Source organism: Pleurodeles waltl, chromosome 1_1, assembly GCF_031143425.1.
Source record: "Pleurodeles waltl isolate 20211129_DDA chromosome 1_1, aPleWal1.hap1.20221129, whole genome shotgun sequence".
In the NCBI taxonomy this organism is placed as follows: domain Eukaryota; kingdom Metazoa; phylum Chordata; class Amphibia; order Caudata; family Salamandridae; genus Pleurodeles; species Pleurodeles waltl.
The window spans coordinates 405,928,855-406,000,943 of record NC_090436.1 but is presented as its reverse complement, the minus strand read 5'-3'; positions in this window follow the sequence as shown (position 1 = coordinate 406,000,943).

Genomic DNA, 72,089 nt, shown 5'->3' with positions numbered 1-72,089 from the left:
GTGGCAGTGCCCTGGGCCTGTGTCGGACATGCGCAATGGTGAGAGACCCACTGGTGTTGGAATCAGAGGCCGGATGGGTGTCAGTCTCGCATACGCGTGCTGATGCAGTGGCTGCTGAGCCTGGCCCATCTGCAACGACAATATGCAGCATGTCAGTTATGTGTGTTACAATTACGGTCACACAATGGTAATAAAGGTACAGGTACTTCTCTACACTGTGTTGTGTGTGCTGTGTTCCTCTGGGTGTCGCTCTACCTAAATACATTGTATGTGCTACTTTTAGCTCTGGGTTGTGGACTGCCACTCCCATAATGCATTGTTGTGCTGCTTCTAAGATGTGGACTGGACTACTTCCCACAATGTTTAACATTACTTGCTAATTCCTAAGGGGATTTTGTGCATACACATATGGGGTTACAAATCAATATTGCACTTACCTTGGCTGGTTCTTGGTGTGCCGGAGGTGTCTATCTCTGTGACCCCTGTCACAGCTTCAGGGAGGAGTGTGGACTCGACTAGGTCCTCTAATGGGGTGGATGGTGCCTCTGTGGGTGGACCACCTCCTGTGCCCCTGGCCTCCTGCAGTCTCCTTGCCACCCTCTCCTTCGCATGGGACCGCAGGTCATACCACCTCTTCTTAATTTCTTCTACGGAGCGCTGTGCCACTCCAATTGCGCAGATGTTTGATTAGAAATCTGCCCATAGTCTCCTTTTCTCACTCTCAGGCACCTGGAGTGAGCTTTTGCCAAAAAGGCGGTCATGGCTCCTGACCACCTCCTCTGTCAGCACCTCAAGCTCTTGCTCGCTGAAAATGAGCTTGCGATTTCTTTATCCCTTCTCCTGTCCTTGGGCTGAGGTGTCCATTCTTGCTCAGGTGTGCTGCCTCCTTCAGAGTGCTGCTCTGTGTGGCTCTGCTGCTCTCTCTCAGGATGCTGGTTTGGGTGTGGCACCTGAAACTACCTGGGATGACTCACTTCCTGCTTTTGATGTCATCAGGCTTCTCCAGGTGTGCTTTCTCAAAACTTCTCGCAATTTGCGATTTTTTACTGAATCGCTAAAAAATCGCAATTTGCGAAAATGCAAATTGCGATTCAGTAAATGGGCCTTGCGAATCGCAAATAGCGATTTTAAAGAAATCGCTAATTCCGAATCGCAATTTTGTTACATGGCCAATTGCGAATCGGAAATAGCAATTTCTTAAAAATCGCTATTTGCGATTCGCAAGGCCATTTTTTCATACATATGGCCCTATATGTTTTTATTTTCTCTTTCTGCATGGGGAAAGCAATTTTCCCCATGGTGTAACCCATTCAACTACATCTCCTCTAAGTTTGGAGGTGATCTTTTCCCTCTCCCATCGTGAAAGGGGATGTACTCCAACCCTTTCCTGAAGGAAATCTTCAGTCATTTCCAGGATGTGAAGGAGTTTATGAATGCCCACTAAAGTACAAGTTGATAGGCATTCAAACACTTACAAGACGAACCATGAACCTTTCCACCACTACGCACTCCCTGCGGGGGAGTTATACCTGCACAGAAGTCGATTTTTTTCAGATACCAGGATTCCTTTTGAGGCTTTCTAGCAGGAGTAGAGGAAGGCATTTTAAGGTGTAAATGTACATTTATGGCCGACAATGCCCTTATGAATTGCCTCATCAGTATGTATTTTGCTATGAACGTGCTTGTTAATTCCTGCTCCCAGAGCATTTCTGTCAGGATTAAGGGCCTGATTTAGAAGTCGGGTGAGGGAATGAATACTCCACTACAAATGTGAGGGATATCCCGTCCGCTGTATTACTATCCGCATAAGATAGAATGTGATATCCGTATATGTTTGTGACAGAGTATTCTCCTCCTCCTCCTCCTCCTCCTCTGACTTCTAACTCAGGCCCTAAGTCTTTTTTTACCTTTCCAAGCTACTAAACGAATAGCCAAATAGAATGATGTAAAGCTGGCGGCTCACTTCTGTCTTTTGAAATGGGTCTTGTGTTAGCTCATTTGATGTAATAACACAAAGGGGTTGGCCTTCTTGAAATTTGTAGGGGTGTTGGACCAATAAGACAACAAAATAAAAGGAACCCCTTATGCACAACTGTTCCTTCTGATCGGCGCTACATTCGGAATGGAAGGATAATAGTCTCCGTTGCCACCTAGTGAATGGGCTTTCTTTTGACCCATTCATTAAAAGCAAGGGTAGTGTTTTTCTTGGTAATACTTTTTAGGAATGCCATTTTAAATTTTGATTATTTGCTTATTGTTTGTCTTTGATACTCCTCATCTTCATCCAGTGTAAAGCCACTTTTCTTGCACCCCTTAGCGCCCCTCTACTGCCACCATGTGTAAGCCATATTTAGAATACTGCTCAAAATGGCGCAGGGCAGGGGGGCAATAGAGTCAACATTTTTTACCCTATTGATGTACTGTTCAGGGTTAGCACCTAACTTTTGGCGCTAACCCTGAACAGTACAGAGGAGCCAATTTTAAGCAGTGGTGTGCTCCCTTTCAATGTCTGCTCTGAGCAGGCATTAAAAATGCCTCAAAAATTGGTACAAATAAATCTTTTAGATTTCTTTGTGCCATTTTTTGGCCTCCCTAATGGGGGAACGCCCCCCTTGCATACATTATGCTTGGCGCAGGCATAATGTGGCACAAAGGGTTACAAAGTGACAATTTTGGCCTCGTTGGACCACATTAGTGTAAAAAAAATGATGCTAATGTGGCACAAGGTGGCACTAGGCCCTCTTAAATCTGGGACCAAGTTTGGATGTTATATTGCTGATGATCTTTTGACCTCTGGAGACGTTTAACGAGTTCACATCAATAGAGGGAGGAACTGGGACATTTGCACAAGCAATTAATTGAAAAATAGGTTACAGGAGGTGCCTAAGGTGGATTAGAACCAAGTAATAATGGATACCCATAGTTACCTCTGTGTTGACACTGAAAAGTAAGCACCCGCAAGACAAAGGAATAATTGCAGCAAATCTCATAAACGTTGAACTCTGAAAAAGATATGTAATTGTGTAAGTGAGATGTGAGTAGATTGGTGAGCATCCAAGTGTGAAAAATGAGTAAAAACTCACATAATTTTGAAATGGGGATAGCCAAAATTTGGGAGCAGCTAATTGACTGAGAAATACTTTTTAATGAAAACCAATTAGTAAGAAAACATCAGAGTACGTGCAAAACTAGAAAGCATTGAGTAACAGCTGGGATCTTTTGTTCACGTACCTGACTGCAGGGAGTCAGTGGTGGCTGGCTTGTGTTTAGGAGTCGGGTCCAATAATATTAATATAAAAATCACACAACACTTACCTTACGGCGTGCTCCTCTCCTCTCGTCGTCTCTCCATCTCTCCTGGAAGCTCCAACGCGGGACCCAGTAGACTGCACTAATCAGTCCTGGTACTGCTTTCATGCTGGTAGCCAGCATGAAAGAAGCGTCAGGATTGGAGGGAGTGGTCTCTCTTAATGCTCACAAGAGCACTGGAGGCCTGTACTTTCTCTAGCCCAGCTGTCGTAAAACAATAATAAAAATAAAGTTTATTACCATTTTCTATTTCAGTTCTTGGGCATTTTTTTTAGTGGGGCGACACTCCTCCACTCTCATGGAGGGGCCACCCCTGCAGGGAGGCAACATGCTTTGAGGCTCCAGCATCCTGTACTGGTGGCATGAAGGGAGAAGGCTCAGTAGGTAGTGAGACAGCAGTTCTTATCATCATGGCCCATGTGTATGAGGAGGATGCTGCGCCTACCAGAAGCGTCTTCAAAAGGTTGCTTCTGGGTGAAGGAGAGATTGGGTTTGTGTTATGGAAAAGGACTTAAAAGAAGGGGAATAAAAGATTTAATGAAGACACCAAATTAATTGTACAATTTGAAAAAACTGAATGTGCATTTTAGGGATGGAGAAAGTAATGGGCAGACATGAATAGACCTAGAAGAAACCGTGATCTAAGTCTAAAGCCCAGAGACAAAAGCAACCTGGTTCCTGCTGCAGGAGTCTAGAAGATATGGCATCACAGTAGCGATTAAGATATGGTACAACTCCAGGATAGCCTCCTGGGTGATAGCATGCTCTACAAATCTGCATACCATAACATGGTGTACAAGTATGAATCGCAAAAAATCCAGCAATGCTGGGAAATCTATATCTTTTACGCATTCACATATGGACAAGGAAAGTTTATTATACAGCATAATAGCAAATCAGTTTTCAGTCTATGGGATATGCTAATAGAAAGAACAAATATGGCCGTATAAGTGTTAGTCCATGGACAAATGGTTGATTCAGTTGAATCTATCTATACCCTAAGTGTTGTATGATCACTCTCAGATTGCCTCCGCTACCTAGTTTGGTCATTGCTTCAATTATTTGCCATGTGACACCATCCTTAAAAAGACCTTTGAGAAGATAGTATGTCACCAGTGAAGCTGTGACAACTTTACATTGTGTGCCGCTCCTTTGTTGTTCAGTCCGTGCTTTGAGTCATTGTGTTATTTTACCTACACAGATCACATTATAGTTACATGAAATTCAACATATAATATTGTCTGGATTACATTGTGCAAAGGATTTCAAGGTGTAGTCAAACTACTTATGGTGAAACATTTCATTGAACGTGAACTGACAGGCTACACATTGTGCACTGGTAGCAGTCAGCTATTTCTGGAAGACACCATGGGGGTCATTATGACCCTGGCGGAAGGCAGAGAACCGGCGGTAAGACCGCCAACAGGCTGGCGGTCTTACTTTGTGGAATTATGACCATGGCGGTTACCGCCATGGTCATCTGCCGGTTCTCCGTTCCGCCCGCTAGGGCGGAGACGACCGCTGGGCTGGAGACCTGGGTCTCCAGCCCGGCGGCCGTCACTCTACCGCAAGCGGTATTTGGACCCGGCTTACCACCGTGGTTTTCCAGCGGTTTGAACCGCCATGAAATCCATGGCAGTAAGCACTATCAGTGCCAGGGAATTCCTTCCCTGGCACTGATAGGGGTCTCCCCCACCCCCCACCCCCACCCCGACTCCCTCTCCTACACCCCCCACCACCCCTGCCACCCCTCAAAGGTGGCAGGGCCCCCCTCCCCACCCCGACCACCAACATCACATCACCCATACCCACATGATACGCACGCAGGGACCACCTACACACTTACACGCACACATGCCGACATACATGCCTACACCCACACACACAGTCAGACACGCACACCCACATTCACACATACACGCACCCATCCATACAGACATACCCACAGACATACACGCACTCATTCCCATACACACAACACCCCAGCAAGCATACACGCACTCACACACCCCCTCTACATACACACACGCACACCCCCATGCATGCACACAACCCACAACACCCCCCTCCCCTCACGGACGATCGACTTACCTGGTCCGACGATCCTCCGGGAGGGGATGGGAGCCAGGGGGGCAGCTCCGCCGACACCACAACGCCAACAGAACACCGCCACGGCGAATCACAGGACGTGATTCACTGGGCGGATTTCTGTTGGCGTGTCGGTGGAGGTGGAGCAACCTCCAATTCCCCACCGCCCGCCAGTATGGCTGTTGGCGGCTCTCTGTCCGTAAAAGGACGGAGAGCTGCCAGCGGTCATAATAGGCCGAGCGGCAAACCGCCACCACTGGCGGTCTTCCGCACGGGGGTCCCTCGGCGGTCTGCAAAAAAGACCGCCGAGGTCAAAAGGACCCCCCATGTTCTTATGATAGCATTGTTGTTACAGTAGAGTTGTCACTAGCGTGAATGATGTAGTATGTTACCTTATGGTCTCTTTCATATGAAAACAAGGGAAGTCAAGTTAAGATTTCCAGTTTTTAGAATATCCAAATCTTTTTGATAAACATGACCAGCTTATTTGTGTGGCCAACAACTTGTGATACAAACATGTGTCAGTATTTTTCTTAGTATTTGGAGTTCCCAAAGGCTCTTTTGAACATGGCCTCTTCATGGCTGTTTTACAGTGATAACATATGCTTATGAAGGGGTGAGGTATGATTTTGGCTTCCATAATGTAGTTTATCTTGTGCGATAATTTTGGGATAGCCTTAAAAATGGTCTGGTAATGCGGCTATCTTTCAGTTTTGTGAGTAGAAATCTTTGGTACATTAGCCAGAGTTCCACTCAATGGGAGTTTTCTAAAGGGTGGTAAAAAGTTTGTCCTTGTCACTGTTTATAATAAAGTCATGAAAGAGTTAGATCAGGTGTCACTACTACAGGTGTATTGAATATTTGATTGAATAGTGTTAAGATAGGTAACAAAATGGCTGTAAACATTCATATGTTTGTCCAAGTCATGAAAACATCTTCAATATGTCTTTCCCAATAGCAAATGAAACTCAAAAATTAATTGCTACTTATCTGTATTTGAAGGAGTCAATAAAACGACTCACCATGTCAGATTGGGGGCAAATATTGCATACATAGATGTACCATTATATTGTAGATGGTAGTGGACGTCAAAGAAAAAATGTTTTAGTGAGGGTGATTTTCAGAAGAGATGCTATGAAAGAGATTGGAACTGTTAATCTAGTACCGAAACTACTATTAATGCCTTGTAAACTCTCAATTTATTTGTTTAGAGGGACTCAAAATCAATCACTACTGGATTTTCTGATGCAGGGACAAATGTAAGATTTTGTATTAAATTGATCATGTATGTGCAGTCTTTCACATCAGTCTTAGTGAGTGGGACTAAGTCCTTAATCAAGAGGTAAGTGTACTAGCCCCTGTGTTCTAGAACCAACCTGCAGCCAGGTAATATAGGGCAGGATAGGGGATTGTCACGATCTGATCCTTATGTACTTTTGGATGACTGTAAAGCTAAAGCACAGCAGTCCTGGAAAATGTTTTTTTATTTAGAAAAATAAATTTACCATGGCTCAGAAATCTTTTCCCTCCTCTGTAGTCAAATGAACTATTTTGGATTGTATCTCTATGGTTGGATGGTATAGCATTCTTTTATAGAGATTTAGTTTATCAAGCTACTGGACTATCTCTACATTATATTTAGTCATGTTCTGAATGACAATGTGAGAACCCTTATCTACTGGCTTGATTGTGATATCCACATTTTTAATGGTGTTTAGTGCTTTTCAAACATATAGCAAATAAACGTATAGGTGGTCCTGATGATGGCTAGATCTTTCAAGACAAAGGGCTTTATCTAAAGTTTAGCAGATAAGAAACTGGTCAAAACATGGTGTATATTCTGTCCATCGTATTACAAGAGCCATAGACTACAATATACTTGAAATAAGGCACACAAGACATGTGCCAAGTTTGTGACAGAGTATACCATTCACCCAACTCTAAATAAGGCCCTACGTTTTCAAAAGTCAGAACGTCTGACTTTTGAGAAGTTAGACGTTCTGACTTAAATTAAGTTAAGTGGGTAAGGATTTGATGGGGGTTCTTGGACTTAGCCCTCTCTGCAGGATCACCCCCAAGTTCTTTACCTTTGCCTTCAATGTTGTGCTGAAATTCAAGTTTGATTACCTTAGGACTCTGTGCAGTTTACCACTGCTAATCAGTGATAAAGTGCTTGTGCTTTCTCCTGTAAAGATGATAAAATTGGCTTACACCTGATTAGCATATTTAATTTTCTTATAACTACCTTGTGGATTGTTATACCATATACTCAGGGTCTGCATATTAAATGCTACTTGTGGACCTGCAGTGCTAATTGTGCCATCCACTTAAGTAGCCCCTTAGAAGATGTTCTAAGTCTGCCATTGCAGCCTGAATGCAGTTTTAAACTACAAAGTCGACTTAGCAATACACCCCCTTGCGAAGACCTAAACTCCCCTTTTATTGCATGTAAGGCACCCTTAAGGTAGGCCGTATGTATCTCATAGGCAGGGTGCATTGTAATTCAAAGACTGGGCATGAACCTTTAATTTTGCAGGTCCTGAAAAACTCCTAAATTAAAATTTTACTTGTGTGATGCCTACCCCTCCCATAGGATAACATTGGGTTGCCTTATTACATTTAATAAGTGCTAACTTTTTAATGGGAACAGGTCAACAATTAATGTTTGGTGTCTGTGAAGTCATAATTAGAAATCCTCTTTAATGGTAAAATTGCATTTTAAGTTACAGTTTTGAAAATGTCACTTTTGGAAAGTTGGCATTTTCCTGCCCTATTCATTTGGAGCCTGGTGCCCGGGTCACATGACTGGGTGTGGTTGAGTTAGAAGGATTAGGTGTGTCTGGGTGGGCAAATCAACTGACAGGGTGGGGGCGGAGATAGGCACAGCCCTATTGCAACTGATTAGATGTTGTCCTGCCTTCACACAAGGGGCTAGCCACCCCTACATTGAGCATGTAGCCAGCTTGGAGCCAGGGCAGGGGAGTCAGGAAACCTCAAGTACTTCAAAGGAAACTTTCTAGAAATGTGCCCTACTTCAAAGGAGGCCCCAAGTATCAAATAAGACCATCAGGTCCATTCTTCAGTTCATTTTCTGGATCTCCGCAAGGACTCTCAGAGGACTGCGTGCTGCTGTTGGCCTGCTGTGTACTCCACAAGACACCTTTGTTACACCCGGAAGGACTGCTTTGCTGCCCGGAGCCCGTCTTGAACCCTCAAAGGCTTGCCCTGCTGCTTTAGCCCTGTTTCATCAATTGAACCAAGGACTACAAGAGTGACTTTAGGGGGTAATTGGCTGACCCCCTGATCAAAGCCTGAGGGACAGGAAAGGCTTCAACCACCTTGAACCATCACCTTAACTCAGCATGAGTGATCCTGAACCTCCAAGTGGTGCTTCTCTAGTCCTGGACCCTTGGTTGTAGTGTTAAAAGTCCCAGATAGCCAACATTTAAAACTTGGGCCTTAAACATTTTACGGCTAAAAGCTGCTTTGGGACTGAGGGAAGATCAGTACTAACCTGCTCGTCTATCTGCCCAAGGTGCATCTCCAATAAGCCTGACTTTGTGGTAGCCCCTATTACTTACTTCTCTGCAGCAAATCCTTTTAAGTGGTTCTTTGACAAAGGAGTATCTGGCCTCCTGGAACTTTCATCGGCTACAGCCTCCAGCACTGCCCTGTTGGAGATTTTGACATCCAAAAAAGTGACTAAGGGCCTGATTATGAGTTCAGCGGAGTGTGTGACCCCTGTGCTGAACTTCGGACGGGGAGGTTGCTGCCTTACTGGCTACATCCCCGCCGGGCCCAGTACGACTTTCCCGCTGGGCTGACGGGCAGAAACTAAGGTTTTCGCCCATTAACCCAGCGGGAAAGTGGCGGCAGCATTGTTGATAGCTCGTAGTCAAGCCTGCAGCAGTTCTGCCGCCCACAGGGGGCCCCAGAACCCTTGCAATGTTTACTGTCTGCATAGCAGACAGTGAGCTTTGCGAGGGTGCTGGGGTGGGGGACCCCTGCACGGCCCATGTCAAGTGCGTGGGCAGTGCAGGAGCCCCCTATGGCCCCTTGCACCTGTTCTCTGAGAAGGCTGGCAGAGAACCAGGTCGTAATCAGCAGGGCAATGCTGCCGATTCCAGCGGATACGGTGGTATGATGGTGGTCTGACCACCAGGGTCGCAATGTGGTGGTCAGGCTGCAACAGCAGCAGCGGTTCTGATCGCCACCGCGAGTCTGCCGGTCTAGTGACCACCAGACTAGTAATCAGGCCCGAAGTCTGAAACACAGTAATCTTCACAGCAACTTCGACGGACGGCTCCCTGACGACAACCCTCCGTCCTTGGATACCACCTGCAGCCTTGCCCTACTGACTTTTACCTTCTCAGAACATTTTTTCAAAATTTCTTCTCAGTCTGAAGGTAAGCGCTGAGTTCTTGTATCTGACTCATGCTGTATCACAGTCAGCCATACTTTTAGACTTTGGCCTGGTCTCATGTGACTGGATGTTCGAAGCTTTGATCTTTTAGTCACTACTTTTTACTTTGAAAATTCGTAGCCCCGGTTCTACTGATTGGATTTCTGTTGTTTTGGTGTAAAATAATTTATTAAAACTTACTCTCTGTTTCTAAATTAGTGTAGGATTTTTCTTTTGTTTTCACTTCTTTACGGTTTGTGTGCTGCAAAATGCTTCGCGCATTGCCTCTAGGTTGCCTCTCCATTAAGCCTGACTGCTTTTGTGCTGAGCTACCAAAGGGGTAAGAACTGTTGCTTGAACAGGGGTCGCCTTTCATTCAACCAATGAGCCAATATTTCACAGGGGTTAAGATTGGTAGTATGATTTCAACAGGTTAGTTAAGTCTTATTCTTATAAATAATTGAAGTATTTCTGTCTGCAGGTGAAATAAATTGGTTTTGTCTATAATCACAAATGACAGCTCTTTGCTAAGTAATCTTGGTGATTGATAGAAAATGTAGAAACCACTTAAAGATGGGCATTGTGCTGGTCTCTGGCATGTTCTAAGAATGACCCATGATGGTGACCATAGAGAGCTTGAGGGATGTTACGCGGCTCCTTATTTTCTGGGCCCCATCAGAAATACTTCCTTCTGATTTGTATTTCCCTTGGCTGCTGGTGTTTATACTGATTTTCCCTCTGTGGTCCCTCCCTAAAAAAATCTAATGTTGGCCAGGTTTGGATGATTCCTTTGTAGCGATCTAGCTTGTTAAATTTGGCAGAAGATTGAGAGAAAGTCATTGTTCTCTAATGTTTCAATCTGCTGCAATTTTGATTCTTATTCTGATTCTGGTACTCAATCTGTGTGTAATATTCGTCAAGTAAATAGGGCTATGTTTTCTCATTGCAATAGTGTTTTATGCATTTTGTCACTTAGTTTGCTTTTTTTCGTGAGTTCTATTTGATTGAACTCCGCAATTAACACACAACTTCTTTAGAGCAAATTTGGCTTCTGCTACTGCTTCAGACTTGAGCAGTTTTTTTTTCAAGTTTTTCACTTTATTCAAGCTCTTTCTTACTATGCTTTATGGAAGCCTCAATGCCCAGCATTATTCAGTGTTTAGAGCAAGTTGTTAAAATGTGGCTAAAACCTTCCCTAATTTATTTTATCTTCTCTGAAGATAGCTGGTGCATTACCTACTTGCAAACCAAGTTGTGTCTGTCACCATTTAAGTACTCTGTGAGTATGGTGGTATTTTGCTCTAGACTAGTATGATGCATCCCCCACTGCTCTAGTTTTTCTAGAGTGTCTTGTTTAGGATCAGTAGGCGTGGTCTTAGTAGTCCCTAAAGGTAATGGACCACTGACTACTTTATCAATGTATTCTTGAGTGACTGTTGCAGTTTTCTTATCAGTCATGGATTAGGGAAATATTTTAAAAAACATCCTACACCAGGACAGAAAGCATTTTCAGTCCAAGCTTGGAATGCGTCAAGCACCACGTATGGCCAATTACTGGCACTGCAACACACTCTCATAGAAATCAATGGGGTCAGGGAAGAAAACTAAAACTAACCACATAGGGACTAATGTATACAATAGTGTATTTCAAAATTAAATTCCAGCTATTATTTTTTAATTAAATGCCACTAGTAAAACAATTTTTGTAATTTTTCCTTCTAATATATTTTTTGAAAATACACTTTGTGGGTCATTCTGACCCTGGCGGTCCATGACCGCCATGGCGGAGGGCGGCGGAAGCACCGCCAACAGGGTGGCGGTGCTTCCTGGGAGATTCTGACCGCAGCGGTAAAGCCGCGGTCAGAAAAGGGGAGCCGGCGGTTTCCCGCCGGTTTCCCGCTGGCCCAGGGTATCCGCCATGGCGGCGCTGCTTGCAGCACCGCCATGGGGATTCCGACCGCCTTCCCGCCAGGCTGTTTCTGCCGGTGTCCACCACCAGAACCAGGATGGCGGGAATGGGTGCCGTGGGGCCCCTGGGGGCCCCTGCACTGCCCATGCCACTGATATGGGCAGTGCAGGGGCCCCCTAACAGGGCCCCACAAAGATTTTCACTGTCTGCTTTGCAGACAATGAAAATCGCGACGGGTGCCACTGCACCCATCGCACCCCTGCAACCCCGCCGGCTCCATTCCGAGCCGGCTTCATTGTTGAAGGGGCTTTCCCGCTGGGACGGCCGGCGGTCTTCTGGCAGTCGCCAGCAGGCCCTGCGGGAAAGCCAGAATGGCCGGCGCGGTCTTTTGACCGCGGAGCGGCTTTTCGTCAGGAACCGCTTGGCGGGCGGCGACCGCCGACCGCCGCGGTCAGAATGACCGCCTTTATTTTTTTAATATTTTAAAAGTAAAATCTTTGTTATAATACATTATAAAATTATGATTTCATTTCTTTTAGTTGGTTGCATTTTATTCATTGCAAATTGTAATAATATACAAATAAAATGATACACATTTTGTATTGGAGTTTCAGACATATTCAACACAAATGGCACTGCAAGGGGAGAGGGAACATATTTAAATAATGTATAAGTATAATCTAAAAAAATATTTTGTTTAAATTAAGAACATATGTAAATAAAAACAATACCGTAGAAGTAATGTAATGCACGTATTGCACCCAGAGTTCATATGCATCCAGCACACCTGATACGACAATGGGGAAGGGATGTAACAGGCAGGAGGCCTTTCTCATACTCATTAGCACTTGAAAACCATTGCAAAATGTCTACTGCATTGAGGTTGCTTGGAGGCTGACCATGTAGTTTTCTATACTGATCAAAAAATAATGGCAATCTAAAGGTCTAATTCATTCACTGTGAATGGCTTCTTCCTCTTTTGCGAGGTAGGATGCATATTGGATCATAAAGCTGGTGTGTTGTGTCCTGTATGTGAAGAAATCCTAGGGGAAGAGGAGTTAGGTTAGGGTATTACTTCTAATTTTGTTATGACTAATGGATAGGAGTTATATGAGCTTTGATTCAGGTGTTGGTGTTTCCCTATTCCCTTCCATTCAGAGTTCTCTACCCTGGAGGGAGGCTTCTCCATCCCGGGGATGGAGAACTCCCCATGCAGGAGTAAAGTTTTTGAAGTAGCATTATGGTTATAAAAATGGTTGTAGGTGGCTCGGCTCCCTTCACTGGAGGGATGTAAACTCATAAGTCTAAATGGGGGTAGAGCTCTCCACACAGAACTGAAGAATACCACCCTTGCGGAGTTAACCACCTGAACATAGACTAGGAGTAAATCCTCATGTGCTAAGATCTGACTGAAATTTAATTTGTAAGTCAGATCCAATATTTCTAACTAGGGAGGCTGAGGCCTCTTAATGACTGTTTAAACAAAGCATAGCATGACATCAACACAACAACAAATGGGTCAAACATCTTACAAATCTATACAAGAAGAAAGGGCTCCCCTGGAACTCTGGAGGAAAAGAAAAAGCCAGTAACAGCCTGATGGAGTCGTTTTGCCAAAGGGCCACATATAGAAATTAAACAAGAGTGGAACGACAATGAACTGTGAGACACATAATTTGGGTTCCTTGGACGCGGTGCAGCATTGGTCACTATGACTGACGCCTTGTACTATTATAGCAACCCATTATTCAGTGTGCCTCATTGCCCAGCATCTGTAAGTCTTAAGAATGGTATAGTTGATGGTGTTGAAGGTTGCCGACAGATTGAGTAGCATCAATGCTCTGGCACTCCTGTTGCCCATGAGCCTCCACACATATTTATGGCAGACAGAACAACGACTTTGGTGATACTGCTAGGAGGCAAATCACCTTTGAGGTCATCCAGTAAATCATTCTCCTCTACAAATGTGTGGAACTGTGCAAAATCCAGGCTTTACAACGATTTGCCCAGTAGTGGCAGTAGTGAAATAAACCGATTGCTGCTTAACTCTTCTGCTTTTAATGAGAGCCTTCGGAGGCAGAAGCTTGAATTCTGTTGTATTCCACTCCTTGGGAACAATTACGGTGCTGAGAAAGCCACTGATAAATGAAATACGTTTCTGCAACATGATGATATTTTCGGGGCAGTTTTCTGGGTGACTGTCAAAATGTCTTACTTGCAGTGTCTTCCAAAACATACCCCAATTCCTGAGTTGAAGGTGGCATCTCTCGATCCTGTGCCAGTACAATCTAAGGCATCCTGCAAGCACTAGAGTATTTATTTGAACACCTTTCTCTTTTTGTTACAATTTCATAAGCCACAACATTATTTTGCTCCAGCGCCAAGAAATTCTAGCTATTACCACAAATTAAATAATAAATTTCACGCCTTAGGGCAATGGATCAACACAACATAGATTTGAGGGGATGTCAATGATGAATGTCATATTAAACACCAACAATCAAGTAATCAATAATCTAATCATTATGCAATAACCAAACCAATTTATTAAGAAGGATTATAAATTTCCCTATATTAACAATGCTAAAGTCACAAAAATAACTCTCAAACATAAATGATAAGCATATAGAATCAATACTGGCTGATTAGAACGTCTTATATTTCTGAGTTTAATCAAAGCAAATAAGCAAATTATCTCAAGTATCATAACACTAATTAATAACATAAATATTTGCAACAATGTGATAGTATACATTAGTGCAAAAGATCAAAGAACGTCAATATGAATTATGAGCATGTAAAGTCATATTCCCTCACTAACTACTAATTAGCATTAACATGTTGGGCTTCATGTAAAAAGAATTTAGAAACACAAATTTAGAAAACCATTCTACCTCGGGTTATAATGAAAAATTACTATCATTTTGCAGCAATTAATTTAAAAGTTGCAGCGATACCTGTAAACTAAAGACACATATAACAATTCAATTCCATACATTACCCATAGAACAACAACATGCAGTCTACTTCAGCAAGGGGACACCATCAGGAAAGAAAGCTTTATAGTGTATGGTCTATATTGACAACTAAACACACATCACTAATACGACTCGAACCTCCACTAAGAACTCCCTCAATCCGCACGAATGAAGAAGGAATATCTGAATCCCAGAACAGGTGACAGAATATTATATTAACTCTTAAAAAGTTCGCAATTGGTCAGTACATGGGATGTTATACGAATCAGCCAATAATACTACGGTTAGATAACTAAAATATTCATTGACGACAACATTAGCTAAACACAATTATAACAATTTATTCTTCTCTTCCATCTCGTCTGTGGATTCATTGTTCCATCTCATCAAAACTTCACTTCTCAAGAAGAAACGTTTTAGTTTGTATCATCTACTTCCATCCTCGAGGAAGAAACCACACGTTAGTGACCATTTTAAACAATAGGACAGTCAAACTTGAGCAATCACCTAATAAATCTGACCTTGTAACACATAACGCAAAGACCCACTAGGGGTAGCTGTCTACAAGTCTATAAGCTATTAATCACACTTTTTTTAAGGTAAGCATTTAGCAACGGAAAATAACTGCAATTTTAGCTGAAGCTTAACTAAATAGAGAACAAAAATGAATTATGGTGACCATTTACAAAAGTCACCCGTTTTTCACATATTAGTTCATCAATGATCAGTACATTATTAATTATTAAGAATCATCGTTAAAAATGTCCACTCCTGCAATCCCTCCTCTGATGACTAATTATGTCATCACACAAACCCATAATAAAATCTTTTAATTTTCTTTTTTACAAATTCAAAACCTTGTTTCTTCTATTTTCACATTAGTTTTCTTTTTCCCTGTCCTTTTCTCATAAAATGTATTCATTTGCACATCAAATCTTTTCTGATTCTTTTCAAATCTTTTCCTTTTCATCCATTTTATTATTAGTTTATATGTTCCCCAAGCTCCAATTAGATAAAACACAATTCTTGAAACCCATTTTACTAATTTTAAAATAATCCCTTTTCCCAAATTACCAAACCAATTTCCCAGAGCTGCAATTCCTTTGCCAGCTTTATCCCAGATTGTAGTTTCAGTTAGTTCTTTTAGATCTTCTTTGTTATTTGTTACATTATTAATCAAACCTCTAATTTCTCTTGAGTTGTTAGGAATATACGTACAGCAGTGACTCAAACCAAGTAATTTACAAACTTGTCCCTCTTTCACCAAAAAAATGTCTAACACAAGGCGGTTCTGAAGTACCATAGCTCTTGTTGTAGCTAATTCAGTATCTAGAAGAATGATAGCTCCAGAATAACTTGACAACATGTTATCTACTATTGTAGAGAACTTCTGTATCTTAATAGAATTTAGAACTACACCCACCAAAGGAATTATAGCTCTGAAAATGTCTCTCACAATGCTAGAAATTGATTCTCGTTTGTGTCTTGTTTGAATTCTCATCCTCTTAGGAAATGTACTCAAGTCCTCCTGCTGGTATATTTTTGGAAAGACTATTCCCAAATAACAGGTGCCATACCATCCTCTAGGAAGACGGTAATAGGCATTTCTTCCACAAATATAGTAAACACCAGTCACTGGTGTGTCCTGTCCATTCATCATAAAATCCCATTTACTCTGAAATATAAACACATGCCTACATTCACTCGTACCCACAAACACTCTATCATTACTACTCTGTGACCTATATATACAAAGCTTTTCCACATGCTCATCATCAAGTGTTAGTTTTCCTTGTTTAGTAATGTCAGTATAAGCATAATCAATCCCAGGTCTACGACTTATCATTCCCTTATTTATCCTCGCCTTTTTTCTCTCCTTCAATCTTCTGTGTTATCTAGAAATTTCTTCTCTACAGGTGTTAGTAAACAGGTTAGGTTATTCCGATGAGGGAAAGCGGTTCCAAAGGCTAAAGTAGGCTCAAAGAAATCTCTCATAATAACTTTGTTATTATCCTTGGCTATTTTATTCAAATAACCAATGACAGGTACAAACGAAAACACTAAGGCCCTCATTATGACCCTGGCGGTCGGCGGTAATATGGTGGAAAGTACTGCCAACAGGCTGGTGGTACTTTCCACCATATTATGACATTGGCGGTTTGGCAGCCTGGAGGCCGTCACTGTACCACCTGCGGGATAATGACCATGCCTACCGCCATGGTTTCCATGGCTTCCTTATCGCCACGAAAACCATGGCAGTAGGCACTATCAGTGACAGGGAATCCCTTCCCTGTCACTGATAGAGGTCTTCCCCACCACCACCCCCTCTCCAGATACACCCCACCCCCTTTCCTCTCCAAACCACCCTCTACATTCACGCCCCTTCACACACACACATGCATACACACACCCATTCCCACATGCATCCACGCATGCATACATCCATTCACACTCACATCCGCACACACTTTCATACATACACGCATTGACAGAACACAGCATACACGCACTCACACATCTATACATGCACACACATTCAGCACGGAACACACACCCACATACATGCACGCACAAACATTCACACACACACCCGCACACACACGCACACACATAACACCTGCATCCCCTACCACTTACCTGTGTTCAGGGGGTCCTCTGGCAGGAAACAGGATGGGGCGCTGCTGCTACCAGCAGCATCCGCCAGCAGAACACTGCCAGGCCATATTAGGGATCATAATATGGCTGGTGCCACCTTACCGCCATCCGCCGGCATGGTCATAGATGGATTTCCGCCATTCTTCTGGTGGAAATCTGGCTGTGGTCATAATACGGCAGATGGCTGGTAGCCGTGGAGACGATCTTTTGGGGCCTGTCGCCGTTGCGGTAGGCGGTTTTTACCACCAATGTCATAATGAGGGCCTAAGTCATAATTAGAGAAGAAATACAGGATATACTCTTGGTTATAGAAACACGTTAATAAAAGACTGCAACTTATAGCATAAGTCATAGGTAGACTATGGTAAGTAACAAACAGTTAGGAGCGCACCTGCCTGACATCCCAGCAATTAATCTGCCCCATTGCATCATGGTAGATGTAGTATCTTCAAAAAACGAACTCCATTAATTTTTAAATATTTCACCTTTAAATAGGTACAGCCTTTACTGTGCATCTCTGGACACATGTGTTTCTGGGTTAGTCCCTTCTTCAGCAGAGAACATATTTGCGGGGTGCTGGGAATGCTGCCATAAATCCCCCGGTTTCAGTACCTCTTTCCTGGCATGCTGGTGCCTGCTCCAGAGCTCGTCAGCCCAGTAGCTCAAGGGAGCCTTTAAAGTCACAAACAGTTAGGAGCGCACCTGCCTGACATCCCAGCAATTAATCTGCCCCATTGCATCATGGTAGATGTAGTATCTTCAAAAAACGAACTCCATTAATTTTTAAATATTTCACCTTTAAGTAGGTACAGCCTTTACTGTGCATCTCTGGACACATGTGTTTCTGGGTTAGTCCCTTCTTCAGCAGAGAACATATTTGCGGGGTGCTGGGAATGCTGCCATAAATCCCCCGGTTTCAGTACCTCTTTCCTGGCATGCTGGTGCCTGCTCCAGAGCTCGTCAGCCCAGTAGCTCAAGGGAGCCTTTAAAGTCACAAACAGTTAGGAGCGCACCTGCCTGACATCCCAGCAATTAATCTGCCCCATTGCATCATGGTAGATGTAGTATCTTCAAAAAACGAACTCCATTAATTTTTAAATATTTCACCTTTAAGTAGGTACAGCCTTTACTGTGCATCTCTGGACACATGTGTTTCTGGGTTAGTCCCTTCTTCAGCAGAGAACATATTTGCGGGGTGCTGGGAATGCTGCCATAAATCCCCCGGTTTCAGTACCTCTTTCCTGGCATGCTGGTGCCTGCTCCAGAGCTCGTCAGCCCAGTAGCTCAAGGGAGCCTTTAAAGTCACAAACAGTTAGGAGCGCACCTGCCTGACATCCCAGCAATTAATCTGCCCCATTGCATCATGGTAGATGTAGTATCTTCAAAAAACGAACTCCATTAATTTTTAAATATTTCACCTTTAAGTAGGTACAGCCTTTACTGTGCATCTCTGGACACATGTGTTTCTGGGTTAGTCCCTTCTTCAGCAGAGAACATATTTGCGGGGTGCTGGGAATGCTGCCATAAATCCCCCGGTTTCAGTACCTCTTTCCTGGCATGCTGGTGCCTGCTCCAGAGCTCGTCAGCCCAGTAGCTCAAGGGAGCCTTTAAAGTCACAAACAGTTAGGAGCGCACCTGCCTGACATCCCAGCAATTAATCTGCCCCATTGCATCATGGTAGATGTAGTATCTTCAAAAAACGAACTCCATTAATTTTTAAATATTTCACCTTTAAGTAGGTACAGCCTTTACTGTGCATCTCTGGACACATGTGTTTCTGGGTTAGTCCCTTCTTCAGCAGAGAACATATTTGCGGGGTGCTGGGAATGCTGCCATAAATCCCCCGGTTTCAGTACCTCTTTCCTGGCATGCTGGTGCCTGCTCCAGAGCTCGTCAGCCCAGTAGCTCAAGGGAGCCTTTAAAGTCACAAACAGTTAGGAGCGCACCTGCCTGACATCCCAGCAATTAATCTGCCCCATTGCATCATGGTAGATGTAGTATCTTCAAAAAACGAACTCCATTAAATTTTAAATATTTCACCTTTAAGTAGGTACAGCTTTTACTGTGCATCTCTGGACACATGTGTTTCTGGGTTAGTCCCTTCTTCAGCAGAGAACATATTTGCGGGGTGCTGGGAATGCTGCCATAAATCCCCCGGTTTCAGTACCTCTTTCCTGGCATGCTGGTGCCTGCTCCAGAGCTCGTCAGCCCAGTAGCTCAAGGGAGCCTTTAAAGTCACAAACAGTTAGGAGCGCACCTGCCTGACATCCCAGCAATTAATCTGCCCCATTGCATCATGGTAGATGTAGTATCTTCAAAAAACGAACTCCATTAATTTTTAAATATTTCACCTTTAAGTAGGTACAGCCTTTACTGTGCATCTCTGGACACATGTGTTTCTGGGTTAGTCCCTTCTTCAGCAGAGAACATATTTGCGGGGTGCTGGGAATGCTGCCATAAATCCCCCGGTTTCAGTACCTCTTTCCTGGCATGCTGGTGCCTGCTCCAGAGCTCGTCAGCCCAGTAGCTCAAGGGAGCCTTTAAAGTCACAAACAGTTAGGAGCGCACCTGCCTGACATCCCAGCAATTAATCTGCCCCATTGCATCATGGTAGATGTAGTATCTTCAAAAAACGAACTCCATTAATTTTTAAATATTTCACCTTTAAGTAGGTACAGCCTTTACTGTGCATCTCTGGACACATGTGTTTCTGGGTTAGTCCCTTCTTCAGCAGAGAACATATTTGCGGGGTGCTGGGAATGCTGCCATAAATCCCCCGGTTTCAGTACCTCTTTTCTTCAAAGAATTGTCAATCTCTGCAGTATGGTTGGCTCCATTTGCCTCATAAAGAATCACACCTACAAATAACAGTAAGCATATTAACACACTTTCTACCGCCAACCCATTACCTACACATTTGCAACAATTCAGTCTACTGTTTTTGTTACTAAAGTTTCTCATGGTCTCTGAAGAAGAAGGAAAAATAAAACAAAAAAACAACAAAAAAAAATCAATTTTTTCAAAAATTCTCAAAATAATTTAAAAAACAAAAATAAAAATCCCTCCTAATTTTTTATTTTTTTTTCAATAGTTCATTCACACAGGACAGTCTTCCTGTCAAATCCAGTATAGCAGCTTGTCAATTCAGTTATCAATTTGTCAATTTCAGTTATCAATGTCTCATTTTAAGAACAACTTTCAAAATTGCATTTTAATTTCACCTTTTTTTAAACATTCCCTATTATTCTTCACACGCCAAAATGAAAGTGTTCAGTGTCTCTGTCAAAACAATAACTCAAAAATTCTTCTTGCCATTCACTTGCAGTTACATATGCCCATTCTGGACCAGACTATCTTTTACTTGCAACTCTCTTTCTTTTTGGTCTTTTACTACTTTCACCTTCTTCTCCATTACTATTTTCACCTTCATTCAGCTCTTTTTCCTCCTGAATTGGTGGAACCACATTTATTTTTCCTCCTTTCAAATTTTTCTCTGGCCAATTTTCTTCTTTTAACGTATTCTTCGTCAGCAACTTTCTCAAAATCGAACGTGCACTTGAAATTGAACCTTTTCCTTCTGACATTCCCGCAACTGGTTCAGGAAGAGTCAAATTCACATTGGGGGGATCTGTCTCGATTCCTTTTCCAATGGGCTCAGTCTTTTGTTCAGTTTGGTATGTAAAACCACCTCCTTCTGAGGACACCCTCCTCTGAGCAGATTTTCTCTCATACGATTGTCTCGGATCACTCTCTTCTGAGGACACCCTCCTCTGATCAGAACTTTTCTCACCTGATTTTTCTCCTTCCTCCTGTGCTGATTTTTCTTCGACTCCACTCGCAGACTGTTCACTCTCCTCTAAACTTTGTTCTTTTTCATCCGTCGTAGGAGAAGGTACATCTCGATCATTCTCAGCTCCCGTCTTTCTTGCTCTTTACCTGGAATGTTGTTAACTGTTGGTAATCTCAACAGCACCTCTTCTTGCTCTGTTGGGTTATTCACTTTCCTTTTGTGACTGGCATGCACCCAATTCGGCAGACCTGCACACTTCACAGCTGTCGTGGTCACAAGGACTATCTGGTAGGGCCCCTTCCAAACACGATTTTCTTACATGTTTTCGTATGATACCCTGGTCACTAGCTCTCAAATTTTGACCTTGACCTTGAGATTGTTGAACTGTTGTGGCTTCTACCTGATGAAAGAAAGATCGAACCACATCAGCCAAGCTTTTGCAATAATCTAGCACTATGTCATCTGTAATATTTACAAGTGCATTTGCAGGTATTCCTGGCAATCTCATTGCTCTCCCCATTAGAATCTTGTGAGGAGACAAACCAGTTGTCTTGTCGGGAGTACTTCTCATTGGCATCAGAACTAAAGGTAAAGCATCTGGCCATTTCAAATTCGTTGACACACACACTTTTGCCAATCAGTTCCATTTATCTGCTCTACAACTCTTAAAGTTTCTGGGCGGTAACTACAATGCAACTTGCTGAATGTTTAAAGCTGAAAATAGTAATTTTATCACCTCATTGTTGAAGTGACTTCCTCTATCTGATTCCAAAGAGACCGGCAATCCAAAACGTGGAATCAATTCTCTCAAAAGTAACTTAGTTACTGTAAGGCTATCATTTTTCCTTGTGGGATAAGCCTTGATGCAGTGACTAAAAATGCACACAATCACCAGCACATATTTCAAACCAGCACATGCAGACATCTCAATAAAATCCATGTGCATTCTGCTGAATGGACCTCCTGCCATGCCTATGTGTTCCATGTTGACAACTGTACCTTTACCAACATTCATCTGCTGGCAAACAATGCACCTATGGCAAACCAGTTCAGCAACTTGCCTACATTTTGGATAAAACCAAAACTGTTTGAAGCTCCTGATCATTGCATCTCTCCCTATGTGTGCTTGACCATTGGTAATATCTGGCCATCTGGGTCAACTGTTTGGTAAAATCACCTTCCCTTCTGTTGTCACCCAAATGTCATCATCTCTTTGTATTAATTGGTTTTCACCCAATCTCTATGCTCTTCCACCGAAACATTATTTTGTATAGACTTCAGCTCCTCCAAAGTCTCAACAATTTGCATTGTAAAATTTGTATAGACTTCATCATATTCAGGCATCAGTTCCCATTTCCCTTTGAATTAGATACTATTTAAGGCACATCATTTTGCAACCTGATCTGCATAAACATTTCCCAAAATCACATAATCCTGTCCTCTTTGATGTGTATTGCATTTAACCACAGCAATTTTCTCAGGTTTCTGTACAGCTTGTACCAAATCATGTATTCTCTCACCATTTCTTACAGGTGAACCTGATTGTTAGGAAACCTTTCTGTGACCAAATTCGTCCAAAATCATGCACAATGCTGAATCCATATTGGCTGTCAGTATAGATTGTTACTTTCATCTGATCAGAAATTTAACATGCTCTTGTAAGAGCCAGCAATTCTACGATCTGAGCAGAAAACACTCCTTTAAGCCAAGAGGCTTCTAATATGTCAGTAATCGTGCATACTGCATATCCTGCTATCAGTGTACCACTATTATCTCTTAGGCAGGAACCATCAACAAAGATAATTTGATCATTGTCTTCTAGACATGTGTCTCTAATATCTGCCCTCGGTTGAGTGCACAATTCTGTAACTTCCAAACAATCATGCTCAGTATCATCTATTTTATCTGAATCTTTTCTCTCATCTGGCATTAATGTTGCTGGGTTAAGCACTGTGCATCTTTTGAATCTCACATTAGGTGCCCCAAGAATCTCTGTTTCATATTGTGTCAATCTTGCATTGGTCAAGTGTTGTGTCTTTGATCGACAAAATCTCTATTGAATGAGGTACCATTACCATCAGAAGATAACCCATTACAGTATTCTCACTTTGAGTTATACTCTGTTCAACTGCTGCAACTGCTCGCAAGCCTCCTGGTAAGGCTGCTGCAACGGATCCAAAATAGCTGAAACATATGCTACTGGTCGATTGACACCACCATGTGTCTGTGACTAGACAGGCAAAGATCATCCATCTTGTTCATGACAAAAAAACAGATTTTTTTTAATGTAATCAGGCATACCTAAGGCTGGAGCTTGACACAAACTCTCTTTCAATTCGGTAAATGCTCTCACACATTCCTCATCCATCATTAAGGGGTCTGAAACATCCTTATGTATCAGCTTTTGCAAAGGTTTAGAAATAGCTGAAAAATTTGGAATCCACTGACGACAATATCCTACCATTCCCAGAAACATTCTCATTTTTTTTGGGTGCTTGGTAATCTCATTTTCAAAATTGTTGCTACTCTTTCTTTCAAATTTCTCCTGGATCCTTTCTCAATCAAATGACCCAAATATTTCACCTCTCGCAGACAATATTGCAATTTCGCAGGAGACACCTTATGACCATTGTCCCCCAAAATGTTCAACAATGCAATGGGATCCTTCTTTTGGCTTTGATGCAATCATTAGATCATCTATATATTTCACCAATGTTGATTGTTAAGGCATTACCAATGACTCCAGTTTCTTTTTCAAAATCTGATTGAAAATTTATGGTGACTCTGAAAACCCTTCAGGAATTCTAGACCAACAATAGACTCTGGTCAGGAAATTAAAACAAAAGAGACTGTCTTCATGAGAGGCACGGAGGAAAAAGGTTGACACAAATCAATCAATGTGAACAACTCAGCGTCACACGGAATCTATAACTGGATCACAGCTGGGTTTGGCACGACTGGGGTACATTTGACTACGATATAATTTATTTTCCTCAAATCCTGAAACAAGACAAAGTTTCCCACTTGGCTTTTTCAAACCTATAATTGGTGAATTACACGGGCTACTTATCACTTCTTTCAGAACCCCCTGCTCCAAAAACTGCTCTATTAAAGGTCTTATTCCTTCGATTGCCTCATTTGTCATTGGATACTGTGCAGTTTGTGGAAATACCACATTTTCTTACACTGCCACTCTAACTCCTTCAACTCCCTTGATCAGACCAATGTCCTTGAAAGATCCCAAAATTTTGACTTACCCTTTCCTGTAAATTAACTGGTAGATCCTTTACTTCAAAAACTGGAAAGAAATCAATTAAATCAATTGAATTATTGTCTTCATGTGTTTGTTCATCAAAATTAATCATAGGAAATTCTCTGGACACTCTTTTTCGGCAGTAATCATTGAATCTTCCTCATCACAGTTCGTCTCAATCTCAATTCCTTTAGTTGAATATGAAATCGAACAATTTATTTTACACAGCAGAACTCTTCCCATTAATGACACTGGACCAGAATCTCAAATAACAAATTTGTGAAAATCCTTAAAATTACCAACTGTAACAAAAACTGGTTCTGTAAGAGTATTAGTCAAATACTTGTTTGCAACTTCTACAATCTGAACTGTTTTCTCCGATATTGGTATATCTGGAACTTCTATAGTTCTTACTGTTGAGCGTGTAGCTCCTGTGTCAACCAGAAAGTTAACTTCATGACCATGTACTTCACCCTTCACATAAGGACCTTTCTGATCCACCAATAATGATGCTGCCATCATATACTTCTCCTCATCTGAACTATCCAATGGCCATTCATCTTTTATTTCATCCTCACTGAGTAAAGGAAATTAGTCAACTGTTTTTTCACTTTTGTTTTGTTTCTGATTTGTGACCACCTGCGAAAGCATTGCCTGTTGTTGATCCATAGGACCCTGTATCAATTGGACCTGCCTCTATAAGTGCATTTGTTGTGCAGGCACCATCTGCACCTGTGGCTGCATTTGTTGCATCTGTAGCATTTGTACTTGTTGTACCTGTGCTTGTACATTCTGTATCTGCTGCATCGGCTGCAAAGGTTGAAAACCCTGCATGGTATTTTCATTGTTCTGGAGATTCTGATTCTGACCTCCCATTCTAAGTCCTCTCATGCTCTGATAAGAATTGACACTGATAACGCTTCCCTTTATGATAATTTATTACACATCAGGACTCGTTTTAGGCCAATGAATCTTTTGACCCAGTTGAGAGACAACTTAGTACGAGATAGCTAATCAATATATCAATCAATACGTCAATAATGTCATCAATATTTATCATGACAATACACTTCACTTTAGTCAAAGTTATTAATCAATTCAAGATTCTACCATGACCTTGCAGCCATGAATAACCACACCAGTTTAGTAGAATTTTACAAGTTTTATTCCCTTTTAATTACAATCTAAAAGCAGATGTGTTAATCTCAACACCAAGAAACATAATAGCATAGTCACGACATGGCAACTTTGAAAAGATTTCATTAAAGCGAGAATCACAAACATCAGAACATAACACGGCGTGAACATAGATCAAATTTGGCAGAGTGTCAATAACGCGTCAGTTCAACAAAGCATAGTCTCGGTCGTTTGTCTATTTGTGTCAGTTTAGTGAACACTTGTCCTAACCACTGATTAGCATTAGCATGTTGGGCTTCATGCAAAACAATTTAGAACACCAATTTGGAAAACATCTAACTAAGGTCTCTGTCAAAAGTAAGCAGTTGGTACCTAGAAAGGAAAAGCAAACAGACAAACCACAATTGCATTGTCATAATTACCCTCCAAAGTTTAGGTCAGCGCACAGGTTCAGTCTTCGTCTTCAGGACATCGGTCAATTCGCCATCAGTCAGAACTCCGGGGAAAAGGGCACTTCCCTCATAAGGAAGTAAAGTGTAAAATGGACAAATCTAAAGGCGAGGATGGTTTCAAATAAACCATCAAGTCACCAAACAGAGTGACAGAGTTTCTGGATAAAATCAATAGCATTCCCTAACCCACCTATATGACTTCCTGTGACATGGGTTTTTATCCCTTTTTAGTGGTACATTCCCCCAAATTTTATTGGACATTTGTTATACTCCACTATCTTTAACCTATCAGAAAACACATTAGATCACCTAACTCTTCACCCCATATTATTTTACAAGTCTTTGATTGGTCTCCATATTTGACGTCTTCAGAAGTGGCACTTCCGGTATGATTTCATCGTTCTGTAATTCTTTGCACATCTTTTGGTCAGTAACTTCATTGTCTTCACCGGTTTGAATGACCTTGTACATTACATTAATCTACATTGTTTCATTGAATTTATTCTGTAAGAAAGGAAAAGGCTATGAGAACGGATCTAACATGGTTACATTCGTCTTCTAGTTTGAAGGAAAAAGAACATATGGGGTCGTGTCCTTTTATGAGTCAGTTCACTGCAAAATAGAAAAAATACATTTAATATGAGAGCCAAGCAGCTAAGCTTCGGCTCATGCTAACTCAAGGCCTATGAGGATTTCAGCACAGATTAAATAATGCAATCATTAGTATAAACTTATTTAAACACAATATAAACATTTTAGTCTTCATTATTAGTCTATGTATACATTGGCGGCCACTCCCCGTGGTCACATTTCAGGTGCACATTTTAAGCAAAATTATCATTGTAGTTTCTATGCAGGATTATCACATATTAATTCATAAACATTTCCTGTTAGTATAAATTATATAAGCTACGCTCTCTCAGTCCCTCCTCTAATGACGTTCGTCATCACACGAACCATTCCCTTTGACCTTTAACTTTTAATTTTTCACTTTACGCATAATGCACATTTCAACATCTTGTCCCTTATGTGAACTCTCCCAAATTTCCTTAAACATTTTCTCCCTTTCATTTTCTTCATTCCTTTTACTCATCTTTGTCCAATCTCTTTTAATTTTGTCATTTATTTTGCATGCTCCCCATAAACCTAATAGACAGGCCAGAACAATTAATAGACCCCCTAATATTTTTGCAAGTACCCCATTCCAAATATTGCTAAACCAACTCCCTACTCTGGCAATTCCTTTTCCTAATTTCTCCCACACTCCAGGTTCCTTCAAATCCTACAAATCTGCGTTATCTTTAGTTAGGTTAGTAAGCATACCTCTAATCTTTTTACTATTGTCAGGTATATATGAGCAACAATGATGCTCGTTGAGCATCTTGCAGACTCTGCCACTCTTTGCTATAAGAATGTCTAAAGCATGCCGATTTTGAAGAGTCATAGCTCTTTCCGCAGCAAGTTCAGTATCCATCAGGAGTATAGCCCCTGTAAAATCTGTCAGCATGTTATCCACAATAGTAGACAGCTTTTGAATCTTTATGGAGTTCAAGATAACCCCTACCGAAGGAATTATGGCTCCAAATATGTCACCAACGACAGCAGCCGCTGTCTCTCGTTTTTGTCTAGCATGTTGTAATTCAGACGTTTTAGGTATTTGCTTTAAGTCATCAATCTGGTAAATCTTTGGGAAAACTATTCCCAAATAACCTGTCCCATACCATCCCTTAGGAAGATGGTAATAAGCATTAAGTCCACAGATATAATAGATCCCAGGGATTGCTGGATCCTGTCCATTTAACATGAATGTCCATTTACTCTGAAACAAAAACACATGCCTGCATTCACTCGTTCCCACAAATACAGTAAAGTATCATGTTCAGATTTCGGGCTATATATACAAAGCCTTCCTACATGTAATGCATCTATAGCTAGTTTGCCTTGCGTCTTTATCGCGGTGTAAGCATAATCATTTGCATATGTGTGTTTCTCTAACCCTTTTTCTAATCTTTCTTTTAATGCTTTGCGTCTATCATCAGTGTGTTCTAAGACGCTTTTCTCTACATGTGTCAATAAGCAACTTAGATTACTGCGGTGTGCATAAGCTGTCCCAAATGTAAGTGTTGGTTCAAAGAAACCTCTAACTAATTTTATACTATGCTCTTTAGCTAACTTGTTCAAAAATTAAATCACAGGCACAAAAGAAAACACTACAACCAAATTTGAATAAAAATATTGCACATGCTCTTGATTATAGAATCTTGTTAGTAGCAAACTACAGCTTATCTCGTAAGTTAGAGGAAGACTATGGTAGGTGACCCCCTCTTGCACTGATGAAGGAATCTTTGTGCTCACATAACAGTTTTTCGCATCCATTGTTTCAACATACTCATTCAGCAAGCGATAGAAGACATTAGTGGAAAGTTCCCCCTTTGAGTTAGTTCCCTCATGCAAGTGTCTTGTATCTTGCTCAAACTTTTCCCACGGTGTTAGTGTTGTAGTCTCAGGTTTTGAAGCATTGTTAGTTGCCTTCTTATCCAAACACGGCATTCCCACAATCACTCCTACAATTATTATTGAACACACAATACCTATTATAAGACTTAACCAACCACTCACCTTAACCCTTTTGTTACTACCTCTATTATAAGCCATGTCTGTAAAGAATCAGATAGCAGAACAATAATCAACTTGAGGACGATATAAAACTCTCTCTCCCTTTTTTTTTTTTTTCTTAACGCAAAAGTCTCTTTCTCTCTGCTTGTATTTACAGCGTTCCACTCACTCCAGGACCCCTTTGTCAAACCAGATTAGCAGCTTGTCATAATCGGGTTTTCAAAGTCAATTCAGGTTATCAGTGTCACATCCAGCAGTTTGTAAGTCTCTTTTTTAGCTTTTAAGCTTTTAATTTCGAATTTTAGTTTTAACAAAGTCTTTTTCTTTGATTAATTTCAGGTACCGTAGTATTAGCCAGGTACTTCTCGATCAAAACAGAACGCTAAGAATTCTTGTTGCCATTCAGATGTTGTTGCATATGCCCATTCAGGACCTGCGTACCTTCTATTTGCGGTTCTCTTTCTTTTCAATCTGCGTTTGCCTTGCAATTCTCCTTCACTTAGATCCTCTATTCGGGATGTATCAGTTTCTTCTGTTATTGTTTCACCTGGTGCGACCCTTTCTTTTGCAGCCTGCTTCTCTGGCCAATTATCTCCCTTATGCGTCTTTTTCCTGCTTGTCCTTTCAGGACGCTGAACAGCACCCTCCTCTTGTGCTATGGTGTTTTCTCTTGATGGACCTGCAACTGGCTCAGGGGATGCCGGTGTACTTTGATCTCTTTCTACTATTTCCCCTTCTTCTTCTTCTGGATCTGTAACGGGTTCAAGCTCTAACCCGTATCCGTCTGCTTCTGGGAGAACCTCTCCTTGATTTAGTTCTCCTGCTGCCTCTACTGAGATAGGCACATTGTCACCTCTCTCGGACTCGTTTACTGTTTGAGGGACTAGGCTGTTCTCAGTGGGCTCTCCCGCAGTCTCAGTTCCCTCTTGACTATTTTCAGGCCCTGAGACTTCCCACTCTGGAACTGTTGAGTCGGAAACTTCAAGTTCCTCATCAGTTGGACACGTTACCTTCTTTGTGTGACTGGCATGTATCCAGTTTGGAACGCCTGCACATTCACAGCAGTGGTTGTTGTCAATATTAGTTGATAGGGCCCCTTCCAGCACGGCTCCAAACATGACTTTCTCACATGCTTCTTGATGACCACCCAGTCACCGGCTTGCAGGGTGTGACCTGGATCACTGATCGGTGGCAATGTGTTTGCTTCCACCTGGTGAGAAAAAGAGAGAACCACATCAGCCAAACATTTGCAGTAGTCTAACACCATATCATCTGTGATATTCACAAGAGCATTTGCGGGTACTGCAGGCAGCCTCATAGCTCTACCCATAAGGATCTCATGGGGTGATAGTCCTGTCTTCTTATCAGGGGTGTTCCTCATCGACATCAGCACTAAGGGCAATGCATCTGGCCATTTCATATTGATAGCTGCGCACATCTTCGCCATTCTCGATTTCAAGGTACCATTAACTTGTTCTACTAGTCCTGGTGCTTCAGGGCGGTAGCCACAATGGAGCTTCTGTTCAATGTCTAATGCGGCACACAAGAGCTTAATCACCTCATTGTCGAAGTGTCTGCCCCTATCTGATTCTATAGAGACCGGAAACCCGAACCTTGGTATTAGTTCTCTAAGCAGCAGTTTTGCATCTGTGAGGCTATCACTTCTACTTGTAGGGTAAGCCTCAATCCAGTGGCTGAAAACACACACAATCACCAACACGTATTTCTATCCTCCACAAACAGGCATCTCGATGAAATCCATTTGCATCTTGCTAAATGAACCGCCAGCTCTCCCTATGTGGCTCAGAGTTACCACAGTCCCTTTTCCGGCATTCATCTGTTGACAGATGATGCACCTGTGACAAGTAACCTCTGCGGCATGTCAAAATTGTGGGTTAAACCAGTCAATCTTGAATGACCTGATCATTGCATCTCTCCCAAGATGTGCCTGTCCATGGTAAAGCCTCACAAATTGTGACAGAAGACTGTTTGGCAAAACTAGTTTCCCCTCCTCTGAGACCCATAAATAATCAGCTCTTTGTACGCATTGCATTCTCTGCCAGGAGCGTTTTTCCTCTTTGCTAGCACGACCCTGTAGTGTCTTTAGCTCATCTAGTGTATCGACCACCCTTAATGCAAGGTTCAAACATGCGTCATTTTCAGTTTGCGGTAACAATTCCCACTGGTCCTTGAACGATATACAGTTCAATGCACAAAATCTTGCGACTTGATCTGCATAGACGTTTCCCATGGACACAAAGTCTTGTGACTTAAGATGAGCATTGCATTTCACCACGGCAATTTCAAGAGGTAACTGAATCGCATGTAACAAATCCTTAATTTGTTCACCATTTTTTACAGGAGAACCAGAAGAGGCCATAAAACCTCTCTGTGACCACAATTGGCCAAAATCATTTACAATTCCAAATCCATATCTGCTGTCGGTATATGTAGTGACTCAGATTTTCAGCTGCGTGGCATGCCTTAGTAAGGGCAATTAATTCTGCCACTTGTGCGGAATACACTCTCTCGAGCCAGGAAGCTTCGATGATACCAGCAATGGTACACACAGCGTAACCAGCTCTCAGCATTCCGAGTGAATCTCTCAATCAGGATCCATCAACAAACATAATGCAGTCATTTTCTTTTAACTGCGTATCTTGAATATCAGGTCGGGGCTTGGTACATAGTTCTGTTACCTCATGAAAGTCATGGTCCACTTCCTCTTCATTATTAATCTCGGTACTTTCAATAGGAAGTAGAGTTGCCGGGTTTAATACAGTAAATCGCTTCAGTGAGACATTAGGCGACCCCAAAATGATTGTCTCATATCTGGTAAGTCGGGCATTCGTCATGTGCTGGGTTTTGGTTTGAGTCAACAAAATTTCAACTGAATGTGGAACCATTACTGTCAAGGGATGTCCCATCTCTATGCCTTCACACTGCGTGAGGCTTTGACCAACTGCTGCAATTGCGCGCAAACAACCCGGTAAGGCTGCTGCGACGGGGTCCAAGGTAGCTGAAAAATATGCTACAGGGTGATTTGCACCACCATAGACCTGTGTTAAGACAGACAAAGAACAAGCATCACATTCATGACAAAACAGTAGAAAAGGTTTTGAGTAATTAGGCATACTCAAAGCTGGTGCCCTGCACATGCACTCTCTCAATTCCATGAATGACTCAAGCTCTTCTTTGGATAGGGTTATGGTGTACAGTTCATCCTTAATCTCTTTGCCTGTTAGCTTTATCAATGGTTTTGAGATAATTGAGAAGTTGGGTATCCACTGACGACAGTAGCCCACCATTCCCAAACACATCCTGACATCTCTCTTTGTTGTCGGGGGTTCATTTGCAAAATGGCTGTCACCCTTTCCTTCGATATTCTCCTGGACACTCTCTCAATCAAGTGTCCTAAGTATTTCACCTCTTTCTGACAATATTGCAGCTTCTTTGGCGACACTTTATGTCTGTTCCTTCCCAAATGATTCAATAAGGCAATTGTGTCATATTTACAGTCATCTTTTGTCCTGGACGCAATCAGCAAGTCGTCAATGTACTGTACTAGAGTCGAATTGAAAGGCAGTACTAAGGATTCTAAGTCCTTTTTTAATATCTGATTTAAGATGGATGGTGACTCAGAGAACCCTTGAGGAATTCTGCACCAACTGTACACCTTGTCCAGGAATTTGAAACTGAATAAAAACTGGCTGTCCTCATGAAGAGGCACCGAAAAGAAGGCGTGTGACAAGTCTACAACGGTGAACCATTCAGCATCACACGGAACCTGAAACATGATCACTGCTGGGTTTGGCACTATAGGGCAACACTTCACCACAATCTTGTTTATTTTTCTCAAGTCCTGCACCATTTGAACCTTCCCACAAGGCTTTTTCAGGCCCATTATCGGTGAATTACATGGACTGCTTAATACCTCCTTCAGGACTCCCTGTTTCACAAAGTCCGCAATTATTTGCGACACCTGAATAAGGACATCTAGGGTGTCATTACGACCCTGGCGGCAGGCGGTAAGGTGGCGGTAACACCGCCAACAGGCTGGCGGTGTTCCACCAGCAATTATGACCGTGGCGCAATTGCCACGGCCATACCACCGGCCCCTCCAATATACTGCCAGGATTCTGCCTGGCAGTCATAATCCCCAGGGCAGCGGTGCAAGCACCGCTGCCCTGGGGATTATGAGTCCCCGACTGCCAGCCTGTCCGTGGCGGTAAACACCGCCAGCCTGTCCGTGGAGGTAAACACCGCCATTGAAAGGCTGGAGGTAAGGAGACTTGGGGTGCCCCTGGGGGCCCCTGCACTGCCCATGCACTTGGCATGGGCAGTGCAGGGGCCCCCAGGCATAGCCCCGTCGTGCATTTCACTGCCCAAATTTCGGGCAGTGAAATGCGTGACGGGTGCTACTGCACCCGCTGCACATCAGCATTGCCGCCGGCTCTATTACAAGCCGGCTGCAAAGTTGATGTGACATTTCTGCTGGGCCAGCGGACGGTAACACTGTTACCGTCCGCTGGGCCAGAGGAAATGTCATAATAGGGAGACAGGAATACCTCCGGCAATGGCGGTATTCTGTCTCCCGCGGCCTCTGCGGTCTTTTTCCAAGACCACTGAGGTCGTAATGACCCCCCTTGTGCCATATGGTACTGCGGCACCTGGGGAAACACTGCATTTGGCTTCACTTGAACTTTAACTGCTTCCACTCCTTTTGTCAGTCCCACTTCCTTTCCTGTCAAATCCCACACTTTCTCTGTCACCGTTCCTTGTAATTCCGCTGGTAAGTCAGTCACTGTAAGCATTGGGAATAAAGTTATCAAAGGGTAATCTTCATTCAGGGTTTCTGCTTCCAACTCTGAGAACTGACCATCATCCCTTTCATCATCACTGTTTGTCTGCACCTCAATTCCATCATTGGAACATGTAATCGAGCATTTCGCCTTACACAGTAAGTCTCTTCCCAGTAGGGACACAGGACTTGAATCACAGACTACAAACTTATGCAGTCCCTGGAAGTTGCCAATCTCAACTTGCACTGGATCTGTGATCGGATTTGTCAAGTATTGGTTTGCTACTCTGACCACTCTTATGGTACGCCCCGAAAGTGGCAATTTCGGAACCTATGCACTCCTAACTGTGGAGCGTGTAGCTCCAGTATCAACCAAGAATGAAACCTTGTGACCCATTACCTTTCCCTCTACATAGGGTTCCCTCTGATCTACTTCTAGGGACCCTGCAAGCCTGCACTCTTCACTGTCTGAACTGTCATCCGACCATTCCTCATTCATTCCATCTTCACCACGCAATGGGAATTGCTGTACTGTATTATTTTGGCTCATTACTTGACTTGTGACCTGCTGAGGAAGCATCACCTGTTGCTGTCCCATTGGAGCTAATGGTAATTGCATTTGCTGTCTAGGTACCATGGAAACCTGCTGTTGTACTTGCTGCATTTGCGCTGGTTGGACACACGGCATTTGCAATTGCTGCATGGGCTGTAACCCTTGCATTTGAACCATGTTATTTTTAAAGTTTGGGTTTTGATTTCTCAATTTTGGACCTCTCATATTTTGCAATGTACCGACGTTAGTGCTTTGTTGAATGACACCATCCTGCACCACATTTGGGCATTCCCACTTCCAATGCCCCACGCCCCGCATGCGTGACATGGTGACATCTTTTTCATCCCTTGTACATCATTTTGAACTACAACAGTATTCAAGTCTGGACTGCGATTCACAAAACCTCGACCTCTCGGTTGCGCCTGAATCACACCATTCCCTTGCGGTTGCTGCCGTACCATCTGGTGAATTCCATTTCCCTGCATTCCTGCCTGCGCAGCCCTTATCTGCGTCACCATCACTATCTCCTTTAGTTTTCTCTGCTTCAGCTCGATCTAATCACTACAGTATTTCGCATACTGCAACACCTCATTAATCGGCTTTGCTTGCCAACAGATCAAATGATTCTTAATCATCTGGCTAACCTCTGGTCTCAGCCCTTCAACAAATCTGAACACGAGATGGTTCATGTCTTTCGGATCAATGGTCTCAGTACCACTGTAATGTTTGAATGCCTTCAACAGTCTCTCACAGTAAGCATGTATCGATTCTTTAACCTCCTGTGAGGTCCGGTCTATTTTCTGCCAATCAGTCACTTTCGGTGACACCTTCTGCTTCAAAAACTCAATCACTTTATGATAGTACTTCATCACCTCCTTAGAGGGTGCTCCACTCACCTTATCCCTTGCCGGCTCCTGTGTCGGCCAGTCTACCCCTCTCTTGCACTCAAGCCATAAGTCGGGCGGAACAATGATCTCAAACAAGGTATTCAAATCTTCCCAGAGACACTTCGCAAGCTTCACAAACCTAGCGGTTTGTTGGTACCACTCGATCGGTTTCTCCCTCAACCTGGGATAATCATTTGTGAAAGATAGGATGTCTCCCCTGGACCACGGTACATGAATTAGAACCCCACCAGCTGTTTCTCTCATTGGTCTACATGAGCCCCCTCGCCAACATCGTTCGCAAGCACGACATCATCATCACCTCCTACGCCGACGACACCCAACTTATACTCTCCCTCACCAAGGACCCCGCCAGCGCCAAGACCAACCTACAAGAGGGTATGAAGGACGTCGCAGATTGGATGAGGCTCAGCCGCCTAAAGCTGAACTCTGAAAAAACGGAAGTCCTCATCCTCGGCAACACCCCGTCCGCCTGGGACGACTCCTGGTGGCCCACGGCCCTCGGCACCGCACCGACCCCCACAGACCACGCCCGCAACCTCGGCTTCATCTTGGACCCTCTTCTCACCATGACCAAGCAAGTCAACGCCGTGTCCTCCGCCTGCTTCCTCACCCTCCGCATGCTCCGCAAGATCTTCCGCTGGATCCCCGCCGACACTAGAAAAACCGTGACCCACACCCTCGTCACGAGCCGCCTGGACTACGGCAACACCCTCTACGCCGGGACCACAGCCAAACTCCAAAATCGCCTGCAACGCATTCAAAACGCATCTGCACGCCTCATCCTCGACGTACCCCGCAACAGCCACATCTCCGCACACCTGAGACACCTGCATTGGCTCCCAGTCAGCAAAAGGATCACCTTTCGACTTCTCACCCACGCACACAAAGCCCTCCACAACAAGGGACCGGAATACCTCAACCGACGCCTCAACTTCTACGTCCCCACCTGCCTCCTCCGTTCCTCTGGTCTCGCACTCGCTGCCGTCCCTCGCATGCGCCGCTCCACGGCGGGTGGGAGATCTTTCTCCTTCCTGGCGGCCAAGACCTGGAACTCCCTCCCCACCAGCCTCAGGACCACCCAGGACCACTCCGCTTTCCGGAGACTCCTAAAAACCTGGCTATTCAAGCAGCAGTCACCCCCCCTTTCCCCTAGCGCCTTGAGACACGCACGGGTGAGTAGCGCGCTTTAGAAATGTTAATGATTTGATTTGATTTGATTTGATTGGTAGCATCTTTACTGATTCCGTATCTGGTGTAGTTTTTGCTTTACTCGATCCCGGACTGTCACCTTTCTCCTTATCTTTTTTCTTTGCCCATCTGCCTTCCCATTTTTCCAAGGCTCCCCAGATCTGAGCACTTTGCAATATTTCCTTCAGATGTGCTTTCATTCCGGCAGACCTCATATGCTCGAAGTCTTTTGAGTCAAAGTCTAACCTGTAACTTCTTTTCAAATGTTTAGTATCCTCAAAATCAATATTGTATTTGTCTGCCAGGTTTCACAGATATCTCAATTCTGCTTCGGTGTATGACTCTAATCTGTTCACCCCCATCGTTCCTTCCACTAACTCAGCAGCTTCCACGCCCAGTCTCACAAAGTTCAGGTACTCATCTCTCCCTAACCTTTCCGGTTCTACTGCAGTTAATGTAGTCTTTTGCGAGGCATAGGTCTTCTCTAACCACTCATTTAACTGTTGTACCGTAAAACCTTGCAATGAAATGTTCCCTGCATGCATCATTGCTGACTGTGAAGCATTCATAATTATTGTCTGTGGGGTTAGCACTCCTAGCCCTGCCTCTCTCATTGCCTCCAATGGTGTTTCAACTGGGCTAAGGTCTAACAGAGACTTCGGTTTTTCAACCACTTGCTCTCCTGGGGCCATTAACTGGGGAGTTCCTATGGACCCTCCTCTTATTACATCTTGGGTCACTACTCCCTGATCACACATACCAGGCTTACCTTGTGCATACAATGGTACCGGCGGACCAACAGTAATTGGCAATTATATGGCAGCTGGTGTCTGACCTGGTCCCAAACCTCGTGGAGCAGCGACTCCAAAGGTCTGATCCAGTGAAGCCGGGGCAGGTATTAATGGAGGTCCTTTTGCTGCGTTATATCCCGGTATCAGTTGTGGCTGCGGCTGGGGCAGCAATTGTGGAGTTGGCTCAATCTGCACTAACCTCGATTTTGTACATATCGGGTCTGGTGGCACTATCAGATTTGTAGTAGTCTCTAGTACTGGGACGTCTGAACAGATTCTCTGTATCTGCGGTGGAGGTTGCAACTGTATCTGCATGTCTGGTGCAGTGGGTACACTGACACCATTCTGTATTGAACCCGTATCACTAGTCTGTACTGTATCAGTAACTCCCTTCTCCTGCGTCTGGTTCCCAGTATCTGCACTAGTGCTCGGGACATTGTCGCTTACCGCATAAGGTGGCGGGCGATCATGTAATAACTGATTTAAAAATTCTTCGTTATCTGAATCATCTTCTTCTTCCCAAGATCTTTTAGTTTCTTTAGGCTTACTAGAGTCTTTGTCTGTTTTGCATGTGGCTTTCTTTCCCTGCGTGTCATCTCCCTGTGTTATCGCTGGGAACAATTTTAATCCGTCAACTATTCCCCGTCTCCACATTTTGCTCTCATTATCTCACCTAGCTTCCGCTAGAGTCTTTTCTGCCCTTTTCAGTCTTCTTTGGAACTTTTCTTGTCTCTGTTTAAGAGCCATTAAATCCCAAATTGTTAAAGCCTCATACTGAGCTGGCCTTGGAGGTGGTTTCTGTACACTTAACATCCACCTTAAATTCTCTAGAACTCTTGTATTGAACGTCCCGTGTTCTGGGAACGCCGAACATCCCTCTTTTTCTGTTAATTTGCGCCACTGTTTCATCCATAAACAAGGCGCGACACCTTTTTCCTCCATAACTATATAAGCTGGAGTACACTCAGGTGGTGTAGGCTCCCCTTCACTCGCCATAATGTATGTGTCTCCTTTCAGAGCACTCTTAAAAGCTTTGACAAAATTCATCTTTGAGTCTTTTCTTGATCAAGAAGTGACTTTAATTCCCAGGACACTCTTCACCCATCTTTCTCAACCTATTGCCTCTCACGGACGGCATCCAATCTGTGCGCGACCCCCCTCGACAACTGACCTATCTCAGTGCGGCACCACTGACGTCGCACTCACACACTGCAGCTGACAAAGTCTTGTGGCTCGTCCGCCCCTCACTGGATTCACACCAAACTAATGCAAAAATTAATGCGAGCACCTTAACAACAACAACACATTTTTGCTGGTTTACTACAGGAAGGGTACGCATTCGCTTCAGAACTTTACAGAGATTTCACTTGAAGCCTCGGGCGCTACTCTCTCCTTCTCGGTTCCCGCATCCGCAAGCAGAATTTGACCCGCAAATCCTACTCTCGACTTGTCAATGGTTCATTCTAGTGCACTTTAGAACTTGCCAAATCTCCATCGAAGGTTTCACACATACAATTTGACTCAAACTCGACTTGTCAACCACGCCCGATTGACCTATTTAAACCACACAAATTACAACATAAACCCAAGTGTCTCCTACACTTGTCAATATACTCCGGAGTCTTGAACCACGACGGGTCCGTACATGAACAACCAACCACGTGGATAATTTTGAGCACAAAGCGCCACACTCTTATGAAGTACGCCGACTTCCCTACTCTCATACTGCGGAGTACGCCCACTCCTATTAAAACAACATTTACCTGGCCTAGATACACACAAACTTCACAAATCATCTGCAAGATGCATAAGCTGAGCAAGCACACATTCTACACCACGCATGCTATTACGCCAAGAACATTCCCAACTCACTTAGGCAGGCTCCCAGATCCCAGGAAAATCATGGTGAATTTTAGAAACGCATCATACCTCGAATTTGCATTATTTCAGAAAAACAGTCTAAACAATAATCCTCCGTCCTAGGGGCCCAAAGGGCCAAACCGTCGCTCTGCTACCAGAAACTAATAACGTGTCTCTTTATGATAATTTATTACACATCAGGACTCGTTTTAGTCCAATGAATCTTTTCACCCAGTTGAGAGACACCTTAGGACGAGATAGCTAATCAATATATCAATCAATACGTCAATAATATCATCAATATTTAGCATGACAATACACTTCACTTTAGTCAAAGTCATTAATCAATTCAAGATTCTACCATGACCTTGCAGCCATGAATTATCACACCAGTATAGTAGAATTTTATACGTTTTATTCCCTATTAATTACAATCTAAAAGCAGATGCGTTAATCTCAACACCAAGAAACCTAATAGCATAGTCACGTTATGGCAACTTTGATAAGATTTCATTAAAGCGAGAATCACAAACATCAGAACATAACACAGCGTGAACATAGATCAAATTTGGCAGAGTGTTAATAACGCGTCAGTTCAACAAAGCATAGTCTCGGTCGTTTGTCTATTTGTGTCAGTTTAGTGAACACTTGTCCTAACCACTGATTAGCATTAGCATGTTGGGCTTCATGCAAAACAATTTAGAACACCAATTTGGAAAACATCTAACTAAGGTCTCTGTTAAAAGTAAGCAGTTGGTACCTAGAAAGGAAAAGCAAACAGACAAACCACAATTGCATTGTCATAATTACCCTCCAAAGTTTAGGTCAGCGCACAGGTTCAGTCTTCGTCTTCAGGACATCGGTCAATTCGCCATCAGTCAGAACTCAGCTCTGGGGAAAAGGGCACTTCCCTCATAAGGAGGTAAAGTGTAAAATGGACAAATCTAAGGGCGAGGATGGTTTCAAATAAACCAACAAGTCACCAAACAGAGTGACAGAGTTTCTGGATAAAATCAATAGCATTCCCTAACCCACCTATATGACTTACCGTGACATGTGTTTTTATCCCTTTTTAGTGGTACACTCCCCCAAATTTTATTGGACATTTGTTATACCCCACTATCTTTAACCTATCAGAAAACACATTAGATCACCTAACTCTTCACCCCATATTATTTTACAAGTCTTTAATTGGTCTGCATAATTGACGTCTTCAGAGGTGGCACGTCCGGTATGATTTCATCGTTCTGCAATTCTTTGCACATCTTTTGGTCAGTAACTTCATTGTCTTCACCGGTTTGAATGACCTTGTACATTACATTAATCTACATTGTTTCATTTAATTTATTCTGCAAGCAAGGAAAAGGCTATGAGAACGGATCTAACATGGTTACATTCGTCTTCTAGTTTGAAGGGAAAAGAACATACAGAGTCGTGTCCTTTTATGAGTCAGTTCACTGCAAAATAGAAAAAGTTCATTTAATATGAGAGCCAAGCCGCTAAGCTTCAGCTCATGCTAACTTAAGGCCTATGAGGATTTCAGCACAGATTCAATAACACAATCATTAGTATAAACTTATTTAAACACAATATAAACATTTTAGTCATCATTATTAGTCTACGTATACATTGGCGCCCACTCCCCGTGGTCACATTTCAGGTGCACGTTTTGAGCAAAATTATTATTATAGTTTCTATGCAGGATTATCACATATTAATTCATAAACATTTCATGTTAGTATAAATTATATAAGCTAAGCTCTCTCAACACCATTTGTCTAATGCACAACACCACCTTGATTCAACCTCGGGAACTGCCACTTCAAATGTCCAATTACCCCGCAATTATGACAAGGTAACACTCTCCTTCTTTGCTGCTCATCTTGTATCACCACTGAATTCAAATCCACATTTCTATTGACCACCGGAAGCACCATTCCACCTCGACCTCCGCCTTCACCTCGATTCTGAAACATGCCATTTCCTTGTGACTGTGGCTGAAAATTTTCGTGCATTCCTGTCTGTGCAGCCTTAATCTGCATCACCATTGCTTTCTCCTTCAACTTTTTCTGCTTCATCTCAATCTCATCACTACAGTATTTTGCATACTGCAACACTTCATCAATTGGTTTGGCTTGCCAGCAAATGAAATGATTCTTAATCATCTGATTAATTTCTGGTCTCAATTCTTCGACAAACCTAAACACAAAATGATTCATCTTGCCTTTCTAGATTGTCTCCTCACCACTGAATTGTTTAAACACCTTTAACAATGTTTCATAGTATGCATGAACCGATTCTTTCACTTCCTGTGCTGTTCTATATATGCGTTGCCAATCAATGTTTTTCGGCGAAACTCTTGTTTTCAGGAACTCAGCATCTTTATAGTAATATTTGATTACTTTTGGAGATGATACACCTGTTTTTAAATCCCTTTGTTGCTTACTTGTCGGCCAATCCACACTCCTTTTGCATTCAATCCACAAATCTGCTGCAACAACAATATCAAAGAGTGTATTCTGGTCTTCCCACTGACATTTTGCAAGCTTCACAAACCTCTCTGTCTGCTGGTACCATTCTACTGGCTTTTCTCTCAACCTTGAGTAATCATTCGTAAAATGTATGATATCACTCCTACTCCAAGGTACATGTACAAAATTCCCTCCTGGTGTTTTCCTCATCAGCAATATTTTCGCTGAGTCTTCTGTCTGTGCCATGTCTCCTTTCTTTGGTCTTTCTCTTTTCTTGACCCATCTGCCATCCCATTTGTCTAATGCTCTCCAAATCTGCACTCTTTCAAGTAATTCCCTAAGATGTGTTTTCAGTCATGCAGACCTCATGTGTACAAAGTCTTCTTCTTCAAGATCTAACCTATAACTTCTCTTCAGACTTTTCAATTTCATGAGATCAATGTCATACTCGTCTACTATTTCTTGTACATGTTGGTGAACCTTTCTTGCTCCCTTTGTAATTATCTTGCATAAGTATCTTAACTGAGCTTCAGTATATGACTCAAGTCGATTCACACCCATTGTCCCTTCAAGAAGTTAATTCCCTTCCATAGACAACCTCACTTTATTGAGTCTTCCTCTCTATTCGTTTTCTCTAAAGTCTTTGAATTGCTCAGTTCTCATTAGACAGTGCCAAGAATCTTGTTCTCATGCTGTGCTCGCACATTGTTGTGGAGACAATAGTCTCTCCCGCAGTTACTGCAAAATCTGGACCCTGAATTCTCAACAGGAGACAAATCTATTAAAGAATTGGTCTAATTCAATCCTTGTTCTTGTCTTAGAGTCGATTTTTCCACAATCCCAGTCCAAAACTGGACTAAAGGATTCACTCCACTATTAATAGTCTGTGCATATAGTGGCATAAGCAGACCCATCGTAATAGGTACTGAAATTGCATCTGGATTAGCAAAAGATCTGTATCTGCATTGTTCTCATGGTCTGCATTTGAGGAATCTGTATTTGAACAGGCTCCTTTTGAATTATTCAGCCCTTGCTGACCTGGAGACAACACTAAATTAGTAGTCTTTTTATAATCTGATCCTCTGGATAACTTTCAGGAATGTTTATCTCCAACTCATGTCTGTTGTTCAATGAATCATTGAAACTACTCTGCATCTGAACTTGTTTGTTGCTCAGGTTATTCTGTGATAACCCCAATGTGGATGGTGCAGTAGGACTCTTATTACTAATCCCACTCCCACTCATTTCACTCTCACTAGTTCTCTGATCTCCTTGAGCTGTATTTGGTGGTGGATAACTTTGCAAAATCTCAAAAACTATTTCATCTTTGTCTAACTCGTTATCATCATTAAACATAACTCGTTTCAAGTCTTTTAGTTTCTGCTCCTTATTTGCTGGAAAAACTTTTTTTCTTTATCTTTTCAGCTTTTGATTCATCCTCATCATCTTTTGTTCTCGCAGGAAATAATCTAATTCCCTGTAAATTAGCTACTCTCCAACTTTTCTGCTCTTCGTCCCATCTAGCTTCTGCTAGCGTCTTTTCTACTCTCCTCCTCTTTTTCTCGAATTTCAATGCTTGTTGCTGTCTAGCTACCAGCTCCCAAATCCCTAAGGCTTTGTACTGCGCCGGCCTTGGAGGAGGTTTTAAACTGCACATTTTCTGCCTCAAATTCTCAAATTGAATGTAGCATTTTCTGGAAAAGCCGAACACCCTTCTTTCTTTGTGATCTTAACCCAATGTTTCAGCCAAAGGCACGCTCCCGCACTCTTCTCCTCAATCACAATATATGTTGGAGTATTTTCTGGCAGACAAATTTCTCCCTCAAGTGCTGGAATGTACTCATCACCTCTAAGGGCACTTCTCAAAGCTTGGAAAAACTTCATTTTCAATAAAGTTTATTCAAAAAAGAGATCCACAAAAAAAAAATATTCACAAACAACCTCAAATTAAACAAAACAACAAAACCTGTTCAAAAACAACCAGAAAAAGTGACTACAAACCCACAATCCTCTTCGACACTCTCACCTTCCAATCGCACTACACTAGTGTCGGACTGATAGACGAATCTGTGCGCAACCCTTCTCACTAACCAACCTATCCCAGTGTGCACAACTTATGTCACACTAATGCACACACCTCTTCTCGGCGCGACCACTGAGGCGCTGACAAAGTCTTTCGGCCTGACTTTTGAACAACTCACACATTAAATCAACGCAATGTTAGTTTTAGAGCAAGATCTTAAACCAAATAAGAAAACAAACTTGCCCATTTACTACAGGTAGGGTACTACAATCGCTTCAGGAACCTTCCAAAGTATACCTTTGGCTTTCGCTTACTCTTTTTCACAGTTTCCCTCATTCGCGAGCAAAATTCGACCTGCAAATTTCATTTCTCAGCTGATCATTTATCAGCTATAGCTATAGATCAGTCCCGTTTGAATCGTGTCCTTCTTTTATTTTTTACTCTCCCACTAGTATGTGGTGAGTCCTTTTTCAGTTTCCTTAGCCCTGAGTGCGTATTCCGGAATGAACACTTCCGGGTCCGACGCTCGTTTTATTCCCCCGGCAGCACCCGCTCTGCACCATTACGGGTTTGCATGCCAGAGGGTAGGTGTTCCGACTTGGACCATCGGCTTATCAAGTAAGTTGCTATTATGGCAGTTGGCTCCCTTGCCTCCTTTTTAAAAAAATTTGGGCGAGTACTTCCTTACCATTTGTTTGGGTGGAACCACTACTACTGTTAGTTTCCCGGTGGGTTACCTGACTTGCCATTCAATAGCATCTTCAACAATAATTAAGCCAAGACCTATTTTGGTATTTCGCGGGTTTAGGAACATTATATTCTGTTCTCAACATATGTATACATATATTTATATATGGTTTCTGTTCTAAATTTTGATTTGTTATCCAATCTCTATCTCTTCTTACGACGACTACTGCACATAGGGCCAATTCTTGTCCCAGACATGCATTTCCCAAGGAGCCTGACCTGACTCTGGGGGTGGTAAGCTTATATTTATGTACAATATTGCACCATACACTATATTCATGAGTGCACTTTTATCACTCAGTTTATTTCACTTTTTATACATGTTCGTATTTCCATTTCAGGGTGACCTATGGTAGTAACCAGTCTACTTAATGTAAGTGACGGTTTTCCTTTTTTTGACTTTATATTGCTAAGACTATCTACACAATAGTTTTTGGAGAAGATGTTCATTTACTTTTGGTCCTGAGGAAGCGTTGTGGGACTCGTTTGGACCGCTAGATGTGAAACATGTCGACCATTCACTAGAATCCTTAGATTTTGGGAATTTCTAGCGTTTTTTAAAGTAATTGAGCATGATTACTCTTTATACTTTCCTCCGTTTTTAATCTTGGTCCCCATCTTATTTAGACTGATTAAATTATGACGTAGAGTTAAAGTGGTGAACCAATTTTATTTCCACATTATTCTCTTCTATGTTTTTTGGATCCTTCAATCCAGTTAAAATTTACTTCTTTTGGATCCTCTTGCTATCTAGTGAGCATCATGGGCAAGAGCTCCCACAGGAAGCCCACTAGGCATTGCACTAGGCATTCCCGATGATAAAGCCAGTCATCTATTGAGATGCTTGAGGGTTCAACGCTCTTAGTTACCTTTGGTCCTCTGACTGGCTAATTTTGGAACAGTGTACACTTGTTGTATTTGTATCAAATTTGGTAGACTGTACACTGGACCACTAACCTCCCAGTCCCTCTTCTTTGGTTTTCACTACACTTGTCAACATACTCCAGAGTCTTAGACCTCTCTCAGGTCCGTCATCAACAACCACATGGATAATGTTTTGTGCACTAAGCGCAACATTCAAATGAAGAACGCCGCTTCTCTACTCTCATACTTATTGGAGTACGCCCACTCCTTCTAAACTCATATACACCTCAATTGTCTGCAAATTAGCTCACGCCTTGCAAGCGCAAAATATTTCACCTCACTCAATTCGATCAAAACACTGCTAGACACATACCCTTCAACCTAGAGCATCTCCGAGTACTTGGGCAAGTCACTTAAGGCAACTAGCAACACATTTTCTCCAATGCATATAACATTTCAGAAAAAAAGTTAGTAAAATGATTTCAAAAGAATTCTTTCACAAATTATAACATCATCATCATGACATCATCAAACAATGACGTAACCGTAACTTTGCTACCAAAAACTGCTCCAGCGCCAAGAAATCCTAGCTATTACCACAAACTAAATAGTGGATTTCGCGCCTTAGGCCAATGGATCGACATGACATACATTTGAGGGGATGTCAATGATGAATATCATATTAAACATCAACAATCAAGTAATCAATAATCTAATCATTATGCAATGACCACACCAATTTATTAAGAAGGATTATACATTTATTTCCCTAAATTAACCATGCTAAAGTCACGAAAATAACTCTCAAACATAAATGGTAAGCATGGAGAATCAATAGTGGCTGATTAGAATGTCTTATATATCTGAGTTTAATCAAAGCAAATAAGCAAATTATCTCCAGTTTCATAACACTAATTAATAACATCAATATTTGCAACAATGTGATAGTATACATTAGTGCAAAAGATCAAAAACCGTCAATATGAATCATGAGCATGTAAAGTCATATTCCCTCACTAAGTACTAATTAGCATTAACATGTTGAGCTTCATGTAAAAAGAATTTAAAAACACAAATTTAGAAAACCATTCTAGCTCTGGTTATAATGAAAAATTACTGGCATTTTGCAGAAATTAATTTATAAGTTGCAGCTGACACATATAACAATTCAATTTCATACATTACCCATAGAACAACAACATGCAGTTTACTTCAACAAGGGGACACCATCAGAAAAGAAAGCTTTATATGGTCTGGTCTATATCGACAGCAAAACCCACATCACTAATACGACTCGAACCTCCCCTAAGAACTCCCTCAATCCGCACGAAGAAAGAAGGAATATCTGAATCCTAGAACAGGTGACAGAATATTACATTAACACTTAAAAAGTTTGCGATTGGTCAGTACATGGGGTGTTACACGACTCAGCCATTAATACTACGGTTAGATAACAAAAAAATTAATTGACAACAACATTAGCTAAGCACAATTATAACAATTTCTTCTTCTCTTCCGTCTCTTCTATGGGTCCATTGTTCCATCTCATCAAAACTTCATTTTTCAAGAAGAAACGTCTTAGTTTGTATCATCTACTTCCATCCTAGAGGAAGAAACCACATGTTAATGACAATTTTAAACAATAGGACAGACAAACTCGAGCAATGACCTAATAAATCTGACCTTGTAAGACATAACGCAAAGACTCACTAGAGGTAGCTCCCTACACATCTATAAACTATCAATCACACTTTTTTTAAGGTAAGCATTTAGCAATGGAAAATAACTGCAATTTTAGCTGAAGCTTTAACTAAATAGAGAACAAAAAAGAATTATTGTGACCATTTACAAACGTCACCTGTTTTTCACATATTAGTTCACCAATGATCAGTAAATTATTGATTAATAAAAATCATTGTTAAAAATTTCCACTCCTGCAATATTAATTCTGTCATTTACTGGTAAAAGATGGTGTTTACTTGTCTTCACTATTGCTTCAGGTTTGTGTGCAGCATTACAATAAACAAAAATATCATCCATCATGCACACTTCATTTCCTTACCTCTGAGAATTTATTGACTTTTACTTCACTCGTAAGCAAGTGTCTCAGAGATACAAGTGGTAATTCATCACAAGTAAATTGTATCTTCCTTACTTTCATTCCTTTGAATGTTACCTTTTCTAGTGTCATCTGAGGCCTCTGAGGCATCCTAACTTAATTGTAGTGGAAAGTACATACCTCTTATGATGATACAGAGGGACACCAATCACAAGCAGTGCTTATTATGTAAGCAAATGAGTGCCAGTACTCAAAGCTGTGCCCAGAAGCCTGAGGCTGGCGCTATTAAATATTGGTTTGTCAAATACGAAGACAGCATAGTCTTTAGTCAACCTCAGCCCCTTTAATTCACTGCCACCCCCACTCCCTGCCTTTTCTATCTCACTCTTATGGGTCCTGCTTTCTCCCTTTGTGACTGATTTCCCGTCTTTTTTCCACTCTGTGTATTTTTCCATCTCTTGTTCTCGGAAAATGTCTGAAGAGGAAAAATAAGTTCCGGTGGCGCCCACCTGCAACTACTTGCTCAAATTAGGCACGGGTCACAAGAAACAACAATATTCTTCCTTCCAAAAACAGACATGCAAGAAGGGAACACACATAGCATACTCACCCACTAGTTCACAAATAATGAATATACCATCACAGCCAAGGGACACAACAGAAAATGAAGAACATAAAGCATTACAAACTCTCTTCAAGGGGCCTAGTCATGCTCACATCAGAGAACATTCTCAGAATGGGCTTGGCGATTGGTGATAATGACTACTCTACATTTCGTCTCTGTGAGTGAACAACAAAAAGCAAATCGAAGAATTCTATACACATCAGGAGACAAAGCAGACATCGCGGAAAGCACACAATTCACGTGTTTTGATAAAAATGCACATAATGGCTTCATTCACAAACTGCATCTTGTAGTACTATAATAGTACTACTACTACTACAAAGTGCAATTAACAAACATATGACCAGAGACCTGTGTCTTTCTCTTCCATCTATGTTCGGTACAGAGATCTCAGCCATGGGGGCTGTTATCTTCAGACACATAAGTATATTATTTAATATGGGAGGGACCAACAGAGTTATGGAAAAATGGGGAATAATTACTCAAAATGTTTGTGGGGTAGGTACATTTAGAAAGGAATTTGGGAGGGACATGCTAATACAAAACACATACCCACTATAGAATAGGACCATTGCAATTCACACTATATGAGGGTCATTCTGACCCTGGCGGCCACCGACCACGGGAGCACCGCCAACAGGCTGGCGGTGCTCCAATGAGCATTCTGACCGCGGCGGTTCAGCCGCGGTCAGAAGCGGAAAGTCAGCGGTCTCCCGCTGACTTTCCGCTGCTCTTTGGAATCCTCCATGGCTGCGGAGCGCGCTCCGCAGCCATGAGGATTCTGACCCCCCCTACCGCCATCCAGTTCATGGCGGGAAAGCCGCCATGAACAGGATGGCGGTAGGGGGGGTCGCGGGGCCCCTGGTGGCCCCTGCCGTGCCCAATGCCAATGCAGACACTGCACCCGTCGCACCTTCCCACTCCGCCGGCTCGATTACGAGCCGGCATCCTCGTGGGAAGGTCGTTTTCCCCTGGGCTGGCGGGCGGTTTTACTGGAACCGCCCGCCAGCCCAGGGGAAAACTCGTAATACCCGCCGCGGTCTTTTGACCGCGGCGCAGTAATTTGGAGGGCGGGATCCTGGCGGGCGGCCTCCGCCGCCCGCCAGGGTCATAATGAGGCCCTATATGTCTAAAGTTACTACAGCCCTAAAAGTGTCAAAAAGTCCTAAATGTACTGCAGACAAGCCTTGGAGTGAGTCAAGCACCACACATTGCCAATCATTGGTACTGCAATACACTCCCACAGTATATATATATAGATATATATATATATATATATATCTATATATATATATAGATAGATATATATATATATATACAACTCACAGATTCCGGCACCTCCTGGCCACATCCACCATTACAGGGCCGGTGTGAGTCGCGGACACCAGCAGCCTCTGAAATGCACAAAGTCAGGTGCCGCGTATTTCAAACACGAAAGGACTCACACTCAGAGTGCACCACCACCTTTAAAAAAAATGATACCCCATACAACAAAAATAGTGAAAAGACTATACCACAGTCACAGTTCCTTGGAAGAAGCACCCTGTTTTTTGTATAGGCTGTGAAGAAGATCTTTTCAAGATCGAAATGCAATCGAATTAAACTTCAAGCTTTGGAGTGCGAGTCCTTTGGTGTTTGTGGTACGAAGCACCTAACTTTGTGCACACATATATATATATATATATATATATATATATATATATATATATATATATATATATACATGTACATCTATATATATATATATATATATAGATGTACATAGATCACCAAACCCAGATACCGGAATCCTGATGCTCAACGTAGTGGTGGTCCGAGCGAGGACCCGGAATTCCACACAAATATCACACCAAATCCTCACAATTATAAGGAAATGCTTGGACACATTTGCAATTGCATATGTTCTTTAGTAAAATGATGCTTCTTCCCTTGCTCACTGTGCCACTGGATTTGAACTAGCCTGGCTGATGAAGGGTGAAACCCTGAAACCATTCCCAGGATGCTTGTTTTCGGTCCAGGGAGGACCTGGTTTGGCAGTTCGGGCTGGACTGTTTCCATGAGGAACAGGGTCAAGACTGATTTGCATATGGCTGGGTCCAAACTGGGGTGGCATGGTGAGCAAAAGAATGATGGATTAAACCCAGATCTGTGACTGGGGGTGAGTGTTTGCATTGTTCAGCACTTCGTCCATCATCCTTTTGTGTTGCTAAAGTTGCCCTAAGTGGGAAGGGTATGCCCAGAAGTGGGTCCCTTGCTCACTGTACCACTGGATTCAAGCTAGCCTGGCTGATGAAGGGAGAAACCCTGAAACTGATCCCAGAATGCTTGTTTCCAGTCCAGGGAGGTCCTGGCTTGGCATTTCGGGCTGGACTGTTTCCATGAAGAACAGGGTCAAGACTGATTTGCATACAGCTGGGTCCAAACTGGGGTGGCATGGTGAGCAAAAGAACAATGGATTAAACCCAGATCTGTGACTGGGAGTGAGTGATTGCATTGTTCATCACTCCGTCCATCATCCCTTTGTGTTGCTAAAGTTGCCCTAAGAGGGAAGGGTATGCCCAGATGTGGGTTCCTTGCTCACTGTGCCACTGGATTCAAGCTAGCCTGGCTGATGAAGGGTGAAACCCTGAAACCAGTCCTAGAATGGTTGTTTCTGGTGCAGGGAAGACCTGGTTTGGCAGTTCAGATTCGATTGTCCCATGAGGAACAGGGGTCAAGACTGATTTGCATACGGCTGGGTCCAAACTGGGGTGGCATGGTGAGCAAAAGAACAATGGATTAAACCCATATCTGTGACTGGGGGTGAGTGTTTGCATTGCTCAGCACTTTGTCCATCATCCTTTTGTGTTGCCACAGTTGATCCCAAGGCATTGTGGATAATGTAGTTTTTTCAGGACATTTTTAGGTTTTGTATCTACATTTCACATTTTTGATATCATTGCTAACATTCTAAGTGAAACTATTCCAAATTAGTACACGTTCGCAAAGATTAAATAGTATTGACTGAATCCTACTTAATATAATATTACTTATTACAACTCTGTAAATATATCCTGTTCGTATGTATTCAAACACTCATATTCCTAAACAAAGTGACTAAGGCCTACATTATGACAATGGTGGTATAAGCCGCCTACTGCCACAGTGACGGCTGCCAAAAGACTGTCGCTGCGGCTACTATCCATCTGCCAGATTATGACCACAGCTGGACTTCCGCCACAAGAAGGGCGGAAATCCGGCTGTGACCATATTGGTGGATGGTGGTAAGGTGGCGCTGCTACCACCAGAAGCGAAACATCAGTAGACCTCCGCCAGCCATATCATGACATATTATACGGCCTGGTGGTGTTCCGCTGATGGTCACTTCTGGCGGTAGCAGTGCCCTGTCCCGTTTCCTGCCAGAAGACCTCCTGGTTGCAGGTAAGTTGGGCTTCCGACAGGGGAGGAGAGTGGGGGGTATTTTGTGTGTGTGTGTGTGCATGAATGTGTGAGTGCGTGCATGAATACGACTGTGTGTGTAGTTTTGTTTGCGTGGGTGTATGCATGTGTGAAAATGCATCTACAAATGAAAATGTGAATGCTTGTCTACATGTCAGCGTGAATGTGTGTACGGATGTGTGCGAGAATGAATGGATGCATGTGTGAATTAATATATGTATGCCAGTGTGAGTGAGTGTGTGTATGCATGGTGCATGTCTGCGAGTGTGTGCATGTATGGGGTGTGGGGGATCGGAGGGGGGAGCGTGGATGGAGGAGGGCATCTGGGGAGTGTTTGGGGGGTGGGTGAGCCTCTTACCAGTGACCGGGAAGGAATTCCCTGTCACTGCTAGAGCCTACCGCCATGGTTTTCGTGGCATTGTGAATGTCAGGGTCAAAATGTCGCCGGCTGTATAATAGCGGGCGCCGGGCTGGAGATTGTTATCTCCGGTCCGGCGACTGCTACTGCTGTGGCGGTAGGAATGGTAAATTGGTGGGTTGGCGGTATGTACTGCCAGCCTGTTGGCAGTACTGCCACCACATTATCACCTACCGGTCATAATGACCCCATAAATGTCCAAAGGGCCAAAAGGAATCTTGGTCCTTAAATTAATTATGTATTTAGATTCCAAATGACAAAGTTTTAGAATTCACTTCCCTCCCCTTTCATTCTGAGAGCCATGGGCTACTCTGAAGTATCGTATTGACTTCCAGTCACTTTCATGATGCAATCTTTGACGTTTCATCATTGCATAACTTTGATTTTTATTGTTCACCGCTCTTATGTGTTCCAGTATTCTTTTTTTCAATTTGCAGGTTGTACTCCCCACATACTTTACGCCACATTCACATTTCAATACAGATACTACATGAGTTGTCTCACATGTTAGTTTTTGGTTGATCTTAAAAGTTCGTCCTAGGTTGTCCTTTACTTCTTTTCTATTTCCACCAATACGACATGCCTTGCATTTCAGACACTTGGTGAATCCAACACTTTTTTCCTTTAGCCAGTTATGAGGCATTTCTTCGGTGAAGTGGCTTGTCACCAGTTGGTCCTTGATGGACGGAGCTTTTCTATAGGTGATTTTTGGTCTTGTCCCTACCATGGGACCTATATCGGGATAGTTTCTCAACAAATTCCAATGTTTTCTCAAAATATTGAAAATGTCCTTATGTTCTTTATTGTATGTCATTATCATCCTTGTTGCTTAATCTTCTTTTACATTTCTGCTGTTACACCCTTTCTCTATCAGAGTTTGATTTCTAGGTAGTTTTTGTACATTTGTCATTCCTTGACCAATATATTGTCTCAGATAACCTCTTGTTTCAAATTTTTGTTTTTTTACCATCCTCAAATTATGTTGTAATTTCTGTTTCGTTTGAACAATTTCATCTTACCCTCAAGAATTCCCCATAGGGGATGCTTTTTAACAGATTTTGTGGATGAAAGCTACTTCCATGCAGGATGCTGTTCATTGCAGTTGGTTTGTGATACGATGTTGTTTCCAAATTTTGACCTTGCACATAAACATTGATGTCCAAAAAGTCTATTTCTGTTTTGTTCGTTTTATGTGTAAACTTCAAACCCAAGCCATTTGTATTTAGAATTTTTAAAAATTGTTGAAATTTCACCTCCTTTCCCTTCCAAATGATGAACAGATCGTTGATAAATCCTAACCAGAGTACTGTCTTTTCCATGTACTGGTCATTTTCCCTGTATTTGTAAGGATAATTCATGACTGACCATAAAAATATTGTTGGTGAGACATAACTCAATCGACAGTAGCATTTTTGAGTGCTGCAATTCCTGTACACTGTGTTGTCTTAAAAAGTATTCAATGGCTTTGAGACCCACTTCATCCTTAACCCCTCTGGTGCCTTGGACTTAACAGTTACATCCTGGGCAGCACCACTCAGGTGCCCAGGACGTAAACGAACCACATCCTGCACCCGGCCCTTGGGGAAGGGCTAGCGCTCCCCACGCGGGCCTCCCTGCCACCCCCCCAGGGAAGAGCTGGAAGGGGACTAACTTCCCCTTCCACTACCGCCCCCACCCCGACCCCCATCTAATGAGATCAGCGCGCAATCACGCGCTGACATCATTAGAGGCCGCCCGACGAGCTGGAAGCCATTTGCTTCTAGTGCGTTGAGGGAGCAAGAGGTGAGTTTCTCTTCCGGCCGGGGGGGAGGATTGCTTCAAAAGAGGCATTAGGGGAAAGGAAAGGATTTTCCTTTCCCTCGTTGATGCGATCAGGCAGCAGGAATGCCCACTAGGCACCAGGGATTTTGTTTGTGTGCGTTTGTGTGTGTGTTTTTTGTGTGGGGGGTGGCCCCTTGGGTAAGGGCTGCACCCCCAAGGGGGCATAATGTTTTACACCATTTCTGCCTCCCTTGGGGGCAGATCGGCTCATTATTTTCAAGCTGATCTGCCCCCGGGTGTAGAGTCCACTAAGGCACCAGGTATGTTGTGCGTTTTTTTTGTGAGGCGGTGGACCCTTGATCAAGGGTCACCTCCCAAAGGGTGAGAAACACCTTTGGGCTGTTCTGCCCCACTTGGAGGCCGATTGGCCTATTTGTTTTTGCCCATATGCTCCCAACAGGGGAAGAATGCGCTATACAGCAAAGATTTTCTTTGTGCGGGTGTTTTTTGTGTGGGGGGGCGGCCCCTTGGGCAAGGGTCACCTCCCGGAGGGGGCACAGTGTTTTATGCTATTTCTGCCCTTTTTGGGGGCAGATCGGCTCATTATTTTTAAGCTGATCTGCCCCCAAAGGGGTAAAAGCCACGACGACAGCAAGGATGTTGTGCGTTTTTTATTTTTTGTGTGTGGGGGTAGCCCCTTGGGTAAGGGTCACCTCCCCAAAGGGGGAAAACACTGTTGGGACCCCCTTGGGGCAGATTGGTCTATTTTTTTTAGGCTCATCCGCCCCTAAGGGCGTCAGAATCCACTAGGCACCAAGGATTTTCTTTGTGTGTGTATGTGTGTTTTTTGTGGGCAAGGGTCACCTCCCTAAGGGGGCATAATGTTTTACACCATTTCTGCCCCCTTTGGGGGAAGATCGGCTCATTGTTTGAAAGCCGATCTGCCACCAGGGGTGGAAGAAGGCACAATGACACCAAGGATGTTTTTCGCTTAGTTTTTTTTGTGGGGGGTGGCCCCTTGGTAAAGGGTTGCCCCCCAAAGGGGGAAAAACACTGTTGGGTACCAGCCTATTTTTTTTTATTTAGCCCATCTGCCCCCAAGGGGGCAGAATCCACTTCGCACCAGGGATCTTCTGTGTGTGCTTTGTGTGGGGGTGTGGCCCCTTGGACAAAGGATTCAGCACAGTGCTGGTGGCCATTTCTTCCCCCTTGGGGGCAGATAGGCCTAGTTTTTTTGTAGGCCCACCTGCATCTGGAAACCACTAAACACCAGGGAAAATTTCTAAATGTTTGGTGGCGGGGTGTTTCTCAACTAGCAAAGTATTTGCATTCGTGACTATAACATTTTTTTTCTCATTTTTGTTCTAGTTCAAAGCTTTTACTTTGTTTTCTGTGGCGCGTTGTGGATTTGGCAGTGGTTGACCTGCGGTTTGCGTAGTTGCATGTTTTAGGTAAGTAAATTTACTCCAAAGTAGTATTGTTGCCATCCACGAATGACATATTTGTGGTGTACAAAATGCAGGATTATGTGTTAAATTCTCCTAAGATTTGTGCACAATGATATTTGTGTTGCCTTAGGTCTATGCTGTGCCTGTGCAGAGTAGTTGCTGGTGATCTTTTTCAGGCAAGCGAGTGGTATAGTTTTTGAGTACATAACTCTTTGTGATAAAGCCACACTTTGTTTATTACTTATTTTAGACAGTGCTGGTTGTAGAAAGGATCATGGCTATCTGCAGAGTGACTGCTCAGCAGGTTGTTGGCATGCTTTTTGAGTCATCTTCTGACCATGATTATGAGACTGACTCTGCATCTGAGGCAGAGGAGGAAGAGAGAGATTCTGGCAGTGAGTTTGCTGTCCGAGATGAGTCTTCTGATGAAGAAGCCACTCTCAGTGCAGATGAAGGGCCTGTTTTAGAGGAGGACACTGATGTACCAATAGTGCAGCAGCCAGTGGCTGAAAGGCTTCCCTTTGGAACACCTGACACCTGAGTTGCCCCAAACATGGAGCAGCCACAGTTGCCTGCCTTTAATAGTCTCCTAGAGTGTAGAATAAATACAGAAAACCTTTTGCCTGTCAATTTCTTTGAGTTGTTTATGGACGATGTATTTTTGGAAGAGATTGTTGAGCAGACTAATTTGTATGCGTAGCAGTATTTGAGGGACAACACTGCCAGACTTAGGCCTCAGTCTAGAGCTATCCATTGGATTACCACAAATTTGGAAGAGATGAAAAAGTAATTGGGTTTGACTTTTTTGATGGCGTTGATAAGGAAGCCATCACTGGCCTCTTATTGGTCTACTAGCCCCCTGATGCCAATGGCTATATTTCCTGCAACCATAATTCGTAATCGGTATTTGCTTCTTCTTCGGATGCTGCATTTTGTTGAAAAATGCCTTAGCCTTGCCATGAGATCACCCTGATTGTGGCTGTCTTTTAAAGATTAGGCCTGTCCTTGATCATTTTGTAGATCGGTTTTCAGAGGTTCATGTTCCAGGCAAAGAAATAAGTGTGGACGAGTCTTTGGTCCTGTTCAAGGGTCGTTTGTTTTTTTAGGCAGTACATTTCTAGCAAGAGGGCATGGTATGGAATTAAATTGTATATGCTGTCTGAAAGTAGTACAGGATATGTTTATAATTTTTAGGTCTACACTGGTAGGGATTCCAGTATTGACCCCCCTGGTTGTCTGCCCACATTTGGAGTTAGTGAGAAAATTGTGTGGGAGCTTGGAAGACGACAGTTTAACAAAGGTTGCCATTTGTATGTAGATAACCTCTACAGTTGAGTTCAGTTGTTCAGAGTGGACACTGTTGCTTGTGGCAGAATCCTCTCTAACCGGAAAGACTATCAAAGGGAGCTTGTCTGTAAAAAACTTGAGAGGGGACAGAGCAGTGCCTTGCAGAATGATGAGCTGCTAGCTCTGAATTTTGGGGACAGGAGGGATGTGTACATGCTAACTTCCATCCATAATGAGAGTACTTCACCTGTAGCTGTTTGGGGTCAAGTTGCTGAAGTGCACGAACCTGGGTTGTTTTTTAGATTACAATAAACACATGGGTGGTGTTGATAGAGTAGATCAGAGGTTGGAACCCTACACTGCTGTTCGTAAGTCTTACGTGTGGTATAAAAAGTTGGCTATTCATCTGTTTAATCTAGCAACTTTTAATGCTTTTATTGTGTTTAAAGATTGTTCCCCTGAGTCAAGGATGAAATTTGTTAAATTTCAGAAGTCAGTGATAGAGAGCCTTGTTATGGTGGATCATGCAAGAGTTCCTAGAGTAGCAGTTATGGAAGATGTGGCTAGATTGAAAGATCACTACTTTCCGGATCAGATTCCTCCCACTCCCCAAAAAGACTTTCCTGCTAAGAAATGTAGAGTCTGTGCCCAAAGAGGTATTTGGAGGGAAAGCCGGATGTACTACCCGGACTGTCCTTCAAAGCTTGGGCTGTGTGTGGCAGGCTGTTTCAGGAGTTACCACACACAGAACAATTACTGAGAACTACTGTGAGCGTAAACTGCCATTTCATATTTTCATATGTTCAGTTTCACTGTTGGCATTACTGTCATCTATTCAGTTACAGCAATTGTGTTTGTAATTTTGTACTTATTCATAATTAGTTAGTGGTTTCTTTGTTGTTTAACAACAAAGAAAGTGATGGTGGTGTGTGTGTGGAGTGGCACTTGGCTGTCGGTGTGTGTGGAGTGGCGCTTGGCTGGCGGTGTGTGTGGAGTGGTACTTGGCTGGTGGTGTGTGTGGAGTAGCGCTTGGCTGGCGGTATGCATGGAGTGGCGCTTGGCTGGCGGTGTGCATGGAGTTGTGCTTGGCTGGCAGTGTGTGGAGTGGCACTTGGCTGGCGGTGCATGGGTTGGCACTTGGCTTGAGGTGTGCGTGGGGTGGCACTTGGCTGGCAATGTGCATGGAGTGCCGCTTGGCTAGCGGTGCCAGCCAAACGCCAGTCCACACACTCCCATCAGCTGATGTGATTGCTGTATCAGACATGTGGGCGTATTAAAGTGATGGGCCCTTGAGTGGCGCTGTCTGTCAATGCGAGTGTTGTAATGTGCTGGGCCCGTGGCTGGTGGCGTGAATGGTCTTGTGCATGTCATGTATGAAAGGTATGTGAATGGACTGTAAAGCGGTTGGTGCCTTGTCACAGCTTTTCAGTTTTTCGGCCTTTATGTTATTAGCAGTGCATTTCATTGTTGTGAAATCTCTTGTTAATAAAATTTGATCTACTGAACCATCACTCAACCTCGTGCCAAATCCAACCAGTACGTGTGGTAAAAATGACAAAACCTGCTCTGCTGTAATCAGGTGTCGAAGCACACCCATGATACACTTGAGGAGTCATTCCGACCCCGGCGGTCAAGGACCGCCGGGGCCGGGGATGCGGGAGCACCGCCAACAGGCTGGCGGTGCTCCTCAGGACATTCTGACCACGGCGGTTCAGCCGCGGTCAAAACAGGAAAACCGGCGGTCTCCCGCCGGTTTTCCGCTGTCCTGCAGAATCCTCCATGGCGGCGCAGCTTGCTGCGCTGCCATGGGGATTCTGACACCCCATACCGCCATCCTGTTCCTGGCGGGTCGCCCGCCAGGAACAGGATGGCGGTATGGGGTGTTGTCGGGCCACTGGGGGCCCCTGCAGTGCCCATGACAATGGCATGGGCACTGCAGGGGCCCCCGTAAGAGGGCCCCACTTTGTATTTCAGTGTCTGCTTTGCCACTGCACCCGTTGCACATACCCACTCGCACATACCCATTCGGAGCCGGCTTCCTCGTGGGGAGGGGTTTCCCGCTGGGCTGGCGGGCGGCCTTCTGGAGGTCGCCCGCCAGCCCAGCGGGAAAGCCAGAATGGCTTTCCCGTCTTTCGACCGCGGAGCGGCCATATGGCGGCTCCCTCCAGGCGGGCGGCTCCCGCCGCCCGCGGGGGTCAGAATGACCCCCTTGGTGTCTCGGTAGAACCACGATGATGAATCATGCCACCAACTAGGTTGGTGGGTGAGGGGTCTTTTTAACATAACCTAAGTGCATTTCCTTACACAATTTTAGTGTTTGGAACATCACAGAAGTATGTAGACACATCAAAATGGTCTATTACAAAACTACCTGTGTTTGGGAGGGGCACCTAAGTTTTTGGTCCCAGGTGCGGCCTTCATCTAGGGAGACCTACCAAACGCAGACATTTTTAAAAACTAGACACCCCAAGGAGTCCAGGGAGGTGTGGCTTGCGTGGATCCCCCAACATTTCCTTACCCAGACTCCTCTGCAAACCTCAGAATTTGCATAAAAAACATACTTTCCTCACTTTTCTTTGTAGGATCATCCCTCTGCCACAAATTTCCTACCACCCAGTGTTACCCTCAGGCTCCCAAGTAAAATGAAACCTCACTTATGTAGGTCCCCAAAGCAGAGGCAACCTAAAGAGGTTTAAAAGAAAAATATGTGCCTATCACCTTGCTGTGCTATCCCCTCTCTACAGGTTTTTGGCCTGTTTCTATTGGAGCCACCTGGGCCACACACACAAGTGAGTTATCATTTTTATCGGGACACTTGGGGGAATGCTGGGTAGAAGGATGCCTTCTCTCAGATTCCAGAACTTTCTGTCACCGAAATGTGAGGAACAAGTGTTCTTTGGCCAAAGTTTCAGGTTTGCAAAGGATTCTGGGTAACAGAACCTGGAGAGAGCCCTACAAGTCACCCCATCTTGTATTCCCCAATGTGTCTAGTTTTAAAAAATGCAGAGGTTTGGTAGGTTTCCTTAGGTGCCGGCTGAGCTAGAGGCCAAAATCCACAGCTAAGCACTTTGCAAAAAACAGCTCTGTTTCCTTTGGGAAAATGTGATGTGTCCACGTTGTGTTTTGGAGCGTTTCCTGTCACGGGCACTAGGCCTAACCACACAAGTGAGGTACCATTTGTATCAGGAGACTTGAGTGGAAGGGCTATTTTTGGCTCCTCTCAGATTCCAGAACTTTCTGTCACCAAAATGTGAGGAAAAAGTGTTTATTTGGCCAAATATTGAGGTTTGCAAAAGATTCTGGGTAACAGAACCTGGTGAGAGCCCCACAAGTCACCACATCCTGGATTCCGCTAGGCGTCTAGTTTTCAGAAATGTCCAGGTTTGCTAGGTTTCCCTAGGTGCCAGCTGAGCTAGCGGCCAACATCCACAGCTAGGCACTTTGCAAAAAACAGGTCAGTTTTCTTTGAGAAAATGTGAAGTGTCCATGTTGTGTTTTGGGGCATTTCCTGTTGTGGCCAGTAGGCCTACTCACACAAGTGCGGTACCATTTTTATAGGGAGACTTGGGGGAATTCTGGGTACAAGGACATTTGTGGCTCCTCTCACATTCCAGAACTTTCTATCACCAAAATATGAGTAAAAAATGTTTTTTGCCAAATTCTGAGATTTGCTAAAGATTCTGGTTAACAGAACCTGGTGACAGCCCCACCAATCACCCCATCCTGGATTCCCCTAGGTGTCTAGTTTAAAAAAATGGACAGGTTTCCCTAGGTGCTGGTTGAGCTAGAGGCCAAAATCCACAGCTAGGCACTTTTAAAAAAACACATCAGATTTCAACGTAAAAATGTGATGTGTCCATGTTGCCTTTCCTGTCGCGGGCATTAGGCTTACCCACACAAGTGAGGTACCATTTTTATCGAGAGACTTGGGGGAAAACAGAATAGCAGAACATTTGTTTTTTCCCCTTGTCTTTCTCTACATTTTTCCCTTCCAAATGAAAGACAGTGTGTAAAAAAGACATCTGTTTGAGAAATGCTCTGTAATTCACATGCTAGTATGGGGAGCCTGGAATTCAGAGATGTGCAAATAACTGCTGCTTCTCAACACCTTATCTTATGTCCATTTTGGAAATACAAAGGGTTCCTTGATACCTATTTTTGCCTCGTTATATTTTACTGAATAAATTGATGTATACCCAGCATACAATGAAAACCTATTGCAAGGTGCACCACATTTATTGGCTCTGGGTACCTAGGATTCTTGCTGAACCTACAAGCCCTATATATCCCCACAAACAGAAAAGTCCAGTAGATGTAACGGTATATTGCTTTTGAAAATCTGACATTGCAGGAAAAAGTTACAGAGTAAAACGTGGAGAGAAGTGGCTGTTTTTTTCACCTCAATTTCAAATATTTTTTTATATCACCTGTTATTTTCTATAGGGAAATCTTGAAAGATCTACACAAATGACCCCTTGCTGAATTCAGAGTTTTATCTACTTTTCAGAAATGTTTAGCTGTCCTGGAGTCCGCATTGGTTTCACACCCATTTCTGTCACTAACTGGAAGGAGGCTAAAAGCACAAAACATAGTAAAAATGGGGTATGTCCCAGTAAAATGCCAAAATTGTGTTGACAAATGTGGTTTTCTGATTCAAATCTGCCTGTTCCTGAAAGCTGGGAAGATGGTGAATGTAGAACTGCAAATCCTTTGTTGATGCTATTCTCAGGGGAAAAAACACATGCTTTCTTCTGCAGCCCTTTTTCCCACCTTTTTAAAAAATACAAAAATTTAGCTGTGTTTTGTCTATTTCCTTTGTCTCATCTAGGGGAACTCACAAACTCTGTGTACCTTTAGAATCCCTAGGATGTTGGAAAAAAAGGATGAAAAGTTGGTGTGGATAGCTCATGTGGACAAAAGGTTATGAGGGCCTAAGCGCAAACTACCCCAAAAAAGCCAAAAAAAGGGGGAAAATGCCTGGCAGCGAAGGGGTTAATAAACGTTTTAAAAATATTTTTTGTTATATGTTTAAAATAAATAAATACGTAATAAAAAATTAGGTTAAAAGAGCTGTATTTTTTTATTGTGTTCTACATTTAAAATAAATACATAAAATTAGTTAACATTTATATTTATCATAACAATATTTTTATTTTTTTTTAAACTTTTATAACCTTTTAAACTTTTCCCTCTACCACAGGGTCAATTGTGTAAGATGTGTTTTTTCCATAACTGGTGGTGAATTCTTTTAAAAATGCCTGTGCAAACGGATGAAATTGGGAAAGTTTTGCTTTTATGAAATACACCTAAGTTTCCTGATTTGAACAAACTATGGAAGGCACATACTGGAGCAGGAAGTTCCTGAAAGAAAGTTTTGCCCTCGCTGGTACGTTGGCGGTGAGAATGACAGCAGGGGGACAGGCTCATATATGGTCCAGGAAGATGGACAGTAATGTAAAGTGATAGCACATGGGGTATAGGGTACTCTTAAGAGAAGTACAGCTGATGGTGGGGCCCGGCTGGAGGCCAGACAGGAATCTTTGAAGATTGGGAACTCAGACCTCACCAGAAAATGTTGTGTTTGTAAATGGGAGCTCATTAGTCTTGACACAATGTGAATGGGGCCATGGGGCTCAGAGCAGGAGTTGTCTTTTTCGGTCCTTCATGGGAGTAGAAACCATTTTCTACTACAGCTGATGCTAAGCTTCTTTTTTAGGTCTTTTCTGCAGAGAGTATGAGCTGTCTGTTGTCGAAGACCTACTGTGACCAACAAAATACAAAGAGTAGGCTTTGGGTAAATTCATGTTCATGATTGTTTACTAGTCTATCTCAACTCCCTGACCCTAGTTCGATGGTTGTCCTCCCTATTATTGAGTTTGTCCTACCGAAGAAGCATTTCAGACTCTCAGATTGGATGTCTCGTATTCTTCCCAGGATGTCAGACCTTGAATTGAAGTGCATATGGGGAATATTTTGTCTCCATCTTTCTCTTCCTGCCTCCCTGTCCTGCTCCTTCACCCCACCCATTGCTATATAGAAGCCTCGCCCTTAAATTACCCCAAATTACCCCATCCAAACAACGGCTGCTGGCCGTTAAGACCACATATGTTTTGAGCCACGACCACCATGCTATCCATGGACAGGCACCTTAAAATGCTTTTTTAGTAATCTGACAAATTGTATTCAAAGGTGACTGCTGTGGATGCATTCGTAGTCTTGACTTCCGTCTTCGAATGGCTTTCCTTATACTGAGGAAACTTCATTCAAAGATGTGCTCACATCCACATCAGAATATTTTAATGCATTTTTAAAGCATAAGAAACTCCATTCAGAAACAGCTGTGGCTGATAAGTATTGTTTTGGCTATCAAGGAGGAGAAAACAAGCACCGGCAAAGCCAGTAGACGTTATGGGTGAGACTTATTTGCTTTGGCATTACTTGCTTCTCATTATTTTCGCTTTATGCAAAGTTTTTAAATTTAAAAATAATAGTACATGCAAGGATTTCAAGTCCATGCCACTTCAGACACCCCTTGATTTTTCCCACAATCAGCACAATTTTAAATTATTTACATATGTTTCAAAAATATGCATAGAAGAGAAATAGACAATATGCACTCTGTTGCGTGTGGTCATGGTTGCTCCAAGTATGCATTCACTATCAACTTATGACGAATGCCCTCCTGAGATGAAACAGGTGACTTTCGTGATAGCTAGTGGAACCTGTGCTCGTTTAATTTTGCCTCTGCAATGGGCATGCAGAAACAGCCTGAGGAGATTTGTTTAAGCAACATTTTGTCATGAACCATCTGAAATAAACCAGATTTAATATGTATTACATTATGCTAGTTTCAGAGAGTGCCCTATTTCCCCTAACTTTTCTTGGCGGCTCAGTGCATCACTACTGAATCAATAATATATTTATTCTTCAATAAACATGGAGGTTTGATGGATGCCTTTTCGTGATTTTCTAATGTGCATTCTCGTTTCCGTCAACTCGCTTCCTTTCTTTTAATAAAATATCCAACAGTCTATTCAATCAAGAGTCCCCGTCTTGCTTCCCAGAGGATTATATTAATATATTGGATTCACATTAGGCCGGTGCTGAAAGGGCCACTTTATATGCATTAAATTGCAAGCATTATAAAAAAAGCACACAGTCTACATTCAGACTTAAATGCAAAAGAGTATATTGACGAACAAAACGTGCTCTCTACCTTACAATAGATTTGTACTCCTATGAAAAGGAGGAAAATATACTACAGTGCACTGAGCGCATCTTGGCTGGACACCTGCTTAGTTATTTTTTCAATCACACAGCATGTTGTGTTCAGTGTAAATGACAAAGGCGGAATGGCGAAGACAACTTTAGTGACTGTAAGTTTTTTTTTACAGCTTTTCTAAAGTTAAGAAGGTTGAAAAATATGCAAATATCCAGTAGTAATTAGTTCCACAACTTACTGTTCTGCAACAGTGAGCAATGTGCAAATCGGCAGTTGAGGGGGGGTCCCAGTTGAAGCATTGGGTGACATTTTCTCCTTAAGACTGCGGGTAAGACACATGAAAAGAACAGTGGCGGACGCTAATTTTATGAGGGATACACACACACACACTCACACATCCATTCACAATGCTCATTACCAAATATTCAAACATACATGCATGCAGGCACCAAACACTAATTTAAAAATAAAAAAAATCACACTGCCTCAGAGGTCCCAGGAGCGCTGGGACTGCAGCCTTTCCTTGCTGGCGCACTCTCGGAGGTCTTCTTCCCACCTCAGGGTCAGAAACCACAAATGCGCTGGTGAGACGCTGTCACTATTCTCACCAGTAGAGGTTGACTAAATCTTTGGACTTGGTGAAGAGAGTAGTAGCCAGAAACATTCAGTCACAAATCAATAACATTATTACATAAACAATTTTAAACACTATAGACGATTTGACACCAAATCAAACTCCAAACTGAATAAGTTTGAAGACTTTATTACAATGCACAATACTAAATTATAGACATACATGAACAATTGGCTGACCAAAGTGCCTGAAAAGATTTTCTCTACTATGCATCAATACTGTTAAACACTCCAAAAGAATAACATAGATCATTTCAAAACAGATGATGGTGACATCAGTAAATCATCAAAATACAGTTTCAACAATCAATTTCAGAGCTTGGCCATCCTTATCTCTAACAAAAATTAGGAATTGCATGGGTGGGAGCAGGCAAAAGCAAAAGAAAGACAAAAATAATTTGGAAAAATCATCTGACTAAGGCAGCTCACTATAAAAATACACTGATGCAAGTTTGTAAGCTGAAAAGGAAACAAGAAACCACATTTTATTATACCTCTCCTCATGGGACAGCAGACACGAATACCTTGTCAGCAAGCTTGAGCACCTTTCCTCCATGTCAGTTGGCGGCAGCATCAAGGCAGTGCAGAACACGAGCTGCACATAGGACGAATCAGCAGTTCAGAATTATTTGGACATAACTGAACAGCATAAACAAATGGGACAGTTAAGACTAAGAGGAAACTCATCAGAAGCTTTGAAAGGGACAGAAGGTGACAGCAACAGACTTCAAGCAGGAATAGACTCACACAAACTAACTCAAACTGACTTCAGTTTCCAAAGTTCCTCACTAATTAAAATACCCATGATCCTCTTGATTGGTCCTTTAGGTGGGCTCACTTCAGGCGTCAGATTCAGTGTCCAATGGTTGTCGATTACTATTTTGGATTTTCTCAGCAAAAGTGTGTTGTCATTTCAACAATTTCACACAGTTTCACACAAGTATGACATTTTCTAATTATTTGTTACTTCAAATTCTTTCTCACGGCACACAAAATAAACTAAGCCTGTTTCACATAGGAATCACAAGTTTCCTGTCTTGTTCAACAGCTAGAACAAATATTGTTACATAGTTAATTCTGAAACATGTTCCTTGACTTCAATACAATGGGACATTCAGCATCACATCAGCAACCCAGTGAAAATAATTCAGGTCAGAGGGAACAGAATAAACAAGTGATTTTCCACTACTGCTACAAAATGAACCTTTCAGGCCTAAACAAGCTCAGAAATCCTAAATGCACAATAATGCAATAATACATTAATAAACATAGTGCACACCTTACAATTCAATTCAAATATGAAAAGCAAATTATTCAAGTGCAAACATTATTTACATGTTAGAAATGATTTGAAAGTGCATTTATTTTGCTGCACACGTAACTCATGTTAATAAAATTAATTTAATCAATATTAGTATGATTAATTCATATTCATTTAATACTTCTTTCCAATAATTATCTAGTAAAATATATTCCACTTTATCTCATGTCAGTAATTCACTCAAATATAAATGGACAGTGCCTTCATGTTAACCATGATACCAAAATACGAATGGCAGCTACAATGTCCACCATATTTCAAACGTGCTCATTTTATGTTCCCACGTTAATTTCTCTGTTAGACTTTAAAACGGAAATTAATAAGTCACCATTTGCTAACTTCTATGCCACTAATGTATTAATAAAATGTGATCTCTATCACCCTCATTAGCTGACCTAAGGTCAGAGAGTGGGATGGGGTCAGTGAGACTGCTGACCCCACCCCACTCTGCGAGGAGGTTTCACTGATTGACACTCAGCCCTGGGCAATTCAGGGCTTAAAAATGAAGCTCCCAGGTCCGAGGAAATGAGTGACACTACCCTTAGTCACCGAGGAGGAGGACCTCGAGAACATTTGCTGAGCTGAGGAGGTCATGCCCACAGGAGCTGCAACATCCTCAGCCCAGCAAAGTTCAGCTCAGGCGGCCAGGACCCTTCGCATGTAGCACAACTAGCTCCTGGCTACCTGACCTGAAAATGAAGCATGTTTGTTAGGCGGACCTTTGCTCAGCCTTACAGGCACTCTATTTGTGGGGCAAAAAGTGAGGAGGTGTAGCGCCTCAGCCCCTATGGACAGGACCTGGCTGGTAAAGAAATTAAAGGAATAGTCAGATTTCTAAAAAAGAAAGTGACATGATGATCTCACCAAAAAATGAGGAATCATGTTTTACAACAGAGGCAAAAAGCTTTTTATCATCACCATAGTAGAATGGTACCTTTGAATGGTGCTTACAGCTGAAAGATCGCTCAGTGAATTATTGCATAGTATAATAAAATGTGTGTAGTGCTTCACACCTTTCACAAGGTCATGAAGCGCTACAATTTGTATTGAATTCCTGTGTGCCCTTTCCTACAGCATGGTTGAAATTATGTATTAAATTCCTGTGCGCCCTTACGAACAGTATGGTTGAAATTACCATGGATGAAGTTTGTCTTATAAGGGGGAAGTTCGTTGATGTGCATAAGGATAAAAGACATACTTCAAACACAGTGCTGCATATGACACAAAACAGAAAGGCCACATTTGTTCTTACCTACCTATTATTATTTATATACTTTATCATCTTTGCATTATGAGATTATGATTAGATCTCCCAGTTTTATGGTATTTCTTTTTCAACATTTCTGTCTGTATTTATCTATATTTATTTTTTGCTACTTGTTCCTGCATTTATAAATTTCTATTTTGTGTTTACTGTATAAATAAAACTGCAATTGGTATTTTTCCACATTTATTTAACTGCTAAATGTGTACTTGCATTTGAATGTCCAAAAGGTGACAGCGTTATACAGTGCAATACCATTAGCTGAAAATACTTACATTGTAGAACAGCATAAATAACTATGTATCTGCTCTTAAATAAGCTCAGTTAGGAAATCAATTGTCTTTTTTCAACTCCCTTACCTCTCAATCTGTACACCTATTGACCTGGCACTCATGATTGATAGTAGTGAAAATCATTCAACTAAGGCCTATTTTCCGTATTTATCGGTATTTTAAAATAAATACAGACAGGGAAAGAAAGAGGTTTTTGTCGGTATTTATCTGTAAAAATGGTAAAAATGGAAACCTGGGAGCCCCAATTATGATTCTGCTTTCTTTTGGATTGGGAGCAAATGTCTGATCCGTGTCCCAATAGTTAGATATGTCACTACGTAGGTTGCAGTATGACCCGCGGCTTACTTCACTGCTTCCCTGGCATCCTGCGTTATACAGTGGAATGCCCTAAACAGTTTCCTGCACCCTGGGGTGACCTGCCGGGCCCTCGGAGGGCCATTTTTTGCCTCTCTTGTCGGTTGAGCTGGAGGCATTTCTCTCCTTGGGGGGCCATATTCCTGCTGACTGTAGTTTCTTCTTCCCAGAATCCCTAAGGAAGATTTTTTACTTAACCAATCGATCATGGAGGCTCTATCATGTATTCCTACCAGCATTTCCCAATGCTTCATGGGGCCTCACTTCATCCTCTAAGTTATTTCCTGTTTTGGGGTTTGTAAGGAGCAGAACTAGCTTTCTCCTCTGTGTTGCAGCACTCCTCACTCCTGCTAATGTATCTTAGTTCCTGCTGGTGCATCATCGCTCCTGCAGGTGTCTCCTTGTTCCTCCTGGCGATTCTTGCTCATGTTGCATCCTTTCTAAACCTTTCCATTTTCATGGCTCTGGCATTTCCTCTAGCATTATCTGCACCTTCTGAGCCTTGCTGCAGTTCTGGTCTTCTACCATCAGTACCAGTCCTCTTCAGCATCCCGGGTGTCTCTGTTCACCATCAGAGGTTTTCTGCCTTTGGGATTTTTCCCTCTTGTGCACTCCTTCTGGAGGGGGATATTGGCTTAGACGTTCCATTGTCAGTGGCATTGTGGCTACCAGAAGGGGTCGCCCCTACCTTTGACAGACAAGGACAGTCAAAACCTGGGCTTGCAAATTTTCTCATCCCTCCAAGGCTGCAAATAGAAGTCCATCTGCTGAGAGGAAAATAACAATATAGCTTGAGGAGCTGTGTGGCAGCTGCATTTTGAATGCTCTGCAACTTATGTATTAACAGAGGCACTCCAAAGTATAGTTCATTGGCAAAGATTGAGTAGGAAAGCACTTAGGCTCTTTAATGCTTTGATGGAAAATATGGGAAGAGCCAGCATAGTGATGTTTCACACGTAGAATCTTCAATTTGATTTTTTTTTTATTTTAGACATAAGGGAGAGATTGGAGTCCATAATCACCCCCAGATACCTCATTTTAGCTTAATGTGATGGCCATGGCTGCACCTCGGTCGCCAGAAGGGTGATAGTTGGTTCATTTGCTTCATGCTGGTATTGAAAACTGCTTGTAGGCATTGACCAATATTACAGTAGTCAAGATCCAAAGGATGTCAAGCATTGACAGGATCTACATGAATTAAGCTTAGTTGTAGCAGTTGAGGTTGAAGGAGTAGATAAGCTCAAGCAGAGGGCTAAAGGAAATATTGAAGAGGAAAGTAAGAGCTATTCTACTTTAGACCTACACTTTGAACTGCAATCTTGTTACATTTCTGTAGCAGTATAGTGTGATAAACCATATGCACAGCAACTCAAAGGCTGACTGTAGTTTCATTATCCTACCATGTGGTGATCAAGGCTTCATCTAAGCTCTCCCAGGAAGGAATCCAGTTTGATGGTCCAAGAAAAGACACTTTTCTTCTATGAATATTGATGTTTGTTTTTCAACGTTTGCCACAGAATGGGCCATTGGAGCTTGGCTTAAACAATTTTAATTTAATGGCTCATTAGCATCAACACTTAGATTCTTTAAGAATTGGTTTTATATGTGTGGCCTTGAGTTTAGTTGGAAAGGATCCATATGCTAAAGAGTGGTTTCTGATGGTTCTTCCCGGAATGGCTGGAGAGCTATTAAAAATGATGTCATTCTTAGGCAGCTGTGGGTCTGCTGTTATTCTTCTGGGCAACAGGATTTTATGTTGTTGAGATAATCTGTTGAGCTGTGTAAGGAGATTGGGTGGATTAGATTATCCTCCTCCTTTTTACTGAATAATTTTTCCAGATCTTTGACTTTTCAGTGTTGATGTAACTGCTTAAAAGTAAACAAACAGAGAAATAGACTGATCCTACTGTTGCAGTCCTATGTTTTCCATTCAAATTAATATTTATCCGTGGGGTTTCTCACATTTACAGTGCATGGTACAGTGTTGCTCTATCTTGGACACACATGTAACACAAGACAATTACTATCCAAATGACTTCTGATATAAAAGGCCCAACTGATTTCCTTAACCTCTTTGATGTGTCGGACACCTGTGAGCCGTCTGACGCATATATGCTTGTGTGCATAGGATGGCTCCCGGCCATCTGACATGCATGGCACTGGAAATCAGAGGTCACCAGAGGGATTTCCTGTGAAAAGAAGCAACCTCGGCAGGTGGGAGAAAGCTTACCCACCTCCTGATGCTGTTTCTTTGTTTTCAGGGAAATGGGCTGATCAGCTCATTTAACTTTCTGTGCACTGGTGCTCATGGGGCTATCTCAGCCCCCGAGCACTGATCCAAATGGGAAAGGTATCTTTGGAAAGGGGAGAACCTGTCCTTTCCAATGGTACCTTTCCTAAGTGAATCCCTGCTTGGGGATCATCCAAGGAAGGTGATCCCAAGCAGTGATCCACCCGCTAGACCCTAGGGAGGGGAAGCAGCCCCATGGGCAAGGGCTTTTGCTCCCCCTTCTTATTAGGATGTAAATTCAATCTTTCTGTCCCTCCTGGGGAGGCAGGAATCCCACTGGGACACCAGGAAATTTGTATTTAGTTAGTGTGGGGGGCAGTGGGTTATGATGGCGCTGTCAATGCCCCCACCCAAAACCAAAATGAGCACAGTCTTTCAACACCCCCAGGGGGGCAGAAAGCCCACTAGCACCCTAGAATGTTTTATTATTAGTATAAAGGTGTGGACTGGTCGTGATGGCTTGGTCAATGCCCCCACCTAAAAAAATATGGGTACCATATTTCTGCCCCCCAAGGGAGCAAAAAGCCCACTAGGACACCAGGGATTTTTTTTTAATGTAATTAGTGTAGGGATGGGTGCAGGTCATGATGGCCTTGTCACTGCCCTCACTCCCCAAAAAATGGGGCGGGGGCAGAAAGCCCACTAGCACACCATAGAATACGTTTATATTATTTGTGTAGTGGTGGGGGCTGGCCATGATAGACATGTCAATGTCCCTCTCCACCTTGGGGGCAGATGAGGGGAATAGCCCCTTATCTGCCGCAAGGGGGGCTGAAAGCCTACTAGGCACCAGGGACTATTAAGGGTGGGGGCTGCCCAGAATGGGCATGGCAATGCCCCTCCCCCCAAAATGGGCACAGTCTTTATGCCCCCCTGCTGACTGAAGCATCTCATTCCAATGGCAAGGAAAAGGAAATTTGACTCTTTTGGGTGTTGATTTCACATATGGGCCACCAGAGCTTGGCTAACTCCCAATATCTCACTTGCAATGGTGAGTGGCTGCACTTTTTGGGCTTGGGTAGACTTCTACCTGGAAAAACCTACCAGACCCAGTCACGTCAAAAAGGTAGACAACAGAGAAAGTACAGGGTGGTGTAGTTCAAATGCACCCCACACCATTTTCTTACCCACAATGTCCTGCAAAATTTCAAATCTGCTTGAAGTCATGCATTTTCCCAATATTTATGTGAGCAAAACTTCCGGAATCTGCAGGAATCCACAAAATTCCTACCACCTATTACTGCCCCACCTGTGCCAATAAAAACCCTGCCCCACTTGTGTGGCTGAGCCTAGTGCCAGCGACAGGAACAGATCCAACTGTGGTCAATAGGTGCCTCCATGCAAGCTCTCCCGTTGTCCTTGGTTTGATCCATTCCTGTTGCGGTACTAGGCCGTGCCACACAGGTGCATTAGCATTTGTATTGCCACAGGTGGGGCAATGCTGAGTGGTAGGAACTTTGTGGAATCCTGCGGATTCCTGAAGATTCCGTCACATAAATATAGGGAAAATGGGTGATTTCAGGAAAGGTTTGAGGTTTGCAGAGCATTGTCACACTGTCCTGGATTCTGATAGGAGTCTAGTTTAATTTTTTTTTGAGGTTGGCTATGTTTTCATAGGTGCCGGCTGAGGTATTTTCTGAAATCTAGAGCTACCCTCATCAGAAAAAAGAGTCAGTTTTCAGTGGAAAAATGCACTACATACATGTTGTGTTTTGGCCAAGTTCCTGCCATGGACACTCCATCTACCCACACAAGTGAAGTACCATTTTTATTGGGAGACTTGGGGCAATGCAGGATGGAAGAAAGTTTGTGACTCCCCACAGTTTCCAGAACTTTCCGTCACAGAAATGTGAGGAAAATTAGTTTTTATTCCTCACCATTTGAGATTTGCAAGGGATTCTGGTACAAAACCTTAGGGAGAGACGTTCAAGTCAGACCATCCTGGATACCTCTATGCGTCTAGTTTATAAAAATGTACAAGTTGGCTAGGTTTCCCTGGGTGCCGGCTGAGCAAGAGCTCAAAATCCACAGCTAGGCACATTGCAAAAAACAAGTCCGTTTTCTGTGGAAAAATGTGCTGCATACATGTTGCGTTTTGGCTTATTTCCTGTCGTGGGCACTCGGTCGACCCACACAAGTGATGTACTATTTTTATTGGGAGACTTGGGGAATGCCGGGTAGAAGGAAGTTTGTGACTCCCCTCAGTTTCCAGAACTTTCCATTACAGAAATGTGAGGAAAATGTATTTTGTTCTCACCATTTGAGGTTTGCAACGGATTCTGGGTAGGAAAGCATGGGGAGAGCCATTCAAGCCAGCCCACCCTGGATAGCCCTATGTGTCTAGTTTTAAAAAATGTACAGGTTGGCTAGGTTTACCTAGGTCCTAGCAGTGCTAGGGCCCTAAATTCACAGCTAGGCACATTGCGAAAAATGAGCCCATTTTCAGTGGAAAAATGTGATGTTTACACGTTGTTTTTTGAGGCATTTCCTGTTGCGGGCACTATGCCTACCAACACAAGTGAGCTACCATTTTTATCGGAAGACTTAGGGGAATGCTGGGTGGAAGGAAGTATGTGGCTCCCCACAGATTCCAGAACTTTGCATCACAGAAATATGAATAAAATGTGGGGTTTTTGGGTAGAAAAATGTGGTGAAAGCCAGACAAGTCACCACATCCTGATTCCCCTGCATATCTAGTTTTAAAGAATGTACAGGTTTGCTACGTTTCCTTAGGTGCCGGCTGTGCTAGGGCCCAAAATCAACAGCTAGGCACATTGCAAAAAACACGTCAGTTTTCAGTGGAAAAATGTGATGTGTCCATGTTGCGTTTTGGGTCATTTCCTGTTGTGGGCACTAGGCCTACCCACACAAGTGAGGTACC